General features: G+C 43.2%; 3 protein-coding genes and 1 long non-coding RNA gene across 7 annotated transcripts in view; 2 read left to right on the top strand and 2 right to left on the bottom strand.

The window, feature by feature from the left end:
* vezt (vezatin, adherens junctions transmembrane protein) overlaps nt 1-14264 on the top strand; it is a 24973-nt gene extending 10709 nt beyond the window's left edge. For 2 of the 3 annotated variants that reach the window (XM_070543582.1, XM_070543634.1), the window contains exons 6-12: nt 1938-2096; nt 5548-5695; nt 5895-6244; nt 6441-6634; nt 6831-6946; nt 7031-7238; nt 13035-14264. In XM_070543582.1, the coding sequence (XP_070399683.1) occupies nt 1938-2096; nt 5548-5695; nt 5895-6244; nt 6441-6634; nt 6831-6946; nt 7031-7238; nt 13035-13612 (1753 nt within the window). In that variant the 3' untranslated portion in view covers nt 13613-14264. The remainder of the gene's footprint in view (nt 1-1937; nt 2097-5547; nt 5696-5894; nt 6245-6440; nt 6635-6830; nt 6947-7030; nt 7239-13034) is intronic. The other variant, XM_070543612.1, reaches the window with a different exon arrangement.
* Nucleotides 14265-17132: 2868 nt separating this feature from the next.
* Nucleotides 17133-29369, top strand: metap2a (methionyl aminopeptidase 2a). Its single transcript, XM_015962423.3, has 11 exons — nt 17133-17514; nt 19422-19517; nt 19632-19694; nt 21130-21232; nt 22189-22350; nt 23088-23269; nt 24001-24095; nt 24183-24279; nt 26386-26489; nt 26568-26683; nt 28454-29369. Exons 1-11 carry the CDS (start codon nt 17238-17240, stop codon nt 28704-28706), a joined length of 1548 nt encoding a protein of 515 aa, XP_015817909.2. The 5' UTR covers nt 17133-17237; the 3' UTR covers nt 28707-29369.
* An 11747-nt stretch (nt 29370-41116) lies between these two features.
* usp44 (ubiquitin specific peptidase 44) lies at nt 41117-57474 on the bottom strand. 2 transcript variants are annotated; one of them, XM_015962436.3, is made up of 6 exons: nt 57188-57474; nt 50110-51824; nt 47876-48074; nt 45422-45530; nt 45071-45321; nt 41117-42418 (listed from the first exon to the last, which is right to left on the bottom strand). In XM_015962436.3, the coding sequence occupies exons 2-6, from the start codon at nt 51658-51660 to the stop codon at nt 42294-42296; spliced, it is 2235 nt and encodes a 744-aa protein (XP_015817922.3). In that variant the 5' UTR covers nt 51661-51824; nt 57188-57474; the 3' UTR covers nt 41117-42293. The 2 variants fall into 2 exon arrangements, with proteins under 2 accessions (XP_015817922.3, XP_070399630.1); XM_070543529.1 differs by lacking the exon at nt 57188-57474 and adding an exon at nt 54161-54319.
* A 4842-nt stretch (nt 57475-62316) lies between these two features.
* On the bottom strand, nt 62317-63193 carry LOC139062505 (uncharacterized). The gene is made up of 2 exons (XR_011516038.1): nt 62664-63193; nt 62317-62544 (listed from the first exon to the last, which is right to left on the bottom strand). It is a non-coding gene; the product is annotated as an uncharacterized lncRNA (long non-coding RNA).
* Between the last annotated feature and the right edge of the window lie 8199 nt (nt 63194-71392).

Here is a 71392-nt window from a genome sequence, read left to right as displayed (position 1 = left end):
GTCTGCTTGTTTCTCTCATGCATCGTGTAGAAGCAGGAGGAATTATAACTAAATAGTTTTTACATTTCCTTTATTGGCAATGGGACTCTTAAAGGGGACATGTTATAGCTTGTTTTAAATTAGCTATAATAAGGCAGTGGTTGGCGGGCTTTACAACTAAAAGAGTCATTTTCTTAGTCTCAGCTGATGCAGGACCTTTAGAAAAAGACTACAAAGTCTGAGGAACATCTAGCTTTGCTAATTTGCTTATTGTGATGTCACATAGAAGTTACTAATAACCTAAATCTGATAGAAAAGAGATGGGTGGTGTAAAGGATGGGTCGTTTACATCTTACTTATGAACCATAAAATGTGAGATTCCATAGAAATATGAAACATCAGTCTGATGGATCTTTGACTGTTTTAACCAGAAGATCAGAACTTTTTATTGTAGGGATTAAGCGACACTTCGTATTAACTCCAAGTAAAGAGAGAGAGTCAGGTTTATAATAGTTAAGAAATTTATTTCTACACAATTTAAACAACACTAACTTTAACACTCTGTGTACTGATGGACTAAGGTGGAGTGAGACGTGATGAATGATGATGGTGTGTGTGTGGAATGTTATTATCAGAACCAGCGGATCTGGAGAAGCGGTTAGTTCTGAGTGGGAGTGAATGTTTCGCTCTAAACTTTAGTAGGAGGTTTATAACACACATGGAACACCATCTGTCGGTCTACGTACCCCAGGGGAAGCCTCCGTTAGATCCAGAATGTCGAGGTCCTCTTGGACCCTCCTTGGTACCGAAGCCGGTAGAAAAGCAGCGGTGCCGACCAAACTAGTCTTGGAATGCTTCCAGGTCACGACAGGTTATCACTGGCGTCTCCGAGACCCTGAAGGGGTCGTGAGGTTGAGCTTTTATTCTGAAGGAACCGTTGTGGTCAGGTGTAACTTGCAAGAGATTTTATCCGGCTTGTCGAGGTTCTTTTGGCTGAAGAGGAAGTCCGGATGGCCGGTCCGAGACTTCTCTAGAACGCTTGAACTAAAGAAAAGGTGGCGTGGAATAGTTTTTATAATTGTCATATTTTGGTTTACTGGCGAATCAGAATTCGACATGTAAAAGAGGGTTCATACAAACACCACAGATAGCCCCGCCCAGCCAGAAACGAAGGTTCTGATTGAATCAGACAAAAGGAAATGTGTCATGTGACTTTAGCATTATGTGTCATCAGTGTCTAGTGCAAATGTCCAGGATTATAATAACTTGTAAAATACTACTGATCACAGGATTATAATATCAAGTAATAACATTGTCATTTCACAGATTGATTGAACATTGGGCTCACATTATTATTGGTAATAACAAGTTGTTGATTATGTGTTTATCAAAATAGTTCTTCGTCTTCGTCTTGAGCTGTAACAGAGGTGAAGCAGTTCAGATGAGCAGAGTGCATGAAAGACCTTGGCCACTATCTCATGTAGATTAGGCTGCCTTTATGTCTCTGCTCGAGCAGACGCAGCAGATCATGACCTTTAGGTCATAAACAGGACATTCATGATGCCTTAGTGGTTTTTATTCACGTTTGGAGTGTCTGTAGCAGAGAGCCGCATGGCAGCACAAACAATACAAGAAGTAAAATTTGCATAGTCCGCTTTAATGTGTGGTTGAGTCCATATTTTAGGCAGCTGCAGCCTTTGAGTGATGTTTATGGTTCTGTTCATGAGTGACAGCGTCTACTTCGACCGTTGCACATATATAAGTTATACAACCGAACCGAACCTGGCTCTGCTATAATGTTCTGTAAAGCTAAGCTAGTTCAGGCTGCTTTATGTACGTTTTGTCGTCACACCTGTCTTGTTTCGTCTCAGTGTTTCTGTCATTGTGATCAGTGTTTTGTGTTTGCCCCCCCGCTCTTCGGGACGTCTCCACAGTTGTATCACATTTCACTTGTCAAGTTTGCTCGACAGGGTGAGTGCGGCCAGCTCCTTTAGCAGGGCGGGTCCAGGGACGGTGCCACGCAGCCAGCAGCTGATGGGACTGCGGAAGGTCCTGTACCGGGCGCTCCGCTCGGCCTTCAGAGCCTCGCGTAGGGCCACCTGTCACATGCTCAAGGCATATCCTTTACCGGGGAAAAAAAATAAAGCTACTCAAATGACCGTTTGTTCATGGTCATGTGACCTCTTTTGAGTTACGAGTGACTCCCTGACGATTAAAGCTGCATTAGTTGGTAGTTTCTGCACATAAACGTGGTAACTTATACTTGACATCATGACTAAAAGTAAATGTGCATGAGTTGGAATAGGGTAGTTTAACTAACCTACTGCAACTCGTAGCTGAGAAAACATCGTTTTAGTCTCACAGCTGTTATTAAAGGTGCAGTATGTAAGAATATAGTGAGAATTTTACAGAAGAGTCTTAATGTTTCAGTCATTTTCGAAGGAAGGTTGTACTGAAATATATTTCACATCCGGCTCCAAATGAAGGAGAGTCGTAACTACTGTTTACCATCAGCGAGTGTGGGGGTCGCCGTGTCTCCTGCGAGCCAATGCTGCAGCACTGATAGTTGTTTAAAGTGGCTGCAGTTGCCAAATTTGACCACGTGATGTCATTTTTACTTCATTTTCACATAGTGCACCTTTAAGCTAAAACACGAGGCTTGTTGTGATGTCAAGGCTGAAAATCCAAGATGAAAGTCCGAGCTGATGATTTAAAATAATTTAAAAGGACAAACGAGCAGAGGTGTGGACTCGAGTCACATGACTTGGACTCGAGTCAGACTCAAGTCATTATTTTAATGACTTCTGACTTGACTTGATAAAATCTATAATGACTTACAGCTTGACTCGGACTTGAACGCCAATGACTTGTGATTTGAAACGACTTGCATCTGTTGACTTGATGATGACTTGAGCATGTTTGATATTTTAGAGCAAAAGTGGTGCAACATGGACAAAAATCATAAATGATTCTTGGTTCTGGGTTTGATTTGCTGCTAAATGCAGCAGCTCTTTGTTTATAATCTGTTTCAGTTGCACTTCCTGCTGTTTGAGCAGATAAATGAAGCTTCTGTAACGTCCAGAAAGGGTCAAGTTTCATCTATATTTTGACCTACATGGTGACCCTTTAATCCACAGGAATAAATCAACTTCTGTGTGTTTTCTAATCTTCTGAACCAAGAAAGTTTCTACAGTGCTTGTTGACATTCCAGGACACGAGATTGTAAACAAAGAGTTCTTCCCCAAGGTCTTCGGACAAAAGCTTTTCCCTCATCTCAGACTGCTGGATTTCTCACAGAATAAAAGTGAACTGTTAAAATAATGAAGAATGAACAATATGGTTAAATGAAATATTTGAATCACCTGTGCTAAATCTAGTAAGCTGAAATGAATATCATTCTTGCAAATGATCCATTTATCTCATTATCAGTGTACTTGACGTGACAAGTTAATCAACCATACTCTCATACACATACAACACAAGGTTAAAGGGACATTATGGAAGTGTGACAGCCAAAACATGTATAGAAATAATAAATGTCTTCTTCATACATTCTCCTGCAATGCCCTGGTCCTGTAGAATGAGCCCTGGCATTTTTACTGTGATTGCCTGTTTTCTGTAAAATCACAGAAAAAGAGAGATGCTCGGGTCGAGCAGGCTGCTTCATGCGCGTTCACGCTCAGGCATCGCCCGTAGCATTTGCTATCCGTAGCTTTAGCAGCAGAGAGAGAGGCAGTGCCACTTTGTCGCTGTTCCTAATGCCTAGTGACAAAGCTAGCTACATTTCTGAGGACCCTTAGCTACTTTCTGTAGAACTTTCTTCTAGATATTTCCTGCTAATTAGCAACAAAAAAGCCATTTTCGCTCCGAACCGTTCTTTGTTTCAGCTGTCATCAAGGATATAAATGTTACAGATACGAAGGACGTCACTGGTGCTTTAGCTCACCTAGTAAGACGTCTGACTCTCATGTAGAAGACCTGGGTTTGATTCTGGATGTGAACATAGTTTATTTAGAGTTTCTTTTTTACATTAATGGTATATTTTTTACAGTAAGATGCCCAAATTTTTATTTGAGACTCGCCGAACGGCATTGAATTCACAGATAAAAAAGATGTGGGTTCAACTTTCATTTTGGAACAATTTTTCAAGCAAGGGAAGGGAATGATCTGAGCATGCAGGAGGACTGACCCATCATAAACCTTTGTTGGCTGTGCTGAAGAGAAAGCTACAGAACCACATTATTTAATTAATTAGCTGCACGTTCTCCTGTCTGTCCTCCGGGCCACACACACACACACACACACACACACACGAGACTGTCTCAGCTGTTATTTTCGTTAAGGAGTGTGCACGTACAGCATGCGCGCCTCGTGCACGAGCCTACTATTGAAGCTGCCGTTACGTTTTTGGCCTGAGGGTGCAATCACGAGCATAAAAATTAAAAACTCCGTAAAGTCCCTTTAAAGTTAACGTCACTGCACATAAAGATTCGTTATCCACAGAACTAGAACATTCTTGTGTCTGATGAAGGTGTGGTTCTGAGGGATGTTTGGTAACGCCGACGGACACGTCAGATTCTGATTCGCCAGAATCATAACATGGTGGTAATAAAACTTTACTTCCCGATTAACTCAGTTTCCAGCTGACGCCTCGATTTGGCCAAGTCGGGGAAAAAAAGCCTTTTTGAAACAACCTGCTTTGAACTTAAGTCAAAACCTTGCCACAACGTCCAGAGCCACTGCAACTCTCAGACATCCGTCTTAGACGCAACGAGCCTTCCTGCCTGTTGTGACCCGGAGACATCTCTACACTGGAACTGCTCGTACTGCGGTTATTCTGCGAATCTCGGTGCCTCGAGGTCTACCACGACTTCCTGACATTCCAGATCTGCTGGGGGTCTCCGATCAGGGTTCGTAGACGCATCAGATTGCGTCTGATGCTGTTTTATGAATAATCAACTCTCTAGCTTATAGCAGCCCACAAAATTCTTTGCACCCAGAATTCACAATCTCTTTCAGAAACAAAGGTTCTGAAATACGTCTTCTTTACACCATCATCACACATCATCATTCATAGCTTGTCGTGTTTTATATTTAGTCTAGAAAATAAAGTTTATTTTAATTGTATACTTGTCTGAATTAATACGAAGTGTGTTTATGATCCTTGAATAAGCGAAGAATCCTAAACTCTTCTGGTTAAACGTTCAAAGATCAATCAGCTTGATATTCTGTATTTATATAGAATCATCACATCTTATTGGTCAGAATTTAACCCCCAACCTCGTCACAAAACTACACAACACTTTATTTCTGGAATTAATTTATTATCATTGTCATTAAATTGAAGTTTGACAGATGACTTGATTATGACTTGAAAATTCAAAGTTAAGGACTTGGACTTGATTGTCTTTGACTTGGACTTGACTGGAAAGACTTGTGACTTACTTCTGACTTGCAAAGCAGTGACTTGGTCACACCTCCGCAAACAAGTATTAAATATGAAATGGCAGACTTCTAATTTTGCGAAACGGACTACTTGTGTGTTTTGAGTCTTTAACTCCTTCCAACGTTCCCTCTGAACTCGGAGGTGGATAATGTGACCAACTACGTGTGCGCAGTGCCTCTGAAGGAGCTGGGACTCGGCCTGGGGATTGAGCACCTGGGTGATGAACAGGCGCAGGAGCTGACCGACGACTACAGTCTGCCGGCTCTCAAGGTTCAGCTCCAAGGGTTTAAACTAGATCTGTGGGAAGAGAAACGTCAGTACGAGTCACGGAGGGGAATATTGTGGGGAAAACCTGAAAACTCTAATGTGGTCGTTGTAGTTTCGGGAGGGAATGTGTGATGTTTTACCTTCAAGTCCTTTCATGGAAGTAAGAATTTTATGAAGCTGCTTTATTAAATTTTTCCTACAGATGCTTTTCCAGCTGTGGTTGGGTCAAAGTTCTGAGTGTTTCCGTCGGCTGGCTCTTCTCCTCTCGCCGCACCGGATCGTCGAGTCGGCTGAAGTCGGACCCATAGGAGAAGCTTCCACCCCTCCCCTGCACCACTCCATCGCTGCCGTCACGGAGCCCCTTCATCATGCCGTCGCCGGCTGTCTCGCCGAGGTGCAGCGAAGCTACGACTTCCACCGTCACTTTGAGACTCAGCCGAAGGTGACGAGCTCAGAGAGATCCGGGCGAGAGAGGGACAAATGCCGAGAGCTCAACGCCCTGCACACATCCATCCGAAGCCTGCAGCTGCACCTCAAGGCCCTGCTCAGCGAGTGAGATGCACGCACACTTCTAAAGGAGATCGAGTGTTTATATCAGCGTGTGTGTGTGTGTGTGTGTGTGTGTGTGTGTGTGTGTGTGTGTTGGGGAGGGCAGGGGTATGACATATAATAATGCAGCTATACTACAACAGTTGGCATACAACAGAAAATGTTAATGAACCTCTCGTTGTTCCTCTGCCTCATGTAGGATGATCATCCTGGAGGATGATCTGGAGAAGCTTATGGTGCCCAGGGAGCTGACGGAGCTCACACTGGAGGGCTATCGGGACCTGAATGAGCGGCTGCAGCAGCTCCACCCACACATGCAGGCCAGCACCGGCTGCTGGGAGGACACCATCAACCAGGTGGAGCGAATGCTAAGGCGGGCCAACGCCTGTCAAGGTGAACATGTTTGCTAGTATGCTGTTAAGGAAATATCTAAAGGAACTTCAGGTGCATGCGGTGTTTATGTGATGACTCAAGAATGTTGCCAGTAGTGGGTGAAGTGGCCCCACTTCAGTAGAGAAGAAGCAGACGAAGCTGTCAACGGAGCGACCGCGCTCCGAGCTGCTGAGCTCACAGTTCCTCATCTCTGCAGCCAAAAGCGCCGGCCTGCAGCAGCAGCAGCGAGGTTCTCCGGTTCCCCAACTTCCTCTTCTCCCTCCTCCGTCATATCCCCTGATCCTGGACAGAGACCCAGTGCCAGAGGAGATGGTAAGATCAGACACCACCTTTATGTTTTTGCCTCTAATCTGGTGCAGCCCTGTTGTAAACGTCTCCCTGCTCGGTCCAAACCAGGAGCTGGAGGCCTTTGTGTCTGACTCCGACTCCGATGAGGAAGGCAGAGAGTCCTGGTTCGACATGCTGTCCCCGGAGGAGCGGGAACGTCAGCGGAGGGAGAGGGAGGAGTCTCGCCGCGTCCTGTCGGAGCTGAAAGCCGTTCTGGGTTTCCGTGCCTCTGAGGGGGAGAGGATGAAGAGGAAGCAGCTGCTGTTCAACGACCAAGGTCTGAACCGGAGTTATTCTTGGAATGAGACAAATTTAAGCGGTTTCTTCTTATCCACGGGGAAAGTGTCACTACAATCAGGCTCGCTGAAAAAACATTTTTACTTATTATGTTTTAAGTGATCAGTCATTCTGAGTTTAACGTGCAGGCTGACCGTAAAAATAGCCTTCTGGCCCTTTTTCCTGCATTAGCCTCTGTAAGAAAATCCTGATAGAGCAACGTCACACCGTCAGTCAACATCCATGGACTCCCTCATCTTGACTCACGACGGGGAAAGCTGTTGTTGGTTTAGCGTCCAGGAAACCGCAGAGGACGTCTCAACTAGTGGAAGCTAACTGTTAGCATTAGCAACTCCGCCACATGGCAGAACTCCTCCAGGCTTGAGTTATTTATGGAGATAAAACACCAACGTTGCAGAGCAACCAGAGTCAGTGGTAGAGTCACGTTGCTGTTGGCCAATAAAAGGCAAGATGTCCAAATATCAGAAAATAAGACTGAATCCCGCCTTCTGAAGCTACTTTCTCCTCCAGCTGACTTCTACGTCCTCAAACAGGCGCACCAGAGTCCGACTGACTCCTTCTTTCCACCGGAGCCGTCAGCAGCGCGAGTCGGCCGCGTCTCAGGAGCAGCATGTCGCGGCCTTTACGCGCCGGTTCTACTTTCTACGCGCGACGCCTCTGAAACGGGTCAAGTTCGACATTTTTGGGGAAGGAAAGACAGGAAATCGGACGCGGAAATGGAGAGAAGCTCCCGAGATTTTCAGAATAAAGAACGTACTGCCTTCCGGTTGCTTTACTTTTAAAAAAAGGTTACTAACTGTGCGTCCCAGTGAGAAGTTATCACCTAGCTAGCGGTCTCCTTTGTTTTTCAGGTCCGTATTGGCGATTATAAAACGGACAGAACATAAAACACAAACCATGTTGTAGTTTTCTCCTGCTTGTTGTTGTGTTTACTGACGAAGTCACTCGTGTGACTTCGTGCTCGGTCGGTGACAGCTGCTCCCCTGCTGCTTGGCGTCTCGTGGGAAGGGCCAAGCAGCAGCTTACGCGAGCAAGACGTGCTGCTGCAGTAACGTGCTGCTGACGGCTCCGGTGGAAACCCGGGGTTACAAGGTGTTCGTTCCTACCAGAGACCACAGCAAATGTACCAATAATGGGAGTGAAGCTGACCTTCTCAGGTTAACCTACGCGTGTCTAATTTTTAAGTGTTTTCTGTTGACTTGAACTGAATGAGGGAAGAGAGGCAACTTGAAATTCTGAATTAGGAATGATTAAATAGCTTCTAACATCTGTTAGTGTAATGCAGGGGTCGGCAACCCGCGGCTCTTCCATCCATCTGATGCTTGTAAAATTATGAATGAATTTATTTCAAATATTTTTTATTCTACTGCTTTCTAAATGTAGAGATTGTCATCTTTTAAAATCTAAACAAAAATGATAAAGACCTGAAGTGACAGGCCACCTGCTTGTGCGTCATCAGACGTCTCTAACGGAGCTTTCTGAGCTGAAGAGGATGTGAGCTTCTGGACTTTTGCATCAGACGGCTCATGGACGCGTCACACATTGGAGACAGGAACAAGCGCTATTCAGCCAAAGTTTCACAATCAGGGAACATTTTCTAAGTGACAAGTCTCTCTGAGAGACAGGGTTTGGAAAACACTCGCTTCAGTGGGAGGAACCTCCCCGCATGGCTCTGGTTCTGCTGCCGCCGGTGACCGGCGCGCTCCAAGCCCCTCCCCACATCTTTAGCTCGCTGTGCACCTTATGTGCGCGCTGACAGCGAGCTGCGCTTAACACCGTGTCCAGTAAAATGCTCAGATGTTCTGGGGGAGTCTTTTCTTGATGGATTTAGCGACCTCCATGATGTGCGTGATGATTAAAATGTCAGCGCGTCTGCAGGGTTTAGGTTTCTCCGTCAAAATAAACGGTCAAACACGGGAAATATCCGGTCAAGGCGAACCCTGTCATGCCTCCGTTTTGCCTTCTTGTGAAGATTGTTGCAAAGAGAAACAAACTGGTTTAACACCAGACCCATGCGCACTGCATCATTACCTCCATCACTGTAGACGAGGGGAAAAAACTACCGTATTTCCCGGACTATAAGTCGCACTGTTTTTCATAGTCTGGCTGGTCCTGCGACTTATATACCAAATTATGTATACTGCGCGCTGCTGCGGGCCGGCTCCAGCCCAGGAATGAGCTCCCCTGTCCCGCTGGGAGGGTTTGACACACCGCCATCCTCTGCTTGAGACGTGGCGCGCTGCTACGCCGTGGTTGTTTATGCTGTTATTGTTACCGGTACTTGTCTTGCAATGTGAAACGGTTGGTCTCAGATTTTAATCCCCCCCCCCCCCCCCCCCCCAAGGCTCTTTGTCCTGTCTGCCCACAGAGCGCTTCTCTGCATTTCTTCTGAAAAACTCTATTTTTACTAACCATGGATTTGATAAACTGGTCATTCAACGCGATCGATAAGATTTTTTCAACAATGAGAACGGAGCAGGGGGCTCCCACATGCCCACAGGGGACACACCCGGTGGGATATATGCTGGATTCCTGGAGGGAGTGGAAGATCATATGCCTCTCCCAGCTGTCCATTGAGGATGTCGAAGACGTGTGGATATTTGGCCTGATGATCACTGGATTTCTGAGGGCGACCGGAACCCACTGAAAACACCGTCCGTGTGGAGACTTCTCAGACTGGGACGTTACTCGAGGTGAATCGTAAGCTGGACAATGTTCTAGCTGCGATACCGGTATTAGTGCGCAAAATGGATGTCATCTCGGAGAGAGTCACCGGACAGTATGGACAGGTTTAAAAAACCAAAATTGGCTTCACTGAAGGACTGGAATGATCAGTTTAAAGACTGACTACGTTTACATGCAGCCAATATCCGGGTTATGATCGGGTTAAGGTCGGGATTCGGGTTTCTGAGTTGATCAGAATAACCCGTTTACAAGCATAAATAGAAAGAGTTACCTCTAACTTGCATAACCCGATGTAAATGCGGACGTTGGGGTAGCGTCAGGATGTATGGACTACGTCAAGACGCAATATGCGTCATTTCCGGTTCTTCTTGTTCCGGTATCCGTGAAAACAACAACATGTTTCCCAGTTCGGAAGAGATAGCGACCGCGTTTGTTTGTGCTTTAGTTTCCTCGTCACTCCAAAAGTGTGGTGCTGTGTCGCGACTCGCCATGTTGCTCCCAGCTTGTTGTTTACTTCCGGAGTTCTGGCGCATACAAGACGTCTCGCTACTCAAAAGACCAAGATTCCTTGCGAACAGAGCATGCGCAGAACACACGCTTTGATGGGGATATCCCGATATGTGTTTACACGACCAAACATTCGGGTTAGAAAAGGGTTACCCCAGGTGTAGTAACCGGGTTTTTAAAAACCCGGTTATGAGCATATCCAGGTTTTTGGCGGTGTTTACATGGACCTGCGGAACCGGGTTATTGTGAATATTCGGGTTTTAAAAGGGTTACTGGCTGCATGTAAACACACTGATTGTAACCATTAGGGCTGGGGGTAAACGATTATTTTTAAAACGATTATTCTGACGATTATTTTATCGAATAGTCGACTATTCTAATGACTATTTAGAAAATTAATCTAATGATTATTTTTCTATTGCACAATTAACAAAAACCAGAAAATCTCAAATAAATTCCTCAAAAAAATTTGATAAATTGTTACTGTAAGAGAATAAACACTACAGGCCTTCCATTTTGTATAACACTGCGTTTATTGTGTTGGTTGGTTATGTTCTGGTGACGTGTAGAACTTGGGAGTGCAGGCTGCTGCCTGAGAGGTGGTAGAAGGTGGAGTGTCTCCACGCTGCTTTGTTTTGGTCACTTATGTGCGTGAGGCGAGTGGTGTTACGGGTTAAACCAAACTCAAGGTGATATTTTACACTAAACCGAAAACCCACAACACTCTAAATGTAATAAAAGGGAGATCTACACCACAAAAAAGATGAACTCTAAACCAAAACGTAACAGCTTATCCCAACGCAAGAAGCTGTTAGCGAAGATGCTAACAGTAGCTTTACCAACGTTAAGTTCAAGTTACCAAGTTTAAATAAACCAAAAACACCCAGCAGCAAACAGACCAGCACGGAGGAGAGACTGCTACCACCAAAACAGCTCTCCTCATGTCTGAAAGAAGCTCCTTAATGAAGGGAGAAACGCTCCCGGTGATGTTCTACATCTGCGGTAGAGACGAAGCAGCGCATCTGACCCCGGAAGTTGTTGTCCGTTGCCGGGAGACGAAGGCGGGCAAAACAGGAAAATAATCTAGTAATGGACGGACATTGTTCCGGGTCTTCGGTATTTGGTGGAGATGTTAGTGAAGGCGGAGAAGAGGGCGAACTAGAGGAAAAACAGGCAGATTCCTCCTCTATTTACAAACTCCTGGGGATGCAACAAGTGGGCGCGGTGCGTCGACTTCCGGATCTGACGTCGACAAATTTTTAGAATCGAGCCGTCGACTTCGTCGAGGCTTCGCTACAGCCCTAGTAACCATAAACACATTGCTTGGTGTGTGTGTGTGTGTGTGTGTGTGTGTGTGTGCGCGTGTGTGCGCGTGTGCGTGTGTGCGTGCGTGTGTGCGTGCGTGTGTGCGCGTGTGCGTGTGGTTGCATGTAAATGCACTGACTGAAGTTAGAGAGGAAAATTATCTCAGCCTGACCCAAACAAAGTCTTGTTATCTGAATCTGACGCCCTGGTAGCCTTGAGCTGCAAGAAACTAAAACCCCCACGAAGGAATGCAGACAGATGCTGTGAACCCCCCCCCCCCCCGCCTTCGGATTGGTGGACTTACGCCTGGCGAGGTCATCAATCTGTAGGAGTCAATGTACTCTTTGCTTCTCCCAAGATCTCCCTCCCACCTGTGACTGTACAGTAGATGAGCGCCGTAGATGGCTGCTCTTCCTGGGGGAAACAGGATCCCAGCCCCCCACCCCCCCCCCCCCCTGCCTTCCTATTGGAGTCTCATGTTATGTTGTCTGAAGTCTGTTGCATATCTGTGAGGTGTTTTTTTGCAGAGCAAAGCTGCCCTCCTGGTGGAGGGTAACTGAAGTGCCCTTTTTCCCTCCACCTGAACCAATCCTCATGTAACCCTCTTATCTCTATTAAGGTAGCGCGACTCGGGTTGCGAATGACCACAGCCACCAATTCTTGTCATGTGTCTTGCCCGTGTATGTCTGATCTCTGAATTGTGTGTACTGAAACTCTAATTTCCCTCTGAGATTAATAAAGGATTGATTGATTGATTGATTGATTGATTGATTGATTGATTGATTGATTGATAGGTAAGACATATAATAACATTTCTCCCCAAAATGCGACTTATATATTATTTTTCTTCTTCATTATACATTTTATGGCTGGTGCGACTTATACTCCAGAAAATCCGGTAGTTGATCGGAACCTTTTCTTACCTTTTACACGTTGTTTAATGTAAACTTTCGTTCTGTACAAAGTTTAATATCAACAATCCAACAGACAGAGCCTGGATTATTATTCTGAACAGTTTGAACATGTTTTAAAAGGAGACATGTGTGTGTTGTGTCAAAAAGCATCACCTGCTCAAGCCCTTTAGGCCCCGCCCACAACGCCTGCGGCTCCCAGTGTTTTCTTTACTGTGGGAAACGGGTAATAACGGCTCTTTGATTGGGAAAGGTTGCCGACCCCTGGTCTAATGTGAAATAAAAAGCTTCTGATTGATTTTATTTTTGTTAAATAAATAACGAGCATTTTCAGAAGTGTAAAGCAACCGTTTCGGCTTCTCTTCCAGCTGCTGTTTTGCCCTCAGTCCTCCCTCAGAGTCAGGATCCTGCTGAAAACCCATCAGGCTTTCCAGTTCCTGTGAGCGCTGCCGAAACTGGTACCGAGGAAGGAAACTACCTATCAGAGCGCTCCGCAGGAAACCGGGGGGAGGAAGAGGAAGGAAAAGATGACAAGGTGAGGTCTGACCCCTCTGCCGACTCTGTGACAGAGTTCAGCTGCGGCTCGGAGGAAAGGGAGTTGGGAGGAACGGCAGTTTGCAGCAGCAGAGGAGGAGGGGCATCGGAGCTGCACCAGTACGACGGCATGACCGAGGAGGAAGAGGAGGTTCAGAACGGTCTGGACTGCTTCCTGAAGCCTAAAGTTCCCGCCGTCTCTGTGATGGACAGGCTGACGGAGATACACGGCCCAGAGATGCTCAGCTTCAGCTCCGCCCTCGCTGCGCAGGTGGTCGCACGCTCACAGATGCTCATCAGCATGGAGGAGCAGATGTTTGGAGACGATGATGAGGAGGAGGAGGGGGAAGAAGAGGAGAGCAACGGAAGAACCTCAGAAGAGCTGGGCGATAAGCTCAGCTGCTTTGACTGAACAGAGACGTTATTTATGTTCGAGTGTCTCGTCTCGACGGGTCTGTGTTCCATCTAGCTGCTTCAGATGCAGAGGTATTTAAATCAAGCCCGTCCATCCGTCTGTCTGTTCTCGTTCTCGTCACCTACAATTCTTACTGCTGTTGAATCTCAGGAAGCAGAACCACTGACACAAATAAAACCTCACTGCGCTGAGGCCCGAGTAGCAGAATGTCCTTCGGATCTGTAAATCATCCCAGCGTTTCTGAAGTTGTGAGGGAAGCAGGATTTTTTTTTCATCCTCATGACTTTCATTGTAAAGGATTATTCGGAGAGGAAAATGCGGTTTTCTTTGTTAGTGTAAAAAAAAACCCAATCCAGCTTAAGTTCCCTAAAGAAAAGAAATCATTAACAGAGGAAAAAGCTTCACTGTGAGGCTGTTTGTGTTTGTCTGCAATGAAAAACAATTGACTAGTTTCATTTAAATAACTTTTTATGTCTTTAAATGATACAGAAAAATAAAAATGTTTAAAAATACCAAAAATTTTACAAAGTTTGAGTTATGAATTTAAAACATGTGAAAAATATGCCCTGCGTGGCTTTTTGCAGGGAGCGAGGTACAGTCGACATGTTTGTAGTTGAATAAACACAAAAAGTCCTGCAGTGAAATTAAGAAAACAATCTGAGCAGAACGCTGTTGGACAAGGAAGTCCAAAGCTGTTTTAACCGTCATGGCTCTGTTTTCACTCGACCCCTTTTTTCTGCTCTCTCTCTCTCTCTCTCTCTCTGTGGCGCGAAGCGGAACGTTTGTTCAGAATTCCAGTGGCACATTTGGAATGTTGTGTCTAAAATCTGTTCATTAGGTGAGACGGTTTCATCTGTGTTCGCACAGCGTGAAAGCTCTGGGCTTGGATCGGTAAATGTGGTTTGTGAGTTTCAACGTGTGTGCTTACGTTTCTACAGACGGTCCTGATGCTTCCCCCCCAAAGGCCACCTCCACCTCATGGTCTTTCTTGTCACCGTGTTTGCCTTGTTCTGACCCTCCCTGCATTTTTCACATGGAAATAAAAGTACCACTCTGGAAGTGTTAAAAAACACCCTTTGTCCTTGTGTCTCATAGAAGGGGCAAAGAAACAGGTTTGGTAAGTGACTTGATCCGTTTTGTTGAATTTAGCTTTTGTTTGATCCACAAAAGCTGCTGTTCCTCTTTCTGTCGCTCTTGTCTGTGGAGGTAAAACAAATAAGTTTTTCTTTTGTCACTAATCTGCATAACTTTAAAGAGCAAGTCACTCCAAATCACCATTTTTTTTTGCTGATAAACTGTATAAATGAGTGTCTGATGGTGCTGCAGACAAATGTAGTCAATAATTCGGCACTTTAGTACATCTTAGTTAAAATTTTAATTTTCTGCCTAAAACTGTCAGCGATGCACCGTCGTCAGGCAAAAACTCAGCACAGCATTTGAATTTAAATCTGCCATCGCTATTGCCTAAGAGGTACACTATGATGTTAGATGGTATATTATGATGTCACAATGTTGTGAGTATGTGTATTTGTTAGAAGCTCCGCCTTCTCGGTCTGCTAGGCAACAGCATTTGTTGCATTTTTCAAACAGGAAGTGGGAGTTGAGTAAGAATCTGGCAGGGGGTGACTTGCTCTTTAAAGATATGGTTGTCAGGGCAACCACTTGGGTGGAACTTTTTTCTTTTTCTTTTAATATTTCTTACTTTATTTTTTTCTTTTTTCTCTACATCACCTTGGAATGGACGTCACTGGCGCTTTAGCTCACCTAGTAAGACGTCGGACTCTCGTGCAGAAGACCTGGGTTTGATTCTGGATGTGAACATAGTTTATTTAGAGTTTATTTTTTACATTAATGGTATATTTTTTTACAGTAAGATGCCCAAATTTTTATTTGAGACTCGCCGAACGGCATTGAATTCACAGATAAAAAAGATGTGGGTTCAACTTTCATTTTGGAACAATTTTTCAAGCAAGGGAAGGGAATGATCTGAGCATGCAGGAGGACTGACCCATCATAAACCTTTGTCGCTGTGCTGAAGAGAAAGCTACAGAACCAAATTATTTAATTAATTAGCTGCACGTTCTCCTGTCCTCTGGGCCACACACACACACACACACACACACACACACACACACACGGAACTGTCTCAGCTGTTATTTTCGTTTAGGAGTGTGCACGTACAGCATGCACGCCTCGTACACGAGCCTACTATTGAAACTGCTGTTACGCTTTCTGCCTGAGGGGGCAATCGCGAGCCTAAAAATTCAAAACTCCGTAAAGTCCCTTCAAAGATATGGTTGTCAGGGCAACCATGTGGGTGGAACTTTTTTCGTTTTCTTTTAATATTTCTTACTTTCTTTTTTCTTTTTTCTCTACTTCAATTTTTAAGCTAGCCTAGTGAACTAGAACAAATTCTTTCTTTGCAAAGTAAATAATATATTTATTTAGTTTGGCTTGCCAGGCTATTCTTAAGCAGCTTTGGTTATCATTTTCAGTAATCAACATTCAAATGGCATTTCGGCAATAATTTAAATTGATCTAGTTTAATCAAATTTTACATGTTTGTTCCTAATTTTTTAGGGGGAAAATATTTTTTCTGGATTTTTTTTATTAAAAACGTATAGCTGTTAAAAATGTCTTAAACATTTTGTCTGTTATTGAAACATTTAAGGTTATTTAGATTACAAGTAGAAGTCGTGGCTCCAATCAATTTCAGTTTCCCCCGAAGTATACCAAAAAACTCAAAAAAAAATTTTTTCAAAACTTTATTGAACAAGGTGAAAGTATACAATCAAATTGCATACAAAATTGAACAAAGAAGATGAAACATATGCCAGGGGGTGTTCTACAAAAATGTTCCACACATCCAAATAACTTATAGGTGGTGCAAATAGTTATAGTTTTTAAAGCTTTTTGTTTAGTGATCCACTAATCAATTTTATATAAGATAGAGTGTCACTATAATAGTGCTTGAAATGAGGTTTTTGGTTACTATACTTGCATTTGTGGAGATAGAATTTAGCTAGAATAATTAACGAATTTATAACAAAGTATACATCTTCCTTTCTGTGCTTGCGAAAAAAACAAAATACAACATTTTCCCAATTTAAAACAAAGTCCTTGCAGAGCTAAAAAACTCAAATTTTATATGCCTGAAAACACTGGTGACTTTGCCACCTAGTGGTGTTTTCTGTTACTGCAAGGTATGCTTGTGGCAAAAATTAAATTCGCCAAAAAAAAAAACATTCAACCTTTGATTAAAAATTAAGTATTTTTAAAAAATATATTTAAAATAAATGTCGCTTGATTCACCCCTCATGTCTTCAATGCGGTTTATATGCCAAATTGAAAAGTTCCGACCTGTTATTGAATGAATAAAATTATTTTGCTCATAGCAAAAATGCTAAAAGTGTAAATTTAAATATATATATTTATAGAGAGCACTTTCTGCTGATTCGGCACATTTTTCCTTAAGAGGCGTTCAAAGGCTCTAATTTGTACGTGAGCGTAGTGGGTTACATTGATTATTCAGCTGCATGAAACATTGTTGTAGCGAAAAACAATTTAAATCTCTAACATAACTGTAAAATATAAAGCACACATTGTACAGCCACTCAAGTTCATGAGAAGTCGTTTTCGAGCAAATAATTATAACAACATAAAAAAAATCCGAGTGTCCGTGAAGGCGGCGTCACAAACAGTAGTCCCGCAGTCCGTGTCGCTTCCTTTTTCAGCAGCGCCTGCGACCATGACGGATGTTGTGGCGGAACAGAACCAGAAACCAGTTCTGGAGAGAGAGCTGAACGGGGAGGCCGAAGTGAAAGAAGAGGCCGACCCAGTGGAGGAGGCCGCAAAAAAGAAGAAGAAGAAGAAAAAGAAGAGCAAGTCTGCAACGACAGGTGAGGTTATCTGGGCCGCTTTAATGCTAACAGGCTAACAGCGGTAGCTAATCAGAGCTGTGTCAAGTTAGTTACAGCTACTCCCATCAGAGTCGGAAATAACTGAACGTAGCCTATATGAATAATAAAAAAGTGTGTCCGCATTTTACAATCCTTCTGACAACGTCAGGCGTAACACTGAGAAATCCCATTTAATTCATGTAGATTATTATTTTTTTGTTATGGAGTGTTGCATCACAGTTGTATAATTTATGAATCAGGAATTCTTTTAGAATAAGATGACTAATTGTTGTCAAACTAATGTACCAAACGTTACAATTTGGTTTATGCATGTTAATATTAAGTAGATGGTAAATTTAGCTGCTGGTAAGCGTGTTATGCTTTTTCGGGTGATTATTTTGAAAGTCAGACCGGAAGTTAGCTTGTTAGCTAGTGTAACTTGGTGCAGCTCCTCCATGCGGGTTTGAGTGGAGTATTTTGAGTCACGGAGTGCCTGTGAATCCTGTCAGGCCTCAGAACACGCACCAGGATTAGGACAGAACCTCATCCAAGTTCAGTGACATAACGCGGGCATGTTTTAAAATGTTTCCAGCTCTTAAAATCAAGCGTGCAGGCGCAATTCCTCTCATCAAGCCGCACCTTTGGCAGCGGTTTCCGTTTTTTTCTTTTTTTTGGTGAACCTCAGCCAACTTTTCCTGTTTCGTAATTTTCCCGAATTATGTAATATATTAGACATAAAAGATGACTTTTAAACAATCAGCTCAATAAGACAATCAGATCTAATCGTTATCCCCACCAGTAAACCAAAGTTGACCTTCAAAAGTATTTTGTGGGCTCATGGTAACATATTTTCTGGTCTGTAGTACCTGCAGTTTGCTTAAAACTCGGGTTAGTGCTGGGCCGTATGGAAACATTTACATTTTCATGTAATTTTACTGGTTGTAGAGCTGCTGCTATCAAATTATTTTATTAATCAAATTGCCACAGGAATGGTCAGTTGATAGAATAACTAGATACACCTTTTATATTTCCTTTGCTTTGAAAATCTGGTCAAAATGTAACAGAGGAATACGTTTTGTGAAAAAACTAGTCGATAATAAGTGTGTTTCTATAACAACATTTATTGCTTTCAACTCTTTTACATTTGCTGCCTGTTAACTTTGGTGCAGCTCAGCTGAGACGGATGAATTGGCCCACACCATTATTATTCCTGAAATATAGAAATTTAGTTTACCAGCTAATCAAGCTGATTATTTTACTAAATAAATACATACATACATTACAAAATAGTAAAATCATATATGGGTTTTCAAAAGAGCTGACAAGCAGACATTCTACCCTAATGCTGGCTTGCAATAAAACAGCGACAAAAAAATCTAATAAAAACACACTTTTTGGGCTTTTAGCGGTAGCAAATAATTAATTCTCAGTTATCACTCAGTTTATCTTCATTTGAAGAGGTACATCACTTATATTTTGAATACATTTGCAGTAGTCTTTAGTAGGAATGAATGTCTTGGCTAGTTAATACTCCTCAGTCAGTCAGGGGGTCGTGGGCAGGCTCATTGTTAGAGCACGGGTCTCCGGTTCGCAAGATGCGGAGATTGTGTGAGATGGTGCTCAGATTGTAATGTTTTCTTGATTGATAATGTTACCTGTGCAATGTACTCTGTGTGTAACGTGTAAAATATCTGCGCGCCTGCATGAATCATTAACAAACTCACTCATGTTCAAGCAAATAAATGACTTCTTCTACAAACCACCATCGTCGGTGGTCGAATAATTTGTCAAATCGCCGAGCGCTAGCTCCTATAGGTGCAGACGATTCTATAGGCCAAGTCACTCAACAGTCACTTATTGTGACCATTTACATTTACTGGCTGTTATTGATCTGCGTGCTACTGCAGCTGCTGAGGTGGCGGCAGATGGAGTGGTGGAAGTAACCACACAGCTGGAGAAGCAGGCGATCGAAGACAAAGAGAAGGAGGAGGATGGCGAGGAAGGTAATTATCTAGCATATAAATCCCAAATAAACACCGGTTTCATCTTTTGTCGTTCACCTAAAGTTACTTCTTCATTACTGGTGTGTTGTTATTTATTCATTTTGACTGACACAGATGGGGATGATGGTGAAAATGCAGCAGGGAAGAAGAAGAAGAAGAAAAAGAAGAAAAAAGGATGTAAGATGATGGGGTTTTGCTTGTAGTAGTTTTTGGTGAAGTTCTGACTTAAGACGAGGAGTTTGGGCTGAATGATTTATTTATGATTATTCTGGCAGAAATGGCAATTTCTCTTTGATTCTTATATATTTTTTCCTAATCAGTTCAAGTTTATTTATAAAGCGCCAAATCACGACCAGAGTCGTCTCAAGGACCTTCACACAGTAAACATTCCAGTACAGGTCAGGTCATTAAGCCAGTCAGTAACAAGTTTCCTATATAAGGAACCCAGCAGGTCGCATCGAGTCACTGACTAGTGTCAGAGTCTTTACAGCAATCCTCATACTAAGCAAGCATGCAGCGACAGTGGAGAGGAAAACTCCCTTTTAACAGGAAGAAACCTGCAGAGGATCCTGGCTCAGTATAAGCAGCCATCCTCCACGACTTATCAAGCTTCAGCGCAATACTCCGGATATTCTGGACTGTTTTACAAACACAACAGAAAACAACATCGAGCCACTGCTCCCATAATTCAAGAATAAAAACTGAGGGCAAAAATAGCTTTCAAATAGGGGTGTGCCATCTTTGGTTCCCCATGACTTGATTTGGATTCAGAGTCCTTTGATTCGATTATTAAACGATTATCACTATTTCTGGTGCATTTCTTTCACCATTTACCGTATTTTCCGGAGTATACGTCGCACCAGCCATAAAATGTATGATGAAGAAGAAAAAAACATACGTAAGTCGCCTTTTAGGGGGAAATTTTATTATTTTTCTTACAACATCTGAGACCGAGTGTTTCACACTGCAAGACAAGCGCCGGTAACAATAACAGAATAAACAACCAGGGCGCAGCAGCGCACCACGGTCTCCAGCAGGTGATGGCGGTGTTTCAAACCCTCCCGGCGGGCAAGGAGAGATCATTCCTGGGCCGGAGCCGCCCAGCCCGCAGCAGCGCGCCACGGGCTCCAGCAGGTGATGGCGGGGCAGAGGAGCTTATTCGTGGTCCAGAGCCGGCCCGCAGCAGCGCGGTATTCATAATTTGGTAAATAAGTCGCTGGACCAGCCAGGCTATTCACACTAATTCAGCACACAATTCTAGTTTAATTCAAGTTACCCAATACCTTTTACTCCACGATGTTGTTCATGTGAAACGGAGCACATGCGCAACATACTTCATAAAGTCTACATGAACAACGTGAAATGGTTTTCTGAAACAGGCCGGAGAATCTAGACCATCTTTTCACTTCATCTGCTGGATGGCTCGGCAGGCTAGAGTTGGACCTTTGCAGAAAATCATGAATTGAACTGAAATCACAATTTCTGCTAGAAAAATTGCAATTCAGTCTTTTCCTGAAATGGTTCGTCCCTAGATCGTCACCAGGTTTAGCCGTATTTCACCTATAAGTGCTATTTTAATTTCTATTCAATTATCTGTTGGTTTATCCTTCAGCCAAAACTCAGACGGATCCTCCGTCTGTTCCCATCTGTGAGTTGTATCCAAATGGAGTTTTTCCCATCGGACAGGAGTGTGAATATCCCGTCTGCCAGGATGGGTGAGTGGACTCGAGCTGTTCCTTAGCAGCCTTTACACTTTGTGGTTGTTTATCTCAGTCTTATTGATGTAACGTCACGCAATGGCCAGATTTTGAGATGAGTTTATTTAGAAGCAATTTACTGAACCAAACATACGATTTATCAGACATGACATTGATGTATAAATATCAGATTACTGAGGCTAGAATATCCAGGGTATCCGCAGGTCCTTAAAAAGTCTTAAGTTTGCTTTTCCAAATTTAAGGCCCTAAAAATCCTTAAAAATGACAAATAATCCTTAAATACAGTTTTCAAAGGTCTTAAGTTACCAAAGACCCAATAAACAAGAATATTTTATTTCTATAAAATTTTCGTGACTTTGTAGTTCAGCGTTTTTTGTGTACGATGTTGCCGTAAGCGGAACCGTACACCTTCAGTTGGTTGTGAAAGGGGGCTCTTTTTAGATGAGCACATTAGCTGGTTAAGCTAGTGGGAGCTTGCGCCATGGGGAAGTGCAAATTTAATGGTAACTGGATGGCTAATCCCACCTTCGCGACGTGGTTAGCACCGGTTCCAGGCAATAGCTGGAAATTATAGCTTAAATTTAAAAAAATTACTTAAATTTGGCCAAAGTGGCCTTAAAAAATGTCTTAAAAAGCAATAAAATTGGCTCCCTTAAACCTGCAGATACCCTGCTATCCTCCCCTGGTGTGCTGGTAGATATTCCAGCATAAAGCAGAACCAAGCAGGGCGTTTGCTCCATGCATTCTCATTTAGCCTTATTACCTTGGGAAGTGTGCTTTTATGTCTGAATTTGAGTTGCAACTCATTAGAATGACTTTAATCATAAAGAGTGTTTAAAAAGTTAAATGGACTGGTAGCTGTTTGCAGGTAAACTCACTGATGGATCAGAGGGTTGTAGCTAGATAAGGAGCCTGCAGCAGTGCCTCTGCTTATCTGTGTTGTCGTCTCCCAGTCGAAGCGCGGTGAGCCGCATGACCATCGAGGAGAGGCGGGTGCTGGATAAGGCCAACGAGGAGGTGTGGAACGACTTCAGGCAGGCCGCTGAAGCACACAGACAAGTTCGCAGTCACGTCCGCAGCTTCCTTAAGCCGGGCCTGACCATGATCGAAATCTGGTGAGGTTGTTTTACAGGTGATGGTAAAAAGCCGACAGGCCGATTTAGCTTTAATGCAAAGTGAGATTAGGTCAGATTATATCCGAGTCTTTTTGGACAAAAGGGACAAGAAAGTAAACGCACGTTTGGCGCGGCCCAGTGTTGTTCAGATCTCAGTGAGGGTTTATTTTCAGGCTGTTGAAGTAGAAGGTTTAGCTTGTAGTCGATACACGATTAATCATTATGTATTATATCGCTCTGTTTAATGAAAGGATTTCATTTAGGCTGCATAAGAACTAGAATAAACCAGTTTTCCTGTAAGGATGATGTCAGCAGGGTGTTGGCGGCCCGGGCTTAGACCCAGGAACGACGGAAGATCTCATCAGCCGTTATCAGACGCCACCACAGAGGGTGTGCCTTGTGTGAAAACATTAAAAGCACACACAACATGCTGAACGTTTTAAATGGGACCAGTTTACTGCTGCTTACCAGTTTAGCTGGCGCTGGACAGTCGCGTGTTTTGCTTTGTGACGCGATCTGTCAGAACCGAAAACGGGGAAGTCAGTCTGCTAGCGGTGACTTTCCAGTGCTGGACGCTGTCACGTTAAAACCACCCAAGCTGCTAATTTCTCCTAATGTCTTCAACATAGTTGTACTTCCTTTGGCTCTGTTGTGTAATATTTGTAAACCTGACAGGAATAACCCCGTCTTCGCTTGTTTACTGTCTAAGTTTGTTGTTGTTCCTGTTCTGGACTCAGTGAGCGTTTGGAGGATTGCTCCCGTAAGCTGATAAAGGAGAACGGGCTGGATGCCGGCCTGGCCTTCCCCACCGGCTGCTCCCTGAACCACTGTGCTGCCCACTACACTCCCAACGCCGGAGACACCACCGTCCTGCAGTACGACGATGTCTGCAAGATTGACTTCGGCACACACATCAACGGTAAGATGTGGCCGTAGAGCTGCTCGAGCTCCATTTTTCTACCGATGCTGTGAAACGGTAGCCTAAAAATCTAGACTGTCAAAATGATTTTGCTCTGGATGTCGGGCTAGACGCGCTCCGTTGGAACCTCCGCAGCCCCGGCCAGTCTGGCGGCTGCCCAATCACAGCGCTCTATCAGTTTGCTGGGCAGGATGTTACTGCAACTGAGTAAAACTGAGTTGGGGGGGCTCTAACCGGCTTTGGCATCACATCTGGACCGTTTAGGGTTGTTTTTGAGTCCAGAGCAGATGGACGAACTTGGGTTTATTTAGAAAAAGAACGTATTTGCGTCGTCAGCGGTGTATGGTGGACTGCCCCGTTGACTGACACCCCTACCGTAGAGTACGCCACGTTGTTTGTTGCCCAATGGCGTGCAGACACCGTTAGAAAGACGACCAAAGAGCTGGCCCCTCGACTGAGCGCATCAGTGGGCCGTGGCCAGACTACAGTCACACATATAGGATGGCTTGCCAGGCTAGTAAATTGGAGTGCTTAGGGCCCACTTGGCATCAGTTCTGGATAACTCACTGTCAGCAAAGTCTAATCAAATGTTCGGCTCTGAGCATAAGCCGAGTCCGCAGAAACGGATTCTACGCTGCCAACTTTCCATCTGTCTTTCTGCGTGTCAACCTAAAATGAGCCAAAAACAAGCCCTTTAAGGGACGTTGTCTCTGTTCTGGTGTTTTCTGCAGGGCGAATCATTGACTGTGCCTTCACCGTCACGTTTAACCCAAAGTACGACAAGCTGCTGGAGGCTGTGAGAGACGCCACCAACACCGGAATCAGAGTGGGACTCGAATACTCGCACAAACCAACATCACAAGTGACCTGTGCCTAGTCTGCAGCTGACTCTTTCCTGTTGGGTGTGTTGCAGAATGCTGGCATTGATGTGCGTCTGTGTGACGTTGGAGAGGCGATTCAGGAGGTGATGGAGTCGTACGAGGTGGAGCTGGATGGAAAAACCTACCAAGGTATGTTTAGAGAGAGAGACACAAACAGCTTATTTAAACCATCGACATAGATACTGGACAATTCGTGCCCACAGGCTCCAATAACACGTTTTTGAGGCTAAATGGGAGGTGGCCACCACCGCCATTTTGACCGTGTCACAGGTTCCGTCAAGCCCAGACAATTCCATAAAAGGGAAGAGAGGAGGCGCTGAGGGTGGGGCTGTAAGGCTGGGATCAACTGACGACACCCGGTCGAACTAGCTACAAGCTAACCCAAAGCTAACGCGGAGGTGGGGGCTAAGCTAACGGAGGTAGCAACCTAGCTACAACCGGAGTTAACTGTGCACAACACCGGAGCTTCTGAGTCAGAGATACGCCGGGCTGACCGCTGGGGAGAACCGGGTGGAACACCGAGGTCTCCGAGAGCTCCACAAGCTGGCAGCTGCACAGCAGACAAGCGCTGAGCTGCCGCTGGGGGGAGGGGACCATACCGATAGTGGGAACCCAGCTCCACCAACATGTTATATTTCAACCCATTTTCTAAAGTGCAGCATTATGTTAAATGCACTGGGTTTTACCCTATTACATTTACATTTCATGGTTAAACAGTACATGTTAAAATCTAAGCTCAGCTCGGCAGTGACCTAAAATACATAAATATCATTTTACTTACTGACAAAAATGAAGTGGAGACTCCTTGGACGCTCTATTAGTGCAATTAATAAGAATAAGAATAAGAACAACTTTATTTATCCCGAGGGAAATTCTTGTGTCATGTACATGCTCAAAGCAGTCGGAGAGACAAAGGAACAGGTGAAATAGAAATATGATATACAATATATTCATTAAAAAACAAACAAAAAAAAGATCTACAGTAGAACCATGCAGGATAGTGCAAAACAAACAATCGCATATCTCAATAATTAAATACATGACTGCATCCTTGTGAATAAGTAATTAAGCCGTCGGTGCAGGCGATTCACAAAAGTGATTAAAATATGGGTTTGTAGCAGCGTATGATATGATGGGGGGATAAAAACATATTTACAATCAGAACTCTTGGGTAATATTGCACAGTCGGTGAGGGCACAGAATAACCAAGGTAATAGTATTTGGAGAATCACCTACAGCGTGAGGAAGAGTTAAACAGTCCTATTGCCACCGGTACGAAGGATTTCCTGTGGCGGTCAGTTCTGCATTTCGGGGCAATGAGTCTTTTGCTGCGTGTGCTTCGGTGGTCAATCATGTGGGCGTGCATGGGGTGGGAGGGGTTGTTCATGATAGGGAGAAGCTTTTTTAGCATTCTCCTCTCAGACACCTCCTCCAGGTTCTCCAGTCTAACACCCAGGACAGACCCAGCCCTTCTAATCAGCTTGTTCAGCCGGTTGGCATCAGCTGTCTTCACCCCACTGCCCCAGCACACAGCTGCAAAGAACACAACGCTCTCCAACACCGAGTGATAGAACATGGTCAGCATTTTCCTACAAACATTGAAGGACCTGAGCCGCCTCAGAAGGAAAAGCCGACTCTGCCCTTTTTTGAAGATGGCATTGGTGTTCTGCACAGCTGTAATGCCACAGCAAGTCATTTTGTCCAACAATTGCACAAATAATATCCAAACAAGAATACACACACACAGAGACTCAAAATCCCGGAGCAGTTTCCAGGCCAGACCGAGGCTCTACTGAGGCCTTTCCACGGAGCTAGCTCTGCGGTCACGTGGGTCTGATGCTCATTAATTATACAGAATTTTAGGCTTTTAATTCACTTAAACAGAAGAGTGAGAAAAATATTCACCCCCCTCAGAGTTGTCATGAGTGTAAACTAGATCATTTAAACCAAAAACATGTTTTGGTACCAGGCTGTAAACATGTTTATTTCTGCTGTGAAAATTGGTATTTTTAACATGGGAGTCAATGAGGATTTGCTCGCTTCTGACACCAGCCCCTAGTGGACGAGGGTGGAACTGCAGTTTTTGGTACTTCCGCATTGGCCTCAATTTCAGACCCGAATTATGGGGACTTGATTTAAACTCAAGTTTGTTGTGAGCACATATATTTAGTGTAATGACATCTAAATCTATTTAAAATCTTTCCAAATTGTTATCATGAACATTTTTGGTTCCAGTGAAGCCGATCCGAAACCTGAACGGCCACTCCATCGGTCAGTACAGGATACACGCTGGGAAGACGGTGCCCATCGTTAAAGGAGGAGAAGCAACAAGAATGGAGGCAAGTCCTTTTCTCACATTCAGTAAACTGGTCCCATGTGGGAGCTTCAGCTCAACCGGTTCTGGCTTCTCTACTCAGGAGGGAGAGGTTTACGCCATTGAGACATTCGGCAGCACAGGTAAAGGTGTGGTCCACGACGACATGGAGTGCTCTCACTACATGAAGAACTTTGATGTTGGACACGTCCCCATCAGGTGAGGCTAACGATTAAACTATTCTCGAAACATTTTGTTTTTCTGTCGACGTTATTTTTCTTTTGGCAAATCTCCTTTAATTCAATCCTCACCATCGTTTATATCAAATTACAAAATCTGTTTTCAGGCCTGCATGTTTGTAGAGATGCAGAATATATCTGTGTTGGTCCAGTAAGGAAAACTCGGAGGTGTTAAACTATGGGGGCGGAGGCTGATGGGGTACTGGACTGTGGGGGTGTTTCAACTGAAGCAGAAGTAATTGTGTGTGTATTTGTTAGCAGCTCCGCCCTCTCGGTCTGCTAGGCAACACATGCTGTTGCCTAGCAGACCGAGAGGGCGGAGCTGCTAACAAATACACACACAGTCTCACAACGACATTGTGACATCACATGGTACCAGCTAACGTTCTAGGGTACCTCTTAGCCAATAGCGATGGCAGATTTAAATTCAAATGCAGTGCAGGGTTTTTACCTGACGACGGTGCATCGCTGACAGTTTTAGGCACATTATTTAAATTTTAACTAAGATGCACTAAAGTGCCGAATTATTGACTACATGTGTCTACAGCACGATTGGACACTCATTTATATAGTTTATCAGGAAAAAAAAAGTTGATCTGAGGGTGACTTGCTCTTTAAGAATGTTCCATTTGAAAATCTACAAAGTGATTAACTAGATTCTGAGGTGACTCGGATACTTATCTAGGGCTGCAGCTATTGAATATTTTAGTATTCGCGTATTCTATTGAATTCCCCATCGATGAATCGAATCTTCTGTTTGACGACGTTTCAAGTAAAACGAGATTGTGGTCTGCTGTTAAAGATATAAAATAAAACAGCAAAATTATAAAAGGCTAAATAATGTGCATTAAACTGGTGTTTAGTTCCCTCTTTCCCAGCTGATATTTCTAGTTAAAAAGTATTTTTAGGAACAAAATTGGACTTATATTTCATTAACATTTTAGGTTTTTATGAGCATCACTCATCCTAGTCTAAACTTATCCACATATGATCAGTAGAACTGAATTATTTCATGAACATGTTCAGTAGAAGCTACTGGAAATGCTAACATTTGATTTCTACTGGTAACAATGTAATATATTTTATTATGTACAGGTTGGCAACATAATCCAGTCTAAATTGTATTCAAATGTAGAAGCGTTTGTGAGTCATGTGCTACAACGGCTTGCCGTAGCCCCGCTACGGTGTGTGGAGCAGAGCAGACTGGACTCCCGAGTCGCTGACTCTCAGTGACAACCAGACTCCAGGTAGCTGCGGCGGCTCTGCCCCACACCGCTGCAGGCATCCACATGCAAACGGGATGGTGGGGGTTTAGTTTTTCACAACCATCACGTTTTTTTGTTGTTGTTTTTTTTCGCGCGCTAAGTTAGCTTTAGCAATTCTGGCCGTAGTTTCACTGCTGATCCCAAACTTTGCACCATCTCTGCCTTTTACAACGGTTTTTGTGTTTGCTGGTTCCTCCGTTTTCCTCCTCTGCACCTAGATTTCCACGCTGTGCGCCGGTACAACGTGTTCAGACTGCGGCGTGCACATTCAACGAAGTTTCAAATCAGTCAAATTTAACCGAGGAATTGAATTAATCGAATGACTCGAAGATTCGTTCCAGCCCCGTACTTACCTGTGGCATAGTTTGGTTAAATAATTAAACTTGAGTTTGTGCTTCCGGCATTCAGTCAGAGACGATCACCTTTTCAGTTTCTGATATTTCCAGTTTAGTGCTGAAGTCGCTGAATAAGTCTTTCCTCTCCAGGCTCCCCAGAGCGAAGCACCTGCTGAACGTCATCAACGAGAACTTCGGCACGCTGGCGTTCTGCCGCCGCTGGCTCGACCGCCTTGGAGAGAGCAAGTACCTGATGGCCCTGAAGAACCTGTGCGACCTGGGCATCGTGGACCCCTACCCTCCTCTTTGCGACACGAAGGGCTGCTACACGGCTCAGTTTGAGCACACCATTCTGCTCAGGCCCACCTGCAAGGAGGTGGTGAGCCGAGGAGATGACTACTGACAGCCCTGCCGACCTCCACCTCTCGGCACACGCTCGCCCTCCAGATCCGTGTCAGAATAAGAATAATGGCAGAAAAGAGCTTCTAAAAAGGGGAGTTGGCTCAGCGCAGTCCCGACGTAGCTCGTCTACAGTTCACCTCACATCTTTCCAGGAAGAAGCGGCAGCCTTTAGAGTTTTCTATCAGCAGGGTCTTACCTAGAAAACATGAAAATGTTAAGCACTCATGATATTAAAGCTGCTGTGAATTCAGTGCAGCCCCATTATTTAAAGCATTGGAACTCTCTTATCCTCATTTATTTTCCGTTTCGGAGCCTTTTGTGCTTTAACTCCATTACTGGAGCTGCTGATGGCTTTAAGACATGGTAAGGTCCGTGCACGGCCAAAACTCTCTGCATACAAACCGTTTAAACGCCTGGGGTGTTGTAACCAGCACCGTGTTCATGCAGACACCAAATACCTGCAGCTGAGTGTGTGTGTGTGTGTGTGTGTGTGTGTGGCGTCTGTCTCCGCAGGAGGGGATGCTGCACTCCGGCCCTCCATGATACCTTTTGAATCGGCTGCTGCCACTCTTATGTCCCCCTGGTTAAACGTCATTTGGAACGCTTCCTGGAAATGTTTTTGTAAGAAAAAAAAGATGATTAAAATAATTTTTTGCTCATTAAAGGTTGTTTGTTCTTTTAATGCTTTCAGTGACAACAATAGGCTAATTATATAACTGTAGACTTGGAGGGATTTTAACACCAATAGGTAATATAAAATGAAGGTATTTGGAGATAAATTTTTACCAGCATAGGTTTATAATCAAGCGTGTCGTTTGATATAAAACTATTAGCTACTAGTTCGACTACATCTAATAAACACATACACAGACACTCAGATGAATTATTTAAAAAACGTGAAAATTTTTGTTTTAACCCAGAAAATCATTGATGTATTAAGATTTTACATTAAGTTAAAAATACTTAAAACTAAATACAACAAAAGTAACCACATTGAATTTTCCTTCACCAATTATTTGTCTAAATGAAAATTACATTACTTGTAATTTGTCACTTGATTCGGTTGATGGCCATTTACTCTGCATATAAGGGATTTATTTGTTTTATTTAGATCAACTGGATGAAACACAAAACTGCTTTAGAATCTGGCGTTGAGAGTGAGGGATTTTCCACCCTCTGCTGGAGAAAAGCAGCTACTACAGCTAAACGTAGATTCCAACATACCGCCTAGTTTTGAAATAGGCATCAACAGTCTAGAAAACGAGGAAGCCAAAAGATTCTCACACAAACTACACGTAAACTTTTTTTGTCCTGGGAATATTACTATTAGGAAGGAGGAGTAGAACGAGAAGAAGGAATTAAGTTAAAGGAGTTATTTAGTAGAAAGACTTCCGTAAATTATTCAAACACGTCTAATCGTAGGACGAGGCTGAAGTTAGCTTACGATTCCAGAAACGACTAAAGGGCCAATACACCCATTTTTTCTCTACTCTGACCATCTTCAATCTGCTCTAGCTCAAAAACTACAACAGCCACACTGTTCAAGATGGCCAGATGCTGAAAAAACGCATAAATATGGCTTTGTTGAAGTTTCACAAATCCCAGACAAGGTTGTATGCCATCTACTATTATTGTGGAATAATCTAGAACAGGTTTGAACAGTCTGGCTGTTGTAGTTTGTGAGCTAGAGCAGATTAAAGATGGTCAGCGTAGAGAAAAATTGGGTGTATTGGCCCTTTAGCCGTCTCCCGAATCGGAAGCAAACTTCAGCCTCGTAATCGTAGGCCAGTTGCGTTGATATGTTTTCAAGACCCCCTACATCACAGGTGCCAAACTCAGGACCTCGGGCCGCTTTTGCTGCAAAGACTACAAATCCCATAGTGCTTTGCGGCGTTAGCGCGTCTATTGACATTAATTAGCATCCACGCTACTATCGGCTTCAGCAGCCTACAACACTCCTCTCACTCTCACTCAGCGCCGCCTTTATTCAGCAATTAACCGACTTTGAAGACCGGAATTGGATTTTAGCTGCTCAGAAATCTGTTAGCTCACCGACCAACTTCTACACCGAGATTATTTAACTCCAGTTTAGCGACACGCTCAAGTCAGTCTGACAGTTTTTATCTTTCCTCCCGACACACTGACCCAACGGTGGGGTCAAGTTGCTCAGATGCTCTCCACATCCAGCAGCACAAACGTATGTGAGCAGCTGTCGCCTGAAGAAGATGAACAAACAACACAGGAGTGTCACTGATGCAGGTGTCTGGCTGTAGCAGGTGAGCGCCACAGGAATCCGAGTGGAGCAAACTGGGCTTGAATTTTTGTGGTTTTTATGCACCTTTTTTGCTCCAAATCATGAAAGTTAATAGGTGGAATATTGCATTTTCATTTAAGATCCTTTTTTTTTTTTTTTGGCCTGTGAAAAATATTTAACCCACTTTATAACGGGAACTGGAACGACTGCAGAAAGATGAAAAGAATAGAAAATCCCCTTATTGTCCCTCAGTGGGGAAAGCTTGGAATCACAGCAGCAATAACATTCATTACAGGAGCAAAAAAAGGAGAGTTAAACAAGAATAAAGAGTAAACAACAAGAACATATACAATTGAAATACTTAAAAGATTAAAAATAAAAAAATGCTTTATGTATTCACAATTTAAGGAATAAAAAAAATAAAAAATGGTGCCACCAATTTGTGCTTTATTTAAAATCGATTCGCTCTTTTTGATTCGATTATTCCACATTCAGTATTGCTGCAAAAATAAGTTTGTTTCTAAACTAAAAGGTTCAACAGTATCTGTAGGTAAAGGAAAATGTGCAGATTTGCCGTCGCTTTTTAAAAAAATATTGAGTTTGGCCCTCGACTTCGGCCCAGTGTGAATTAGTTTGACACCCCTGCCCTAGATGATGCACTTCTGTATCTATAAACACCTCGAAAAAGCCAGCAGCTCGGTTCGACTTTTGTTTGTTGATGTTTCGAGTGCCTTTAACACTATTCAACTTCATATTTTGGTTAATAGGTTATTGGATTTTGAGCTGCACCATTCCACCGCTGCCTGGAATTTAGATGATCTTTTAAATCGGCCCCAGTGTGTGAGGGCGGGGGACAAGTCCTCTTATTTGATTTTAAGGAAATCTGATGCTCCACAGGGGACAGTTTTATTTCCTTTATTTACATTGTACACAGCTGACTACAGTAGGGCAAAAAAGTATTTAGTCAGCCACCGATTGTGCAAGTTCTCCCACTTAAAATGATGACAGAGGTCAGTAATTTTCATCTTAGGTACACTTGAACTGTGAGAGACAGAATGTGAAAAAAAATCCATGAATTCACATGGCAGGATTTTTAAAGAATTTATTTGTAAATCAGGGTGGGAAATAAGTATTTGGTCAATAACAAAAATTCAACTCAATACTTAGTAACATGACCTTTGTTGGCAATAACAGAGGTCAAACGATTACTATAGAGCTCCGGACACCACGTGACTCTCAGTTAGTAGACGCCATATTGGCAGGTAAAAGAAGCTAAACAAACACGGATCTAACCTTGAACGTGAACGGGATCGGCTTGGATTTTACTCTGTCGGAGTTTACTTCACACTTTAAAACCGAAGAAATCATTTTATATAGTCAGAAATTAAATAGACTAAACATCTCCGACCCTTACCGTGCTCCTGGGATACTTTTTAAAAACGGCAGAAGTTGTCGGAGCGGGGAACCCCTTGGGATTCCCCCGGAGGAGCTGTCCCAAGTGGCTGGGGAGAGGGAAGTCTGGGCCTCTCGACGCTACTGCTCCCGCGACCCGACTCCGGATAAGCAGATGAAATTGGATGGACAAATAACAGATTTACACGTAAGTAGTTTAAATAGAGCGCTGTGCTGTTTGAATGTATAAACTGAACGCCAAGAGAAATCACTAGTTTGATTGTTTTCCGTGAATAAAATAAATATGTCAGGCAGGAGCGTCTCAGGATCTGTCTGAGATCTGTCTCAGTGAGACAGATAAGAGCAATCCAAAGTGCTTTTTATGTGTGATCTGACAATTGATCAACCGTTGCTTAAAAATTAAATACAGCTTAGCCGGTTAATTGCTGTGATCATAAAACACGTAAACGGCAGCACGCAGAACTCACGAGGCAACGTTTTACGTGACGTTTACTTGCTGCTATGAGTAATAAGACAGAAAAAGTCCCGCCAAAATAAGTTTAGGAAGCCCACTAAGAATCGTAATAAAAGCATTTAAAATAAATACCATACACAGTTGAGGAAACGTTGGTTTAAGTACCTGATATGAAGCGGTCGCTGCATAAGTGAAAACCTTTACTCTCGGGGTCCCACAGTTTCATTTTAGCCCGGTCACTAGTGCGTTTTACTACAATGATCCAACGTTTGCGGCGTTCCGGATCTTGGGGAATCCTGTAGATGGCACATTCCTTATGTCGTCCGCGTCTGTTCTGCATCCTGGGGCACAACAGGAATCTACCATATTTCCTGTCTGAGTTTTCTGACAATAACAAATAGTCCAGCTGCCGGCTTCTACCTGCCAATATGGCGCCGTTTCGATTTGAACTGTTGCATGCCGGGAGAAGTGACGTCAACTCCCGGAGCCATATAGGTCTTTACCAGGTTTGCACACACAGTAGCTGGTATTTTGGCCCATTCCTCCATGCAGATCTTCTCGAGAGCAGTGATGTTTTGGGGCTGTCGCCGAGCAACACGGACTTTCAACTCCCTCCACAGATTTTCTATGGGGTTGAGGTCTGGAGACTGGCTAGGCCACTCCAGGACTTTCAAATGCTTCTTACGGAGCCACTCCTTTGTTGCTCGGGCGGTGTTTTTGGGATCATTGTCGTGTTGGAAGACCCAGCCACGTTTCATCTTCAAAGCTCTCACTGATGGAAGGAGGTTTTGGCTCAGAATCTCACGATACATGGCCCCATTCATTCTGTCCTCAACACGGATCAGTCGTCCTGTCCCCTTAGCAGAAAAACAGCCCCAAAGCATGATGTTCCCACCCCCATGCTTCACAGTAGGTATAGTGTTCTTGGGATGCAACTCAGTATTCTTCTTCCTCCAAACACGACGAGTTGAGTTTATACCAAAAAGTTCTACTTTGGTTTCATCTGACCACGTGACATTCTCCCAATCCTCTGCTGTATCATCCATGTGCTCTCTGGCAAACTTCAGACGGGCCTGGACATGCACTGGCTTCAGCAGCAGAACACGTCTGGCACTGCAGGATTTGATTCCCTGCCGTTGTAGTGTGTTACTGATGGTGACCTTTGTTACTGTGGTCCCAGCTCTCCTGCAGGTCATTCACCAGGTCCCCCCGTGTGGTTCTGGGATTCTTGCTCACCGTTCTCATGATCATTTTGACCCCACGGGATGAGATCTTGCATGGAGCCCCAGATCGAGGGAGATTATCAGTGGTCTTGTATGTCTTCCATTATCTGATAATTGCTCCCACAGTTGATTTTTTCACACCAAGCTGCTTGCCTATTGTAGATTCACTCTTCCCAGTCTGGTGCAGGTCTACAATTCTTTTCCTGGTGTCCTTCGAAAGCTCTTTGGTCTTGGCCATAGTGGAGTTTGGAGTCTGACTGTTTGAGGCTGTGGACAGGTGTGTTTTATACAGATAATGTGTTCAAACAGGTGCCATTAATACAGGTAACGGGTGGAGGACAGAAAAGCTTCTTAAGGAAGACGTTACAGGTCTGTGAGAGCCAGAGATCTTCCTTGTTTGAAGTGACCAAATACTTATTTTCCACCCTGATTTACAAATAAATTCTTTAAAAATCCTGCCATGTGAATTCATGGATTTTTTTTACATTCTGTCTCACACAGTTGAAGTGTACCTATGATGTAAATTACTGACCTCTGACATTTTTTAAGTGGGAGAACTTGCACAATCGGTGGCTGACTAAATACTTTTTTGCCCCACTGTATAGGCATAGTTCACCATTTTGTCATTTACAAAAGTTCTCTGATAACACTGCCCTACTGGGCCAGGGGTCTCTTCTATCAAACATTGTGTAGAATCCTTACTAAAACCGTACTTTAGCTCAGCAAAAAAAAAAAAGTGCTTACGCCAAGCAGGTTTGTGATCTATCAAACATGGAGGGTGCACAGCTGCACGCAATCTCCGCTTCATAAATCAGAGACTAACAAGAATGTTTCTCAGCTGCTTTTTAGTCACATCCCGCCCTCACCACGCCCACTTTCTGCCATGAATGGTCAATGCAAACTGCCTTGTGGACCTCATGCATGTACATAAGCCGGCTGTTGCAGCGCTCCACCAAAGCAGTGTTAATTTTGACAGGAAATTTTAATTTTATTTTAGTCTTAGTCTTTTAGCTAAAAATTAATTTTAGTCTCAGTCCAATTTTAGTCATTAGATTTATTTTAGTTTTAGTCCCATTTTAGTCGACGAAAATAACAAGTAATTTTAGTCAACAAAATGCATATATATTTTTCTAATGAAGTAATTTCCTTCTTTTGTATAGAGCACGGAAAAACTAGTGTAATTTAATACACAGGGTCCAAACTCTTAACCACCACTGATCAGATATAGCACACACAGCTAAGAACATAGAATATTTGAATAAAAAACCACTTCACATGTTTAACACTTACGTGTTTAATAAAAAACAAAAAGCACACTGGAAATTACAAAGGTGCTCTTTTTAGCAACTGCACAACAAGAATTTACAAGAACAGCAAATTTAAACATGTTAACCCTGAGTCTATAGATATTCACTTGTTACAACACAGGCTCAACCAAACAGTGTGAATATTTATTTGCTGCGATTCATTTTGAAAAAAGCACTTCGTGCTAGTGTGACCTTTGCTCGGTTGCGTTTCCCACAGTAGGACTGAGAAAGCAAGCAGCTGCTACAAGTGGGGAAAACGTCATCTGAGGGATCAAGTACCCAGGCAAAACGCTGGTTCACATTCCCTTCCATTTTACGTGCTAGAGCAGCAACATCTCGACTTGTGTTTTGTTCCACATCTGCCAGATGGCTGAGTAAATCAAAGGGAGCAGGGAGTATTAATAACATAGACATTGTGTCACTCTGAAGAGTTTGTGTGTGCTCAGCAAAAGGCTGCAAAAGTTCTTGCATTGACTTCAGCTTCTGCCACTCACTTGAGAGCAAGCAGTCCCATCCCATCTCGTTTGCTACTTCACAAACAGATTCTTTAACTTTGAGGAGACGTGCAACCATTTCATAAGTACTTGACCAGCGTGTGGGGCAGTCATTCACAACAGTTAGGCCGCACTCATCCAAAATCTTCTGTGTTGCGACTGATGACTTGAGAAAAAGTTTCACGATTGATCGGACTTTGTTCAAGACTCTGTTGATGCTTTCCTCCTTGTTTATCACGTGGACAACAAGCTGCAGCGTATGGACGACACATGGCATCCTGTCCATGCCTAGGTCTTGACACTGAAGGTTTTCTGTCTGCTTGGAATCACTTTCACTTAGGATGGATGCATCTGGATCATCGGAGCTGGAATCTTCATCTTCTGGAGCACGATGTTTGAATGCTGCCACCATATTGCTACCATTGTCTGTTATTACGGTGAGAACTTTCTCATTTAGGAGCCCCCATTCTTGCATGCACTTTTCCACACAAGCCTTAATGGACTGGGCAGTGTGTGGATGGTCAAGTTGTTCAAGAGCTAACAGTAAGTGTTCTGGTTTTTGTTGTTCAACACAGAAAAAGCAGCAACTTATGCCAAGGAATGATGCTGTCAGTCCCTTTTTAGTCCACAGATCAGTACCAATACATACTTTTCTGGCACTAGACAGTCTTTTCTTAAATGTAGCTTTTTTGTTTTCATAGTGTTTTTCAACTAGATTACTTATCTTGGTTTTCTTTGGCAAAGTAAACTTCTTATCCAAACTTTCCATCATCAGAATAAAATCCTCATCTTCTACTGTTGTGACCGGCAATCCTGTACATCCAATCCATGTAGCGATAGCCTCTTCTTTAATTTGTTGTTCTTTGGCATCACTCTTGTACTTTGTAGTACTTGTAAATGCGTCCTCAATGTTCTGGCTGGACATTTTTGCCTTTTTGTTAGCTGGTTGGCCACCATCAGCAATGGTTTTCTGCAACTGCAAAAAAATAAAAATACACAATTAAAACATTGACTTTCTAAAAATGATTTACCTGTTGCTTTTTGAGATTTCATACATATATATATATATATATATATATATATATATATATATATATATATATATATATATATATCGTAATAAAACGAACCTGTAAAACATCTGTGCGGGGTCGGATCATATCAGTGCAAACCAGACATTGTGAAAATTATAAACAGCCAACAGCATGCTTCACTTTACTGGTCTAGTCCTGGTTTAGAGCGCACGTACAGCGAGCGGCTGCGACCCAAAAAGTACCAGAACCGCTCACGGCGCATGCGCAATCATGCATCAACACTGCTCGCCCGCTATTTCCCTAATGACACACGTTGTAGTCGTGAAAATACGGTACTTCCGAATTTTTATCCCAACATGACAGAGTTGATACAGTTTTATTTGCCTGTATATTACTTTTTGGGTCGTCACGTGTACAACATTTAAGTGGATTTACCTCGGAGAAAATGGCGAAGTGGCCATTCTGTAGATGCCTCTTCAGATTCGTTGTGTTCTTTCCTCGGAACGACAGTCCACACTCTCGGCATGTAGTTTTGGTAGCAATGTTATCATAAGAAAAATGACTCCACACATCTTCTCTTCTTTTTCGCCCAGCAGTTAACATTTTCCTCTACTCCTTCTTCTTATGCCGTCGATATAGTCAGTGAGCTATGTTTAGCACACCGCGCATACCTGCCCCTTTATACTATTCGGGGTCTGTCTTCTCTCACCTCCAGCACGTTCATGGCACGCCACACCCCTTGTCTTCTACTACGTTCGCGTCTCACAACAACACAATAGTCGCACCGCACCATAGAGCGCCATGTAGAGGAGCGTCATCGTGGATTTTCGTCTCGTCTTTCATTCGTTGACTAAAAGTTTCAATCAATTTAATTATCGTCTTCGTCTTTTTCCAAGCTTTTATTTTGAATTTTTGTTTAATTTTCGTCTGTAAATATATTTTCGTGACGAAAAAAAAAGACGAAAATATTTTGTCAACAAAATTAACACTGCACCAAAGACAATGGCGACCGTAGATCAAGGCAGATCAAGGAAGCGCTATTTCACAGAAGCAGAAGTTGAGGTACCTGTGGGTGAGGTGGAGAAATGAAAGGAAGTGCTTTTTCAAAACTAATAAGGGAAAATCTGCAGAGTGGCACAGCGTTGCTGAAGCCGTCAATGTTGTGAATTCTTCAGAGAGATCTGTGGCGGATGTAAAAAAAAAGTGGTCCAATCAGGATTTGATCCCCAGACTCCCAGGTGAAAGTCACGCGCGCTAACCATCTACCTTGTCCAAGTTGCCAGGGCGCATGATCAATCGGGTCACAATGACAGGACACACTATCACAGATGCATGACATTCTGTCTCAATCTGTCCCCCTGCTGATATTCTGCGCTTCAGGCTGTGTGTGTGCGCGCATGTGTGTGCGTGTGGGGGGTCTTGTTCTGTGTGAAAACGAAGCGGTACAAGTGATGATGCTGCAGGATTTCATAAAGTTATCCTTCTCAGCAGCAGTGCTGCAGGTGCTCTCCATGTCCAACATGTGTGTCCAACATGTGTGTAAGCCAGGTCCTTAGTCAGCTTAAAGTTGCGCACATTTATCCGCTAAGTTTTCTTTCATAAATCCCAAAGTTTGCGTGGAAAGTTGCTCACGCAGTTTTCCGACCCCGTTTTGTGCATAAGCAAGCTTGATGAAGGAGGCCCTGATCTCTCGGGGTGACGACCTGGCTTACAGGGAGGACGATAACTCCTTTGTTAGATGGTGTGATCCCAATTTCCTACAACTTAATGTTGGCAAAACACAAGAGCTAATCATTGACTTCAGGAAGTAAAAACAAATGTTCTCTCCTGTGGTCATCAAAGGCAAACCTACTGAACTTGTTGAGTCATACGAATATTTAGGGGGTGTACGTTGACAGCAAGCTACACTGGAAAAGGAACAGCCCAGATATTTTTTCCTCAGGGCGCTGAGATCCTATGACATTAGCAGCAGGCTCCTGAATGTCTTTTACCAGGGGGTTATGGCCAGTGTGTGGTTTTCTGCTGTATTGTGACGGGGCAGGAGCCTCACAAAAATAGAATCAACGAACTGATCAAGAAACCTGGCTCAGTGGTCGAACAAAGTTTGGACTCAGTCGACATTATCACAGATAAAAGGATGACGAGCAGACTTGAGACTGTCCTGCCTCTCAAGGATCGCCCTCTCCACGATGTTTTTAATGAACTTGAGCTCTTTCAGGGGAAACGTTAATGCCTCGATGTTCGACTGAAACTTTTATTCCTGCTGCAGTGCGGTTTTATAACGAGCACTATGTGCAATCTTATATTTGATGTTGATATTGTTGTTCTTCTAATGCGGTGGAACCATGATTGTGATACAGCAGTCAAGTATATGTGGATTTTTTTGTGTCCATTACAACTCAATTTCCTCCTCGGGGATTAATAAAGTAAACCTTGAGTAGAAAGAGAAGAACTGGGTTTATAAAGTTAAGTTATTTATGGTAAATGGTCTGTATTTGTATTGCGCCTTCTTAAGGTTCTACAACCCCCCAAGGCACTTTACAACACAGTCATTCACCCATTCACACAATGGTGATGATGAGCTACAATGTAGCCACAGCTGCCCTGGGGCACACTGAGAGGCGAGGCAGCCACCACTACCAGGCAAGGTGGGTTAAGTGTCTTGCCCAAGGACAGCAGCATTCTCCGGTCTGAGCCGGGATCAAACCTGCAACCTTCTGATTACTGGGCAACCCGCTCTACTGCTCTGCTATTTAGTAGAAACACGTCTTCTAAACACGAAATGTGATGGGGAGCCAGTGAAGACGTCCCAGGACTGGTGTAATATGGCTATGTCGACTTGTGTTTGTTAAAAACCTAGCAGCGGCATTTTGGACAACCTGCAACCGGTTCAGGGCAGAGACAGGAGTTCCAACTAATAATGCGTTAGCGTAGTCCAAGCGAGAGGTGATGGATGACTGGTTCCAAGAATGATTCCAAGTGCTTCCTCTTTAAGATCGGTCTTAAACGAGATAGGCGGCGTAACTGACACAACATGCCACCCAGCTCCTGGTGCAAGCTACTGTCATCTCCCGCCTCGATTACTGCAATGCCCTTCTAACTGGTCTTCCAGGCTGTACTGTGAGACCTCTTCAAATGGTCCAGAACGCAGCGGCGCGTCTGGTCTTCAATCAGCCAAAAAGAGCACACGTCACCCCTCTGTTCATTGAGCTCCACTGGCTACCGCTAGCAGCACACATCAAATTCAAATTGCTAACACTAGCATACAAAGTCCGAGATGGTACGGCTCCCATCTACCTGAATCCTCTTGCAAAGGCTTACGTCTCGGCCCGGCCGCTCCGGTCATCACAGGATCGTCGGCTAGCAGTGCCTACACCACGCTCAGGACAATCCAGACTCTTCTCATGCATCGTTCCACAAATGTGGAATGACCTTCCAAGCACTACCAGAACAGCGGCTTCCTTTTCAATTTTCAAGAAACTCCTGAAGACCCTGCTCTTCAGAGAGCATCTTCTAAACTAGCACCCTCCCTGCACCCGTCCCCCCTCTCTACCGTCCACTCCTTGTTCCCTCCTCTCCATGATTGATGTCAAGTTGTTATTGTTGTCAGCCTCAAGGGCAACATGCCGATTATCACTTGTAAGTCGCTTTGGACATAAGCGTCTGCTAAATACATAAACTGATAAAAAAAAGACCTCACCACTGAGTTGATCTGTGGAGTCATTGAGAGGTTGGCATCCACTTTTACCCCGAGGCTTTTTACACACTGCTTAGGATTTAGACCATCAAAAGTGGAATGAGAGCCAGAAGGATTGCGGGTATCAAAGACTCAGTCTTTAAATCACTCAACCTGAGGAAATTGGCCTCTAGCCAGCCCTTTACGTCAGCCAGGCATGCCGCAAGACGAGAGTCCACATTACCATTTTTTAGTGCCTCATATATTTGACAATCGTCAGCATAGATGTGATAATTAAGACTGTGTCGATTTAGGATTTTGCCCAGTGGTCGGAGATGGAGAAAAGAAGAGGCCCCAGAACAGAGCCCTGCGGTACACCCCAAGACAGAGAGAGGAGGAATGTGAAATTTGCTCCCTGTTTTGGTAAAAACATAAAACAGCACAGGTTTCTTTTTAACTTTAAATACTTCAGATAACTCAGTTATTTTACATAAGTCCACATTGTTAAACAATTGCGCTTGCCCTTTTAAATAAAAAGGCAACTTTACAGAAAAAGTGAAAAAATAATCTCATTTATTGAGGTATCCTTTCCAGAAAAAATGAGGTAATAATTTGCATAGTATAATTTCCATAAGATTTACACACAAACACATGATCCATTGAGTAGTAACTGAAATGCCAAATGAAAAAAACCCAAACTCAATACAAAGGGAAAAAGAAAGAAGAGTACTTTAATTCTCTTCTGGTGAATAAGAAAAAAAAACAGTATGATCAGTAAAAACTGCTGGTGATGTTCACGAATGTTTGAGTACAAAATTTTAACAGTTGATTTTGTAAAACCTCTGAGGGCTGAATAAAAATACATTCATGACCTAAATGCTGGTTTATGTGGACCGCAGCAATGCAGGTTCCACTTCGTACATGCTATAAAAATAGTCCTGCTTTATCATTGAAGGGGCACTTTTCTAACATTTGGGGCAGATTCCCACAGTTACATTGTGTAGTAGAAAGATGGCAGCAGACAGCTAGAACGTATCCCTTTGGAAACTTTCTCCCGTCAATAAAAACAGCAGGAGGCAAAACCAATCTGGTGTTAAACCGTATCAGAAACGCTGAGCGGGTTTCCCCACATTCAAATTCAAAAATATCGTTCCCCTCAAGGCTTTGGCTGGAAGTCTGCTTGAGATCTAGAATAACTCCAGAGAAGAGAATCTTTAAAGCCACCAACAGAGCGACACGAAAGCTATCAACTGTAGAAATTAGTGCATTTCTGGCAGGAAAAGGACCAAAGTGTTGGCTGTCGGAGCACATGGAGGACATTTCCACTGATTGAATATCATGTAAATAACTTACATCCAGTTCTGTGTCAACTATCTAAAGTGACTGAGAAACATTTCAGCTGATTCAGACAAACAGCGTTTACATTAAACTAGCCAGCAGAAGGGTCTGCTCTGCTACCGTGACACATCTTGGCTGATACTCTCTTCTTTACAAAATACATATGTACACAAATCTTTACATAAATCAGGCAAACCTCTTCTTTTAAAATACCTACATATAAAAACATCATATACAGGAAGTTCACAAAACAAAGCAGATTTCACAAAGAAGTCCTTTCTCCGCATTTAGAAAAATAGATTAAAAAAGTCCCATCCTGCTGGGTTAAAATGAAGAGCGATAGGTCGGGCTGTGCTGATATTGTCTCAGTGAGTGGTCGACGGAGGGTCGCGGTCCTATAGCGGCCGGTCTTTGTCCTGAGTTACCCGCCGTGTGTAGAAGAGGATGTAGGCCTGTGCTCGGCAGACCTCCTCCACTGAACACACGTCCAGCTTGGAGTCATTACAGTGAACCCAAAAGCCTGGAGGAGAGGAGGAAAAGAAAATTTAAGTTGAACAATTAAGCCTCGATTACACAAAGAACTGGAGTAATCAAACAATAAATATATTTGTTTATATCTTAACAAGCCCTTCATTATTCATAATAAATGATTAAAACTAATAAGCTCTTAACTCATTTGCTGCCAGCGTTTCTCACCGTTTTTACTGTTTTTTTAAGGGTCACAGAACGTTGCGCGCTAGGATGATGTCGACGCCAAAACAACCAAAACAAAGCGGAGACTCACCTCTTACATCAGAACGAATCAGCGCGTTTCGAGCGTATTCTGTTCTTTCATAATCCGTTGTTGAATTGTGATCGGCAGAAGCTTTTCCGGTTCACGCCTCACTTTTTTTTACAGCAGCGGCCCAAAACGATCTAACACATGAATGTTCTGCTTCCTGATCACGTGACGTGTGACGTATGCGGATGAAGATCGGCTTTAGAGCGGAGATGTTTGTTCTCACGGTGCGGGGGCTCGTCCGACGCCCACACAGTAAAGACAGTGAATGAGTTAAATGTGTGGAGAAACATCTGAACTTTATTTTCGTTAATGAAAGCGACTCTAACTCCGGATAAGCGGAAGAAAATAAATGGATGGATGACGAAAGCAACATGCCTAACTTGTTCTAGTTTAAATGCAAGTTAGTATTGATAAAATAGCACAAATTATATTTCTGCAATGCCTCTACTTAAGCGTGTTAAACTCATTTAATCAATACATTTGGAGTGGTCTCTAGTAGGAATGAATGTCTTGTAAGTCGCCACGCCTGAAACTTCAACGCTGTTGGTGCTCAAGAGCAGAACTGGGTTATTTATAATAATTCTGTTCGTGAAAACTTACAACGCTGCAGTCCTATAGTATGGAAAAACATCATTACATTTAAGTAGGTGGACTTTGCCAAAATATACATTTATAGACACTAAGTTGGAGGTCTGATAACAAATAATGAATTAATTTTTCTACACTCAACAAAAATATAAATGCAACACCTTTGTTTCTGCTCCGATTTTTCATGAGATGGACTTAAAGATCTAAAATTCATTCCAGATACACAATATCACCATTTCTCTCAAACGTTGTTCACAAATCAGTCTAAATGTGTGATAGTGAGCACTTCTGCTTTGCTGAGATAATCCATCCCACCTCACAGGTGTGCCACATCAAGATGCTGATCTGACGTCATGAGTAGTGCACAGGTGTACCTTATACTGCCCACAATAAAAGGCCACCCTGGAATGTGCAGTTTTTGTTTTTTTGCTTTATTGGGGGTCTGGGGACTCAGAACCGGTCAGTATCTGATGTGACCACCATTTGCCTCACCTGAGCACCATGACGTCTGAGACTGATGCATCAGTTATATATATATTTTTAGTAACGTGGTTATTTTAAACGGCGTTATTCCCATCACTGCTCTGTTGCATCTACAGCAGGCAGTGACTGAGACAGTGAAAACACTGAGGGTCTCCGCCCACCCGGCCAATCACCATCGTGTTTGTAAGAGCGTTACCGACACCTCTCTCTCCCTGGCTGCAGCTGAAGTGTGGCGGTCAGAAAGCCTCACACTGTTGCGCAACGTTTGACAAGCACATAGTAACGCACAACCTTCCATCCCCAGTAACGGTAACGGCGTTGCAACAGTGGGAAAAGTAATTAATTCGATTATTCCGTTACCCGAAAAAAGAACGCCGTTATACTTAAACGTCGTTACATCACTGATGGTCACGCAGATGTGTCATGAGATTTGAAGCGTTGCTGCCTTTCACAGACACTTTTTCTGCAAGTGCTGCAAACAGGATAGCCGTCTTCTATCCGCTGTCCCTCGGCATTCTTCAAATATCCAAAAAATTCCCGTACTTCCCACTTTGTCTTCTTTGAGGGATAATAAATGCCCTGAGCACTGCCGTCTCCTCCTTTGGCCATTATTTCAGCTTTAGCTTCAAGAAAATTTTGGTTGTAAACAACAAAGTGCGCATGTGCCGCCGGCAACTTCAGCAGATGATACGGTGGCTGGTAAGGGTCACGGCGCCTACACCGCAGCCACGGTAATCCACCGAGATAATATAGTTTTAAAAAAACAAGACGGTTATTATTATTGTCAACTTTTTTACCGGGGTTTACCGCTACACCGGTTACCGTGACAACCCTAGTCTACAGTGTGATAAAATGCTACAAGAATTATTACAAGTTCACATTTGATGTTTTTCAGGTTCTTTTATGAAAGAAACTGAACCTGGTTTGTTGCTAAACAGGAAATGATGTTTATTATAGCGACGGGTTCAAATTTTCTTCAAAAAACTGCTCGAGGTCTGGCTGTAAACATAAAAACCTGAGGGAAAACATGAAATAACCAATCGTAGTAGAGCCCTTCCAGCCAATCAGAGGCGAGAAAGGTGGGACCTTCCTTGGACATCCTACAATTCCAAATGACACCCCCTGGGCCAGAATGCTACCAAGGTTCAATATGGTCACAATGTTTGAGGTGTGCACACAGCACTGCATTATCCACTTTGGTATTTTGCAAAAATCAGTCTTACTTCATTTTTTATGATTATTTGATATTTTAAGGTTTTATTAGATGGTTTTATTTTGCCTGTACTCAAACTCAGAAAAGCCTGATCACATTTTTCTCACCTCCTTCTGTATTGTAGCAGTAAGCCGTGTAATGGCCAGAGCCGAAGCCCTTCCCATGATGCATCACCACAGCAGAGAGCTCGTAGAGGAAGTGCTTTGGGCGCGGCAAGCCGACCGAGCTGGAGCTACTGGGAGCAGAGCAGGGCACGCTTTTGGGTGGAGATTCTCTGCAGCAGTAAGGCTCCATGTTGAGAAGCTGGTCAAAGCTGACATGGACTCCTATCTTCTCTCTGTGGTTCCGCCCAGACCATCTGAGGATTAGTCACAAACCAGAGAGCTGACAGTCGGCCAACGTGCTGCATCAGAACAAGATCAACCCTTGACCCCGAGTCATGTGTGACATCATCCTACCTGAAGCGCTTGAGGTGAAGCCTGAGGACCTGAGGCAGTTTATAGACCATCAGCTGTTTCTGTGCTTCAGTTAGGGTGACGGGTTTGGAGGAGGTTCGGCGTTTGGCTGCTGCAGACACGAGGTAAGAGGAGCGTTAGCACAACAAACCACCTCTTACTACATTCAGTGCGTTTACATGCAGCCAGTAACCCTTTTAAAACCCGAATATTCACAATAACCCGGTTCCGCAGGTCCTTGTAAACACCGCCAAAAACCCGGATATGCTCATAACCGGGTTTTTAAAAACCCGGTTACTACACCTGGGGTAACCCTTTTCTAACCCGAATGTTTGGTCGTGTAAACGCATATCGGGATATCCCCATCAAAGCGTGTGTTCTGCGCATGCTCTGTTCGCAAGGAATCTTGGTCTTTTGAGTAGCGAGACGTCTTGTATGCGCCAGAACACCGGAAGTAAACAACAAGTTGGGAGCAACATGACGAGTCGCGGCACAGCACCACACTTTTGGAGTGACGAGGAAACTAAAGCGCAAACAAACGCAGTCGCTTTCTCTTCAGAACTGGGAAACATGTTGTTGTTTTCACGGATACCGGAACAAGAAGAACCGGAAATGACGCATATTGCGTCTGGACGTAGTCCACAGGTCCTGACGCTACCCCAACGTCCGCATTTACATCGGGTTATGCAAGTTAGAGGTAACTCTTTCTATTTATGCTTGTAAACGGGTTATTCTGATCAACTCAGAAACCCGAATACCGACCTTAACCCGATCATAACCCGGATATTGGCTGCATGTAAACGTAGTCATTCATGTGAACAGAGGTCACACAGTTTGACATGAAGGTGTTAAAGTGAGAGCTGCTGAGTTTAAACCACAGCTGGGACGATCAAATATTCACTCGCTTTTCCACTGCATGATGTAACCGACTGGAGGAAAACAAATAGCTTCAACATATTTTATGTGGGAAGGAATAAATGACAATAACAACACATGATGCAAATGTGTTTAAGGGAGTTTTCCTCTCCACAGTCGCTACATGCTTAGTATGAAGATTGCTGTAAAGACAAGGACACAAGTCAGTGACTCGATGCAATCTGCTGGGTTCCTTATAGAGCACGTGTCACACACAAGGCCCGCGAGATAAATATCAAAAATATATTAAAAATGACCCGCTGGCCGATTTTACAGCGAAGACTACAACTCCCACGATGCTTTGTGGCGTCAGCGCGGAGCCGACGCGCCCCCTCCTTTGTGTTTTTTCCAGCGCCTGCTGCCGGTGTCTGCAGCTCCGCTGTCTCGGACAAACTACACTCCTCTCACTCAGCGCCGAGTTTACTCAGCTGTTTTCTGACGTTGAAGCCCAGAAACGGAGATTCTAGCCGCTCAGTAATGTGTTCACGACTGAAAGAGAAAGTTTTCCTACTAACGTCCAGACAGAGCTGATATAACTCCAGCGAGCAGCGACACGCTCAAACCAGCATGACTCTGTGGTTGTGTTTCCTCCCCGACACACAACAACGTGGTCAAGCTGCTCAGACATGTTCATCAGCACAAACCTATGTGAGCACCTGTTGTCATCTAATGTTGTCATTATTATGATGAAGATGAACAAAACAACAGGAGTCTCCTCCTCAGCTCAGATCAACCCCATGATGCAGGTATCTGGCTGGAACAGGTGAGCATCACAGTAAACCAGTGGAGCAAACTGAGCTTTAAATATGTTGGTTTGATGCTCTTTTTCTGCTCCAAAACATGAAAGTTAACAGGTGAGATGTTGCATTTTCATTTAAGATAAAATGATATTTTATTTTGTTGTTGGCCCGTGAGAAAAGATTTAACCTACAGTAAACAGGAAGTGGAAAGGCTGCAGATAGATGAATAGAATAGAAAATCCCTTTATTGTTCCTCAGTGGGGAAAGCTAGACGTCACAGCAGCGATGACACGTATTACAGGAGAAAAAAAGGAGAATAAAAAATAAGAAAAATGAATAAACAAGAAAACATAAATCCTGAATAGATTTTAAAAATGCTGATAATACCACAAGTAATGAATACCACTGATGCCTTTTATTTAAAACCAACTTGCTCGTGTGTAATTTGGTTATTCCACATTCAGTGTTAATGCAGAAATATGTTTGTTTCCAAATTTAAAGGTTCAAATTACATACATGTTGATAAAGAAAATGTGCAAATTTGCCGTCACTTTTTCAAAAAATGTTAATGTTTGGCCCTCGACTCCGTCCCAGAGTTTCATTTCGGCCCCTTGTGAGTTTGAGTTTGACACCCCTGATGTAGAGGAACCTTTTAACTGACTGGCTTAATGAACTGAACTGGATTGAAGTGTTTGTGAAGTGCCTTGAGACGGCTCTTGTGACGCGGTGCTACAGGAATGAACTGAATTGAATGTCTGGGGCAAGTATTGTGAAAAAGACGAACTGAACAGGTGAGACTCACAGTTACACTGGTCACAAGCGTAGATATTTCCCTCCAGGGCTTCAGTTTCTGTAAACTTTGCCAGCATCTCCGTTAGATGGCAGGAAGCCTGCGCGGCCGACTCTCTGTTGTTACTGTGATACCGCTCAGGGAACTCCAGCGAAAGGTCCCAGAAAGGCTCCACGGTGTTGGAACGATGGCTGCAGGCCAGGCACGTCACCTGTAAACGAGGGTCAGGGTTGACTAGGGAACAGTGTAAAACTAGATGATCTCCAGGTGCACGAGTCCCTCCTCATTTTTAAGATTCTATAAAATCTAAAACAGAAACAGCCAGGACTCGGCGGACATTCCACATGAGACCTGTTGAGCCGGTGCACGATCTTCCTTCAGAAGTCCGGCGTTGCAGTAATATTACTATCAAGCTTGGCGACACCAATGCCACACAGAGAAAAGAAATGAATGTGCCTGATAAAAATGATCAAAAATAATTAGGGATCATCATATATTTCTAAGAATTATGAGACTAATTCACACTCAGAACACCAAACATGGAAACATCTGAAAATATTCCAGAATACTGCAATCATCCCTACAAGGTTATTGTTATGGGTCATGAATGCAGCTGCAGGTAAATGTAGCTTCATCTCAGCTATTTGCTTGAATACTTTAATAAACCGCTGCTAAGGGCAAATTGCTGATCTGACTCTTTAATGCAGCAGAAATGTTGCAATATTACGAAATGATGTCATCACGCGTCTCCTCCAGCATCCTTAAATCTTCTGGTGCCCAGATCCATGAACTGGGGTTTGTTTTAAACGAGTACGACTGTAGCATACTGGCGGCCATTTCTTACCAGAAACAGTGTTTATGTTACTAATATTACTGATGATGTTTACTCCGAACTCAACTCCAAAACAACAACAACAATAAAACACGACCAGCCTCGGGAAAAATCTATAAAGGTAAATCTTGAATTAGAGCGACAGCACTCATACTCACTGTGAGCGCCGCTCTGCCTCATCGTCTGCAGCGTGCTGTCTCTGACTGTGATTGGTCAAGTGATGACACGTGACTAACACACTAGAACAAAGACTGTTTGTGAACAAGAGGAGTCTCCTTTCCTTTCTGATTGATTTCCATAAGAGTGACTGGAACCCATCGCTGAAACCCGACAGAAGACACCCCCCCCCTTCAAAAAAACTCTTCGGATCTACACGTGAACGCCCCATTTGGCTTCAAAAGCAGCGATTTTCGCCAAAAGGCGACAAGTTTGCATGTAATTAAATGGCAAAGCTGAAAATTTTTAAGAAAAAGTTATGCCCTATCAGAGTCTTACGCCACCCACACATCCAGAATGAAAACTGCATCACAAGGAGACATCGCCTGGTGGACAGGGAGGACGGGTCTGCAGTGCTGAGTGTCAGACACGATCCATTTTATACGTCGGTTGTTGCAATCATAAACTCAATCTACGGCACATAACGAGGCATCTACGTATTCAAGCACACACATACCAGCACACTTACTTAAACAGAGCAATTAAACACGCACACACCCAATTAAACGGAGCTGCTCACACACGTGTCTATAGCTCTGACAGGACATCAGCAAAAAAGTAGATTTTGGGGTAACTTGCTTTTTATTATGATTGTTTAACCTTCTGTTATAAAGAATAGCTGCTGTTAAGTACAAATGTGCACATACCAGGGTATCTGCAGGTTTAAGGGAGCCAAATTTAAGACTTTTTAAGACCTTTTTTAAAGCCACTTTGACCAAATTTAAGCTATTTTAAAATTTTAATTTAAGCTATATTTTCCAGCTATTGCCTGGAACCGGTGCTAACCACGTCGTGAACGTGGGGTTAACCATCCAGTTACCATTAATGTTGCACTTCCCCATGGCGCACGCTCCCACTAGCTTAACCAGCTAATGTGCTCATCTAAAAATAGCCCCCTTTCACAACCAACTGAATGTGTACGGTTCCGCTTACGGCAACATCACACACAAAAAATGCTGAACACCAACTAGAAATTCACAAAAATTTCTATAGAAATAAAAGATTCTTGTTTAGTGGGCCTTTGGTAATTTAAGACCTTTGGAAACTGGATTTAAGGATTATTTGTAATTTTTACAGATTTTCAAGGCCTTAAATTTGGAAAAGCAAATTTAAGACTTTTTAAGGACCCGCGGATACCCTGACATACTCTGACCCATTATGTGGTTGGTTGGTTTAAGGCTGTGTGTGTTGGTCGTACTTGGCTTAGAAGTTGGCCATGAAAGATGGTGTTAACCACGCTGAGAACCTGCTTGATGAGCCGCTTCTGTGGGTCTCTTGTAGTCGTGTGCGTTCCTGTGCTCTCCAGCTCGTGCTGCACCTTATCCAAGAGCTCACACAGGAACTCCTGAGCGTCTTGCTGCACGTAGCCCCTGAACGCAGGAATCAGCTGCCAGACTGAGTGAAGCATGGCAAAAGGTGATACCAGCGCCCATTTGCCAGACCACATAACTTGAAACAAGGTGTGCAGCTCGTGGCAAAGTGAAATGTGCTTGGAACTGGGCTCTTTGGGTTGTATCAGCTCCATGCTGCGGGCTCGGGAGGCCCCGCCACTCAGACCTGCACCAGAGCCCAAGCTGGTCTGGAGTCCCTTCCTTTGGTACAAGGCGGACTGTGATGAGGACTTTTCTGCCAGCTGGCCATGGACCGCAGAAGCCAGGAGCTCCAGTGCCTGAGCCAGGTCCAGACGCAGAAAGCACTCCCTGAACACTAGTAGGTGACTCAGCACCTGAAGGATGGAGTTCATATAACAAGTGTTGCCTAAATTCCTCAGGCCAGTCACCCCAGGAGTAACTGTGGGACGTTGTTTGAAGGGGGAGCCATTTTGTTTGGTGCTCTGCTTCCGGCGGACAGGGGTCTGGGCGATGTGAGGGCTTGCAGAGGACGTTTTGGGCTTTAGTTTGGTATTAGTGGAACGTCTCTGGGATTTGGGAGCAGGCTGGGCTTTTTTTGTTTGTCTGGTTTTCTTTGGAGCAGCCACGACAGAGCATCGAGTCCGAGGCCTGCGCATGTGAGATGGTGGCTCACGACTTTTTGTCTTTTTGCATGGCTTCTGAGAAGTTTGTGTCGTTACAGCCATGGCCGCAGCTCTCTGGCGTTTCCGACGCAAGCGGCGACTCTTCCTGAGGGGAGCGTTCTCCAGTTCCTCCTGTAGCTGCCTCTTTAAAGACCGCCTCCTCTCTCTGGCCTCCCGTTTTTGTTCCTCTTCTTCCTCTCTCTTTCTCTCTTCTTCCTCTCGCCACTTTCCACATTCAGTCAAGCCAAACCAGAGGCGAAAAATACGACCCATGAGTACCCTTCGGCGATGCCACAGTGCGGTAAACATTCGGTCCTCGTCCCTCAGCTGCAGTTCACTGGCACCACATGGCATGAGGGCATCTGGTGCAGCGCTAGCAGAGCGGAGAGTACGCCCACTGCGAGTCGTGACCTCATAACGCTGACTCTGGATGGCGCTGAGTGTGCTGCGGAGCAGCTTGAGGTCTCCTGTGGCATTGTCATTCAGGACGTAGTCGTCACACAGGTAGCAAAAAACATACAGCTCATTAACCTCCATTGCCAGCGGGTGGCGCTGCAGCTGGAAGTGCTGCAGGGCGTGTTCTTCGATGTAGCGGCCGCACGCCACATGCGCACAGCCCAGACAGGCCCATACGGACTCGGTGGTGTTGCAGTCGACGCAGTGCCACTTCTGAGGGTTGAGGATGGAGTGGTCCGGGGCCAGGCGCAGCCGCCCCACATGCTTACACCTGTCCATGTCACACACCTGCCGGACAAGCTGGCTGGCTCTGTCAGCCGATAACTGACAGTATGTGCACAAGGCTGAGTGTGTGTGTGTCCACAGTTCACACTGGCTTTATATCACCATGGCAACCATAGCGAGCAGAAAAATTCAACCCTCCCAGGTCATTGTTGCGTCGTCTGCAAAGGAGAGAAAAGATTGTGTTGGAGAAGATAAAATTGTAAAACAAAAGAAGTAAAGAACTCTGAAGTGGGCCGGTTTTATCACTGCGGTGAAAATGTACTGTGGGAAAGCACAACCAGCAGCAGCGTTTTCTCAAGGCCACTATGTCTAACCCCCACAGTGTTTTATGAGGCCACAGCTACAAACAGTAAACTAACTGATAAGTAATCTACAACATTTCCCAACAGCAACTGGCTTAAGAATAAAAGTAAACAAGACTATTTTGTAGATTCCTCAAATATCCCTCATATTTCACTCATGGTCTCTAGTATGAATTAATATCTTTTAAGGTTGGGGTGGGGGACACCGGTGCACCATTTCCAGGAACTAGAAGTGAGCCACATCACAGCTGAGCTTCAGACAGCAGGTTTACGAGTCTTTTTTCCTGATACTTGGACAACTCCCACCAGGTTGGATAAAAGAACGTGACTCTACCACTGACTTGCAACGTTCATGTTTTTTCTCCACAAATACAAGTTGGAAGGAGTTCTTCTGCCATGATGTGAAGTTGCTAATGGTTAGCTTCTGCTAGCAAGACATTCTCTGCTGGTCTCTGGACAGTAAACCACCAACAGCCTTCCCCATTGTGAGTCAAGATGGATGAGTCTGTGAGTGCTTTAGTGACAGGGTGACGTAGATCTGTCAATATTTTCAAATCCTAGAGTTTCACTGTCTGTTTTCTATCAGAAGCTAATGCAGGAGATAGGTGTAGGAGACTATTTTCATTTTCAGCCTGCATGAAACACTCAAAAGTGACAAAATTAAGGTTTAAAAGATGCTTTTTCGTGTTCCACAACTTTAAAGAGCAAGTCACCCCCTACCAGACTATTATTACTCCACTCCCACTTTCTTTTTGAAAAATGCTAAACAAAGTGTTGCCTGGCGGATAAATACACACACAGAGACACACAAAATTTTGACATCATAATGTATCAGTTAACTTTATAGTGTACCTCTTAGCCACTAGCTAAGATTTAAATTCCAATACAGTGCAGTTTTTACCTGAAGAGGGTGCAACACTGACAGTTTTAGGCAGAATATTTAAATTTTAACTTAAGCATGAGGCACGCTGGAGGCGGATGCGCCGTGCCCGAGATTTTGAGCAGTCAAGTGGACACACGGGATGCGCCATGCTGCTGAGCACTTGATGGAAAGTCGCACAATAATCACAACATCACACGGGATGCGGGAAGTGACTCTTTTGTATACAATATCAGACTTGCCGCTGTTTTGTGAGACTCAAATTCATTAAAAATGGATAAGTACGCTATTTATTTGACTATTTTAAGATCAACATCACTTTAAAGTGATCAAACTGGAGCTGGGTTTGTGGTGTAAAGTCGTTCTGCGTCGTAATGTTTGTTGTAAAGTACTCCACAATGTTGTTAACAGCCGCGGCACGGTGGCGCTTGAGATAGAACTGACACCTATCTTCAGCACCTCGGTGAGGTGCTTCTGGGAAGCGGTGCTCCCCGTGTGCCCAACCTCATTGAGTGCGTTTACATGCAGCCAGTAACCCTTTTAAAACCCGAATATTCACAATAACCCGGTTCCGCAGGTCCTTGTAAACACCGCCAGAAACCCGGATATGCTCATAACCGGGTTTTTAAAAACCCGGTTACTACACCTGGGGTAACCCTTTTCTAACCCGAATGTTTGGTCGTGTAAACGCATACCGGGATATCCCCATCAAAGCGTGTGTTCTGCGCATGCTCTGTTCGCAAGGAATCTTGGTCTTTTGAGTAGCGAGACGTCTTGTATGCGCCAGATCACCGGAAGTAAACAACAAGTTGGGAGCAACATGGCGAGTCGCGGCACAGCACCACACTTTTGGAGTGAGGAAGAAACTAAAGCGCAAACAAACGCGGTCGCTATCTCTTCCGAACTGGGAAACATGTTGTTGTTTTCACGGATACCGGAACAAGAAGAACCGGAAATGACGCATATTGCGTCTGGACGTAGTCCACACGTCCTGACGCTACCCCAACGTCCGCAGTTCAATCGGGTTATGCAAGTTAGAGGTAACTCTTTCTATTTGTGCTTATAAACGGGTTATTCTGATCAACTCAGAAACCCGAATACCGACCTTAACCCGATCATAACCCGGATATTGGCTGCATGTAAACGTAGTCACAAACTACAATGGCTTGTATTTAAAATGACAGCGCGGGCAGGACACGCTCCAGTGTGCCCAAGGCTTAAGATGCACAAAAGTGCCACATTATTGACTACACTTGCCTTCAGCACAATTATATAGTTTAACGGATAAAAAGTTGATTTGGAGGTGACTTGCCATCATCCAGCTGCTTCAACCAGCCCACTGTCATCTGGACAAAGCAGGCAGCACTGTGAGGGTCACGTTCTTTGATGTCTCCAGTGCATTTAACACAATCCAGCCTGATGTACTTTGCCAGAAACTCCAGAAGACACAGGTGGGGGCCTCAACTATCGCCTGGATTAAAGACTACCTGACAAACAGACCACAGTTTGTGAGGCTGAAGAACTGCACATCAAACCAGGCGATCAGTAACATTGGAGCACCACAGGGGACTGTACTCTCACCATTCCTTTTCACCCTGTACACCTCAGACTTCCAGCACAAATCAGAGACCTGTCATCTACAGAAATACTCAGATGACTCTGCAGTTGTCGGGTGTATCAGAGATGGACAGGAAGCTGAGTACAGAGAGCTGGTGGAGCGCTTTGTGGCATGGTGTGGAAACAATCATCTGACCTTGAACGTGAACAAAACAAAGGAGATGATTTTAGACTTCAGAAGAAACAGGGTGGAGTCAAACACTGTTTCCATCATGGGAGAAGAAGTGGAGGTGGTTGAGGAATACAAATACCTTGGAGTTCACCTGGACAACAGACTAGACTGGAGAAAGAACAGAGAAGCTGTTTACAAGAAGGGACACAGCAGACTGCACTTCTTGAGGACGCTTAGGTCCTTCAGTGTCTGTAGCAAGATGCTGCAGATCTTCTACAAGTAATCTCTTCAGCCATCGTCTGTTGGGGTAGCAGCATCAGAAGCAGGGACCTGAAAAGGCTCAGCAGCCCAATAAAAAGGCTGGTTCTGTTCTGGGGACGACTGTGGAACCACTGGAGGAGATCATGCAAAGAAGGATTCTCCAGAGAATCAAGAAAATGATGGACAACCCTGAGCATTCTCTTCACAAGACTGTCCGCCAACGGAAGAGTGTCTTCAGTCAGAGGCTTCTTCAGTTTGGCTGCAACACTGACCGCTACTGGAGATCCTTCCTGCCAACAGCCATTGTAATATACAACAACTCTTTGATGACTTGATTATTATTATTATTATGAGCTACTACAGCAATCAGTTTCCCTCTGGGATTAATAAAGTATTTTTGAATTGAACTTGCTTTTAAAGCAACCTAATAAAATACCAAACTTTGTGAACACACCATAAAAGGTTAAAGCTGTGGTTCCCCAGTCTTGCTCATATCCTACTTGGTTTATCTGAACACCTCCACCAAATTGTTTATCTCAGTAAATTATACTAGATTTAAAGGACAAACACTGGGAAAGTGTAACGCAACTTTGATTTTCTTCCTTCCTCTCATTCTATCACAGCCTGATGTCTGTGTCTGGCTCTGCTTTAAGCCTGATTTCTACTTCTCCGTCTGCATCGGTGCGGAGACACGCAACACCATTATGCGTCAGCGCAAGGGCTCTCCGACGGGCTCACAGAGGGTGATGGAGACATGCCCAAAATTTTAAACATCTGTCGAAAGTGACGGAGATCGCAAGCTTGTGATTGGTAAGGACACCGCTTCCTGTATATTCGTCACCAGCACTGCTGTAGCTCCGTTAAAAAGTAAAACAGATATTTAGCAGCAGACCCCAAACAGACTGAAGAAAGCATCACGGAAAAAGTCCAAAAATATTAACATTTATTCACCCGTGAGTGAAAGAGTACAAAATATGGAGCAAACATGGACATAAACTGTGGGAAATGTGGGTTTAGAGGTGGCGACCCATGAAGAGATGGATGAGAATGAAGGACAAATTTGTTAGTAAATACACTATCGTGGACCGGATTCATAAGTGTTATGATGGCACGATACCACAGAACAGCGCAACACCCTCTGTTGTCCTGGCGGGGAATTGCTTTGCAACACTCCGCTGCCTAAACAGAAGTTCGAATGTGAAAACTTTTCTGACACTCCATGTGCGTCTCTCCGTTGCGGATTTCATGGAGAAGTATAAATCAGGCTTTAGTTTTAACAGCACTGATATGCTGCTTTAAATATGAAATTGTTGGTAGTACCTTTCTAAATATGCTATAAACCACACAGTCATTAAATGACACCCGCCACCCTAATATCAGGTCAACCTCATCGCGCAGGGAATTTTAAAAACTAAATACCTAGGGCTTTTTTAAAATGTGAAATCTTTAGTATAGAAGGCGTGCTACTTAATTGTGGTAACAAGATTCATTAAGCTGATGTAAAAGCAATAGTAAAACACATTTCAGCTGTCATTCAAAACCGATTCTGTGAAACAGATTAAACTTCAAATATAATCTCAAAATCATTTAATATCGAACTAATGTTCGTTTTCATAACTGAACAGTACTGCTCAAAATAACGATTAGTCAAAGCTGCAGTTCCGCTACAGAACATTCACTGATTTGTGTAGTTGAGAGTGGTCTAATAATTGAGCATATTGGTGATTCTTGATCCTGAGTTTCTGATGTAGATCAGGATTTATGAGCAAGTCTGCGCGCTTTCCCCAGTAATATTTCCAGCTGCATGCACTGAAACTTCCCCTCGTCTTTACAATAACTCAAACAATTAACGATTACACAGCCGGTAAGTCAAGTGAACCAACAACAGGATCAAACCAGCAAAACAACAAACCCTTATTAACCGAAGAACTTACGAATAGTTGCTTCCTAATAGCTAGCGTTAGTTAGCTAACGCTAACATTAAAGCTTTGAGTATTAAAATAGTAAATCGCTAAATAAACGTGCCGGTTCCTTCAAAATCGTAATAAATAAGTTGAACATTGATACATGTCCCAAATGGGCATGTCTAGTTCACACTGTTTGTATCGTTAAGTTTGTGTTTACGCTAACAAATAAGTGATCCATGGCTGTCCTTGTAGCTAAAATTAGCCTAGCCCGCTAACTAGCATTAGCCAACCTGGCTACGCTCCCAGCAAGTTCACGTTTTAGCCACAGGTCATGTCACAGTGTTGGTCACGTTTCTAGCATTCGGCCCCGGTTTGTGTTTCAAACAAGAGAAACTGGCTTATAAGAATGTGAAGTACGCGTTATTATAAAAACAGAGCATACCGAGGCTCTCCTTGTAGTTATTCCCCTGTTTCTAAAATGATCGCCATCTTGTCAGTCCTTGTCGCGTGGTGCAGCTCGCGCACATCCGTGCTGTGTGACGTTGTTGTTGTTTACATTGATTAAGCTTCATAACATTTTTAAAATACAGGAAAATTTCATTCAATTTTTCATTATAAATCTATGATTCCGGTGTATGTCTGTGTCAACTATTTTAATTAAGGATAAAAAATACAATTTAGGTTTTTTTGCTCATTGATCATACTTAATGCAGCGGCTGCCGCTAAAGATAGTAGATACACCAACATAATGTTGAGTGGTTGTAAATCTTGCATACATACCAATTATTTATTCAGTAATAAAGATTTTGTTAGTTTACTAAAACGGATTTAAGTGACTTATATTAGTAAATCTTGTCTAGAAAAGGGCCACAGAAAAGGAAAACATCACCACGAGTTTATACCAGTTATTTTAATGGCATTAATGCGTGCTCATTCACAAAATTCAGGTAGGGCCATGGTTAGAGCTGAGTAAAATTACAGCACTGTAATTATGACAGAACAGAAGAAGTACCATTTAATCCACTAGAGGGAGATGCTGCGTTATTCACAACTAATTTAACTTATATATATATATATATATATATATATATATATATATATATATATATATATATATATATATATATATATATATATATATATATAAACGCAGCTGTACATGAAGAGACAGGAAATGTTTTAGCCACAGAAAAAACTTGTTATCCATTTTAACAGTAGCCTATTCTGCCAAGTCTTTGAGCCATGTGTCTTTTCTTAATGTTTTGCCTTTCTTGTGTGGTTTTACTTGAGCATTACCTCTCAAATATTTATGAATGTTTGTTCAAAAGTGGCTTTTTAAAAATATTATTTGTGGTTTAGCATAAATCTACAGCTGTCTCTCAATGGATGCTCAAAAGAGAAACTGGATACACTCTGGACAAAAGCTTAAAAAGCAAGTCACCCCCAACTCAACTTGTTTTTTTAATGATAAACTATATAAATGAACATCTAATTGGGCTGTAGACACGTATAGTCAATTATTTGGCACTTTAGTGCATCTTAGTTAAAATTTAAATATTCTGCCTAAAACTGTCAGTGTTGTGCCATCTTCAGGTAAAAACATTTCAATTTAAATCTGCCATCGCTATTAGCTGAGGTACATTACGGTTGTTTCTCAATGCCAAGGAACCTTGCCTTGATGTCTTGGTCCCACCGTGGTTGCCTAGGAGATATGTCATCAGGAACCGCCAAGGAGTGTTCCAGTGTTCATGTTCTACCTTTGTTAGCCATTTAGCTAGCTGAGCAAGGATACACGAGAGCAGGGCCAGATTAACACTTTGTTGTACCCTGGGCAACAATATTCAAGGGCCCCGTCATCACAACCCGAGGATCACCATAATATGGTCACATACAGAATATTTAACTGTAATATGCAGTAAATATACTCAATACTTGAATGCCTGACATCACGTAACCCGCTCAGGGTAACCTTTGACCCACCTCGTGTGGACTGACCAATGAGGTGAGGGTCTTAACTTGAGGCCCTCTCTTCTTTGGTCCGTCTGCATGAGACTGACTCTCAACTGACGTTCAAAGTCATAGGCAGCAAAGCCCGGGTGGACAGTTTGTTTAATGTAGGGTGATCATATTTCCATTTCCAAACAAGAGGACAGGGGATCTGTGCCTATGACGTCACACTATGGCAATGCCACACAAACCACGCTGGGACCCATTTTTTTGTAAGAACTAAATTAATATCAGATTCTGCCAATAAAAGGGCTCCAAAACAATTCATATGTAAATATTTAGCATATTTATTGAAAAATCTCATTTTTCTGCTTTAGTGCTTCAACAAGGTTTTATTAATAATAAATTATTATACATTTTGTTTTACTACAGCATCGGTACGCTTCCTGTGCACAGATTATTAAGGATGCTTGTTTCAGCTGTGAGATTAGACGATAGGATCAATGATAAAATAAGTTGTCACACACTCCATGGAAACTTTCAGAGAATCCACAAATAGTGGCTTTCGAATGGTTTTGTTACTTTTTGCAAGTTTAGAAAAGCAGCAGATGAGACAGCATGTCTGATAATTTAGTTTTTCATCTGATAATATTAGAACATGTCAGCGACGTCTGAGGGGCTTTTATAAACACTGTATAACTAACACTACTGGAGAGGGTATGAATTACATAGAGGCTTCTGGGGAGCCCAGTTAGGGTGGGGCGGGGGGGGGGGGGGGGTGTCATTTTGCCTTGGCCCCCAAAATGCCTTGAAACGGCCCTGGGTGTGTGACTGAGTGTTGAAGGTGATCTGAGTTGTATCAGATGTATAAATATTACATGTGTGTAACTTATTGTTTTATACCGGTAGAAACGTGTAGTGGAGATAAATCTACCTACATTTTACTTTGTTTTCTTGTTTTTATTTAACTATTTTCCTGTCCTGTCTTGTCTCTCATCTTCCTGCATCTCCTCTAAACTCTCCAGAAAATCTGTTGCCTGGATTCTTACCTTTTCACCTCATCAGTTACTTCTGAGCAGACCAAAGGGATCTCCTGACCGCAAAGCGGAGAGCGCGTTTCGATGCTGCGTCGGTGAGTTGACATCACCGCAGCACAGGTGATGAGCTCCGCAGTTGTAGAGCGCTTCAGGCACAGATAAGACAGAAAATAGAGAACATGTGCGGACATGAACGATCGTGTGTTAATTATAGTTTTTTGGTTGCGCCACTTTGAGAATGGACCGTGCGCTGGAAGCAGCTGCCTGGAGCGCTGCGCAACAACGATCATCGCTGTGCCGTTCTCTGTGCTCTCTGCTCAAAAGAGTCCATAAATGATGTAATATAGGTAGAAAACTTTTTTCCGGCTCCCCTGGATGTGTAGGATATACAGCTCCCCCATAATTCGATCCCTGCTCCTGGATGAAAAGCCGGACATTTTCATCAATACAAGAACCCCCAGTCCGGGGAAAAGAGGATGTACGGTCACCCTAGTTTAATATAAAGTAGGAGATTACAGATACAGTATTTTGCTCGTACCCTTGCTGCCCTGGGCCTGGGCCCTTTAGAGTTTGTGGGCCCCAATTGTCCAGTTGCCCATATGGTTAATCCGGCCTTGCACGGGAGGTGTCTTGTAGCCTAGCCTTGGTCAAAAATTTCCCAGAATACACTGCAGTATTCTCAAAAGGATGGCGGATCAGAAGTCGGCAGCTACTTCGGGGACAATTTTCAAGTTTAAGTCAACTAATTTAAAATGTTTTTTTTTAGATCAAAAGAAGTTATCTTTGGTTGGTTAGTTAGCTCATTAGTTGCAGCTTTGGTGGCTAGCAGGTAGTAACTCGCTTACACATTTAATTTAGCAAATATATACACAATTTAAAAAGTAAAAGGCTCGTTATATATTTATATTGAAACTTATATGTTTAAAATATAATGTTATCTCCCGTGTCACGTGACGTTATGCAAGTCTGTTCCATTTAACCGTTTTCTTTGACCAAGGAAGGACAGTGTCGTCGTAAGCAAGGCGCCTTGATATTGAGAAAAACCCCTTGACATTAGCTGGTACATTATGATGTCACAAAGTCGTTGTGAGCCTGTGTGTGTGTGTGTGTGTGTATACGTTAGTGGCTCCACCCTATTGGTCTGCCAGGCAACAGCATTTGTTGCATTTTTCAAACAGGAAGTTGGAGTGGATTGTGGCCATTTCTCAATGCTCAAGGGTGCTAGTACGTTCTTGTGTACTAGACAAGTATGTACTTCACAAGGGCAGCAGAAAGTCTGTTCTACCGAGTACAGGAGGTTGAGGACGGCATTTGGAACAGATGCGTACTCCGCTGTGTCCTGGCAACAAGCGCTGCTTCTTGCTACAGTTAATAAAATGACCTGACATAAAAATAAAAGTCTAGTTCTTTCATTAAATAACAAAATAATAACAAACATGTATTATTTGTATTTTGTTTGGCCCACTTTTATCAGAAAGGTTAAAATACTAGCATTTTTCACTCTAATGAATAAAATAAATTTATTTTTCATCAGAAGAGAGCTACGGTGCTTTTATTTTGGTAGTGGGTTAGCTCATTAGCATTTTGAACATTCGTGAAGAGTAAAACCTAAACACACAGAGCAAAATTTACAGTTTACACAGGATTATTTACAATAACAGACAACTTTATATTATTTTATTTATATTTCTAATTTAAAACATTATAGTTATTAGCTTTCTCCTTTGTTTAACGGTCTGCAAGGCAATGCATTATGGGAAACTTTGCTGTCCCAAGTCCGCAGAAGGGTGCACTGATGCATCATTGATACAATAGGTGGAGCATGAACACATCCAGGAACTTTGAGCGAATTTGCCGTTATGCATACTTAGTACTGGAACAGTCCTTGGGCCATTGTTGACGACGTTTCACAGTGACGTGAGTACACAAGTTCAGACAAGTATGCATATCAAATACAGGCCATTTACCATTTGCATATTGAGAAACAGCCTAAGACTGTGGTAGGGGGTGACTTGCTCTTTAAAGAGCAAGTCACCCCCTACCACAGTCTAACTCCACTCCCACTTCATGTTTGAAAAATGCAACAAATGCCGTTGCCTAGCAGACCGAGAGGGCAGAGTCGCTAACAAATACACACACAGGCTGTGTCTCAATTCAGGGTCTGCATCCTTCGAAGGACCCAGTCTACTCGGCCGACGTGGGCTGGGTCCTCCGTCGGCCGAGTAGACCGGATGTTAACGGCTGTGAATTTGGACACGCCTGGCCTTCATGAATACCCGCCTCTCCCTCGGCGAACGTTCCGTCGCCTAGCAACCGTGGAACCGCTGAGCAGAAGGGAGAAGGAACTTTAAACGATGGAGCTCGAAGTTTTATTTAGATCTTTAATCATTTACTTGACTGTTGGAGAGCTAATTCAGAGAAAATACTTTCGACAAGCTGAGCCTGAGCAAAGATGTGATAATAGTTTTTAATACTTTCTAAGGGTCTTAATTTGACCAAAACCGATTTATCACCTTTTAAGACTTTTCAGACCCAGCGGGATACCCTCTAGTAAACAATTCTCATTTGTAAACCAAAATAAATTCAAGAGTTTAATGCAGAACTGATTTTATTTAGATATTTCTTTTATATGTACATGTTTAATCTTTATTAACCATTTTTTTCTAGCAAAGTAAAAAGCTGTCAAAGTTCTCCCTTCTCTCCTGTGCCCTCTGCTGTTCTGCCTCCATCTGCAGCCTCATGTCCTCCCTGATCAGCTCCAGAAGCTGGTCATCGCTGGCACCTTCCCCTGGATGCCCATTTTCTCCAGAATAGTCTTAACAAACATGTAAGAAAAAAACAGGAAGAGAAAAGAGGACAACGGGTTATTCCTTTCATGTTTTCGCAGAAAAAATAAACTCAAACGAGTTTTTAAAATATGAGATGTTATTGTACCTCCATGCCACAGCCGCCGAATACTTTGCTCCGGTGATCATGTGGTCCATCTCTGCCCTAAGCTTAATAAATTCCCTGGTTTTCTCTTTTGTCCCTAAAATACAAACTTCTATTAAAATCAGGAGGAAACGTAGCGGGAGAAGTACGACACCGAGCGCGGCCGAACATACGAGCCGAGACCGCAATACAAGCACTTTTACTGTAACATTTCTAACTAAAATAACGTTCATGTATCACAAAAAGTCCTTAACCTAACAGTTTTCAAGTTTATACTGACATTTATATGCACAATCCTCTCCGACAGCTCCCGCTTCACTGTCCGCCATTGTTTTTAAGTTTTTCTGCCGGCCGGCCCGCAAGGCATCTTGGGAAATGCTACCTATTGAAGGATACACCGGACCCATCCTTCATTCAGGCGAAAAGAAGGCCGCATTCGTCGACCGCATTTGAAGGAGTCTTCGAATTGGGACAGGCCTAGTCACGGCGCTGTGACGTAACCGGCCGACGAATCCGGCAGACGTAGGATGCAGACCCTGAATTGAGACACAGCCACAGTCTCACAACGACATTGTGACATCATATGGTACCAGCTAACATTCTAGGGTACCTCTTAGCCAATAGCGATGGCAGATTTAAATTCAAATGCAGAGTTTTTACCTGACAACGGCACAACACTGACAGTTTTAGGCAGAATATGTAAATTTTAACTAAAATGCACTAAAGTGCAAAACTATTGACTACACGTGTCTGCAGCACGATTAGACACGCATTTATATAGTTTATCAGCAAAATAAGTTGATCTGGGGGTGACTTGCTCTTTAAGGAAAAGCTACACGTCTGTTCTTGGAAATTCCATGCTTTCGTTCTTTTTAAACACAGAAACAGTTTTGTTTACCTGTTTTGTTGCTACAGTTTCGCCGACGGCATCGGTGAAACTGTAGCAACAAAACAGGTAAACAAAACTGCTTCTGTGTTTAAAAAGAACGAAAGCATGGAATTAGAACCACGACACAGCAAGAACACACCTAAAATGTTCTTGGAAATGTTTTCATAAACATAAAATTTCCAGGACAACTTAATGTTTAAATAAAGGCTGTTAAGGACTAAGTGATGGCTAAAATGTACTTTTCTGCCTTGTGGCTGTAGCTGTTTATGGTCATGTCGTCTTCCTGCTTAATACCTCCTCTTCTCTATGCCAATTTCATGGATCAAGTGTGTGTTTATGTCAACTGCCCCTGTTTGTGCACCTTCAGACACTTTGTGCGCCAGCGTGCGATGCAGGCGCAGTGTTTCCTGCTGGTTAATGGTGGTAGTCACCATCTTGAGATGCTATCCATGCAAAGAAAACAACATTACACCGTCTGCAGCATGACGGCAACAGCAGGAAACAACCAGACCGGGCAGAAATAGCATTTTGACAAAAGTGTCTGAGGACAGCAGGCTTTAAATTAGGTGATTAATTCTTCCATAAATATCACATAATGCGTCATCAGTTAGAAGCTGAAAGGCAGGAGAAGCGTTTCATTTAGGAAAAGCTTTAATCTCCACACATGCTTGCTGAATTCATGTGAGGAATCCCTCTCATGTTGTGATTAGTGGGGAACTGATCCATACACGCCTCGCTAAAGCCTTTCTGAACAGGAGGAGTGTGTGTCAGTAGACCAGAGGCTTGTGTGTGAGATTAAGGGCATTTATGAGTGACTCTGAGGAACAGGTATGTGTTGATGTGCCATGCAACGACTGTGAATCATCTCTAATGTTTTTTCTGCCTTAATGTCCCGCAGGCCTTCATGTCGGCACACGCTAACCCTCCTTCCCACCCTCCCCATTTGCTTTTCACCCACGCTTCTCCTTTTTAGTGTTATTTAACCTCTAAACATGGCCGTAACTCAATCAGTATTTTATCTTTAAATCAAAGAATTCCATCACCTGCAGTTTTAGTCAGATTGATTAATCCACAGAGATGGATGTGATTTCTCGCTGGTCTTTTGTTTTGCATTTTTATTATTTTAATCAGCATCACAGTGTTCTCATGAACGCTTGTTTTTACAAAGCTGGGTGATAAAAACACACTGTACGCTACTTATATCATGCCCCAAACAGCAAAACAGCTGTGGCGGCCTCATGGAGGGGGCCATCGTCTAGCACACTGCTGCTAACCACTTAAACATTCTCCCTCTCCTGATAATAACTTTTTGCTTTCCTTGACGTTGGATGTGCTACTACTAGTTTATCCGTTTAATTATAGATTCACTAGGATAAATACAATAAAGTTTATCTCTCACCAAATAGAATATTTACTAAGACATCACAATGTAACCATAGCAACACTACTTGGTATATTTGGTGTGTGTGTGTGTGTGTGTGTGTGTGTGTGTGTGTGTGTGTGTGTGTGTGTGTGTGTGTGTGTGTGTGTGTGTGTGTGTGTGTGTGTGTGTGTGTTCTCCATCCCCAGTGAGTCGTGGAGGATGGCTGCTTATACTGAGCCAGGATTCTCTGGAGGTTTCTTCCTGTTAAAAGGGAGTTTTCCTCTCCACTGTCGCTGCATGCTTGCTTAGTATGAGGATTGCTGTATAGTCACTGACACTAGTCAGTGACTTGATGCAATTTGCTGGGTTCATTATATAGGAAACATTATTTCTGATTGGCTTAATGAACTGACCTGGATTGGAATGTTTATTATGTGAAGTGACTTGAGACGACTCTTGTCGTGATTTGGCGCTTTATAAATAAACTTGAATTGAACTGAAAAAGATAAAGTGCACGTCCAGCTGGGGAAGGCAGATTAACGTCTTCAGGAACAGACAGATATTTTTCCCAGGAATTGTTAGATTGAGGTTCAGATACAGTTCTGGTGAATATTTAACTCATCAGGTGTCCAGAACAAAGGTGCTTCTCAGTGGGAGAATGGTTCTAGCCAGATTTAAGTGCTAATAATACACTCACAAAGGGTAATGGCAGATGTGTGCGAAGCAAAGCGTTCAGTCGGAACGTTGTTGACTTTCTTCCAAGCATTTAAGTTGTTTACAAGAAGTAATTCTGACTCAGTTTTATTATTTAACTCTCAGGCAACCAGCTATAACTAGGTTCGGCACAGGCGTTAAGAGCTCGCCCCGTAATTGGAAGGTTGCAGGTTCGAGCCCCGCTCAGTCTGTCGCTGTCGTTGTGTCCTTGGGCAAGACACTTAACCCACGTTGCCTGCTGGTGGTGGTCGGAGGGACCGGTGGCGCCAGTGCTCGGCAGCCTCGCCTCTGTCAGTGCGCCCCAGGGCAGCTGTGGCTACATTGTAGCTCATCCCCACCAGTGTGTGAATGGGTGAATGACTGATTGTGTTGTAAAGCACCTTGGGGGGTTCTAGGACTCTAGAAGGCGCTATATCAAATACAGGCCATTTCCCATTTTTTACCATTATGACCTATTTGAACATAAACCAGTGCTTCTGATTCTCAAATGATGGAAACAGGTTTCGGCTCTTCTGTTGTAATGTTGTGTTAGGTGTTATGCCTCGCCCACTGCACACTGTACAAATAAAGTTTTTTAATGGTAGAATGGTAAATCCCCTCTCCTACTCATTTTCTGAACCACTTTTACTCAGTAGGGCCTCGAGGAGTTAGCGTCTATCTCCAGCAGACATGGACATAGCTTTGACTTTAGAAGTGGGGGAAGCCAACCGGCATAAGGTCTGGGGGGATCTTTACAGTAAGTACCGTATTTTCCGGACTATAAGTCACACTTTTTTTCATAGTCTGGCCTGTCCTGCGACTTAAACTCCGGAGCGATTTACATGCCAAATTATGTAGGCTATACCGCGCTGCCGCGGGCCGGCTCCGGACCAGGAGTGAGCTCCCCTGCCCCGCTGGGAATAAAAAACACACAGCCATCACCTGCCGGAGCCTGTTGCGTGCCGTTGCGCAATGAATCCCAGGTTTCAGCTCCTCTACCTCGCCATCACCTGCTGCAGCCTGTGGCGGAGTGCTGCGGGCCGGCTCCGGCCCAGGAATGAGCCCCCCTGTCCCGCTGGGAGGGTTTGAAACACCACCATCCTCTGCTGGAGCCCGTGGCACGCTGCTGCGCCGCGTTGTTTATTCTGTCATTGATACCGGTGCTTGTCTTGCAATGTGAAACACTTGGTCTCAGATTTTGTAAGAAAAATAATCAAATTTCCCCCCAAAATGCGACTTATATATGTTTTTTTCTTCTTATGTTTATATGTTTATTCATTTCGCAGACGCTTTTATCCAAAGCGACGTACAATTTTTTTTTATAACCTATAGGGCATGTTGTGATCTGTGTAGGAAACCGGAGTACCCGGAGGAAACCCACGCATGCATGGGGAGAACACGCAACTCCGCGCAGAAAGGCGAGTTATGAACCTGCGACCTTCATGCTGCGAGGCAACAGTGCTAACCACTGCGCCACCATGCAGCCTCTTCGTTATACATTTTATGGCAGGTGCGACTCCGGAGCGACTTATACTCTGGAAAATACGGTATACAAAAATATGTACAAAACTAAGTGAGCATGTCCTGTTTACAAAGTGGAGCGTTAGCAAGAACGGCCAATCACACGTTAGCAAGTATCAGCGGAGCCAATGATGAGCTTATGGACAGTTCTAATGGGAAACAGGAGGTTGTTGACCGCTTGGTCCTAGAGCTCAACCAATCTATTTAATATAGCATAGTATTGTTCTTGGATGGTAAAAAGTGCAGGGGATGAAATTTGACTTTGGAAAAAGTTGGGGGGGGACATACCCCCCCCCCCCCCCCACCTGGCAAAAAAAAAACTACGTCAATGCCAGCAGTCATGGACGTAATTTTGGGGGGGGACAGGGGGGACATGTCCCCCCCCCACTTTTTCCAAAGTCAAGTTTTGACCCCTGCACTTTTTACCATCCAAAAACAATATTACTTTATATTAAATTGACACTGGTTGAGCTCTAGGACCCAGCGGAAAACAACCGTTTGTGTATAAGCCTGTTTCCCATTAGAAGATACTGTAAAGATACCCCCCCCCCCCCTGTGTCCCCCCCACTTCTAAAGTGAATTTTACGTCCATGCCAGCAGTCAACAGAAGAGACACAGACAGGTCCCCAGTCCACCACAGGGACACAGAGACAACCAGTCACACACTCCTAGGGACAATTTAGTCTCCTGACATGTTTGTTTTTGGTCTGTGGGAGAAAACTGGAGCAGCTGGAGAAACCCATGCGTGCATGCAGAGAGCGTGTTATCTCCACGCAGAAAGGCCACAAGCAGGATTAACACCTCGGGCCTTCACCTGGGTCACCATGCAGCTCATGACAATATCAAATAATCCAGATCTTGGGTTATCAGTCTAATAACTAGAAAGGGATTATTCAGGCAAAGAACTTTGCTGAAAGTTCTGAAAGCAGCATAAAGCTCAGGGATTGGCACAGCTTTTACTGTAACGATAAAAGTTTAAAAGCCCGCATTTGACACTTGGAGTGTCATAAAGGATTAAAAACAAAAACAAGCAGCTCTGCAGCTTGTTTTCACATTGTTGGCCGGTAGACCGTTTCAGAGAAATGAAGCCATTCCGGTGTTTTCAAGGTGGCGTTGACGCAGCTGGATGCGGAGCTGGTTGTGTGGCGGGTGAAAACACAGGTGCAGGTGAAGCCAGAGGAAATGCTTTGCAGCCTGTAAACAAACACGCCTCCTGTAATTTCTTCCTAAGACTCTTCTCCTGCTTGCTTTGGTTAGGCAGGCTGGATGTTAACATTGGCTGCATGACAGCATCTGATGTATAATCTTTTATAGTGCTCTGGCTTGTCATGAGTGCCTGTTCGTCCCCTGAACTCTCCGTTGTTGCACCGATCTGTGGGTTTGGTGAGAATAGATCGATGGGATCGGGATTTAGCTTCAGAGACCGTAAAATTCATCAGCAGCAGCGTTTTGATCATTCTGCTGTGTCAACACCCTCCTTGTTCTGGCTTGCTCTTCATGAAGAAAAACATTCCATCAGTGTTTTCACATGCAATTAAGTAAAGCCAGAGACCCGGGTTGGGATGGCGTCTGAAGATGGTGCTGGATATTTTTAGTTAAATCGAGTCACTAAGTTGGTTTCAGTCTGGTCTAAATCTTCTCATTTCCTCTGTGTGAAGCACAGCTGATGGAATATACCAACCACATGACTCACTTACCCAGAGCACATTTTCCCTGACTAAAGGTCTTAGAGGAAATCCATTCTTAACCTATTTTCAGCTTCTTCTACTCTCCCTCTGCCTTCAACAAAACCCAGTAGCAGCTGTTAAAAAACTTCAGACATTCTGTGTTTAAATGTTTTCTCTTATAGGTTGTATAACATACTATAATATATATATATATGTATATATAATATATATATATATATATTATATATACATATATACATATATATATATATGTATATATATATATATATATGTATATATAATATGTATATTTAATATATATATATATATATTATATATGTGTGTATATATATATATGTATATATATATATATATATGTGTGTGTGTGTGTGTGTGTGTATATGTATATATATGTGTATATATGTATATGTATATATGTATCTATATGTACAGTGGGGCAAAAAAGTATTTAGTCAGCCACCGATTGTGCAAGTTCTCCCCCTTAAAATGATGACAGAGGTCAGTAATTTACATCATAGGTACACTTCAACTGTGAGAGACAGAATGTGAAAAAAAAAATCCATGAATTCACATGGCAGAATTTTTAAAGGAGACATAACATGCTTTTAAGTTATTCCTTTTTACATCTAAATCCTTCAGTTGGGGTCTAAATACAGTGGAACTGCAGTTCTTTGGTCTGATTTCCTCATTATTGTTGCTCTACAGACCCTCATCTACCCCTGTTCTGAGGAGAGTCTTGAGAACGAGCCGTTTTTGGGTACTGTCTCTTTAAACTGGAGGAGGAGCTGTAAACTCTGCCCCCCTCCATAGTGCAGACCTGTACTCTCCTCCCCCAGCCGGACTTTGTAGTTCTATAGAGAAATCATTATTTAGCATAGCAGATTTAGCATAGCATATTAGCATTTTTAAAACATGTGGGGAGAGTAGTTCATCAAGCTGTTTCAAGGCTGCTAACTCTCTCATGCATTTGTCTGTAGTCACTCACACACACACACCCGTCACGGCCGACGGAGGGACAAGCTAGCAGGCACGTGCGCGCGCGCGCACACACACACACACAAGGAATGCTGCTTGCTTATTTATTTCTATAAAAAATGTTTTAAAAAATGATACAGCTCATTAAAACACCATTAAAAGAATACATTTTTTTAAGATCTCTATCTATATATATACATACATATAATTATAAATAATTTTATAAGTAGTCTTATTTAGTATTGGGTGTCTTAATGGCTGAAAATGGATAAAAAGCAGTTACATTTTAATTTAAAGATTTGAGATTCGAGTCAAAAATAAAGAACATTCCTCCAAATGTTCTTTAATGTGATCATTATAATTCTAATGCTTACAACTTTGTTTTTATTGTCTGCAATGCGTAGCCTATATCTTTATTAAATGTGTTTAGCTGTAAAGTGGTAATTCTCTCTAATGTGTACAGAGAGGTGGACATCAGTGCTGCAGTGAAATTCCCAAGATCAGTCTGCTTTGCTAACAAATATAGTTAAATCTGACCTGCATTCTAAATAAATACCGTTAAGTGAAAACATCAGTAGGCATTGAGTTATTGATAAAATCCCTAACAGCCAGAATGGAAGAAGAGCATGCTGGGTCATCCTGGACCTGAGCCTGTTCTGTGTATTTACCTACAGGATGCAATAAATGTCTACAAGGCTGAGTTTGGACCATTACATCTAAAAGAAAACATACAATCAGTGATTTTTTTTAAATTGTTTACATTAATATACAAATTTTCTAAGTATTAACCTCACAGCAAATAAGTAGAACAATATAATAAACAGGCTTTAGTAGTTAAACAGGCTTTAGTAGTTAAACAGGCTTTAGTAGTTAAACAGGCTTTAGTAGTTAAACAGGCTTTAGTAGTTAAACAGGCTTTAGTAGTTAAACAGGCTTTAGTAGTTAAACAGGCGTTGTGCACACAGGTGCTTTGTGTCTCGGTGCTGGTGGTGTCTAGGTCTCAGAGTTCCTGTCCTCCTGCCGTCTTCTGTTGTCCTCAGGATACGGATTGATGTTTCCTGATGATGAGGGAGGGGCAGTATGTGGGCTTCAAACTGGTCCTGGATAACAGTGGGAGACCTCCGTTGTCTGAATACGGAGACCAGAGGGTTGGTGAGATGCAGATCTTCTCTACCTCATCTAGAAACGGAGTTGGTTCAGGGAAAACTTTTCCAAAGACCAGTTCCATGATGTCATCGTCATATTCTGCAATGATAGACGATTACTTTAATGACATATTTTGTTTACAAGCAGCTTTAGGAAAGTCATTTCTTTAGCTTTCATGTTTATAGTCACGTTTGTGTTTGTTCACAAGTTCACTTTGCTGCAGTGACTTCATATTCTTACAAATGTAATAAAATAGTGACACTAAAATTATACAAATGATTCCTTATGAAAGGAAGCTCATTAGAGAGCAGTGCAGACAGACTTACTACTCTATTAAATCCACTGTGTTGACGCACTTTAATGACTTTGTCACGCTGCATTTTAGCTGATATGGGACTTTATTTACTGGATGCTAAGATTACATCACACTCACGTAGAATAACACACAGACTCTCTG

This window comes from Nothobranchius furzeri, chromosome 1, assembly GCF_043380555.1.
Source record: "Nothobranchius furzeri strain GRZ-AD chromosome 1, NfurGRZ-RIMD1, whole genome shotgun sequence".
NCBI classification, from domain to species: Eukaryota; Metazoa; Chordata; class Actinopteri; order Cyprinodontiformes; family Nothobranchiidae; genus Nothobranchius; species Nothobranchius furzeri.
Note: the sequence above shows the minus strand (reverse complement) of the source record. Positions and strands in the feature narration are given on the sequence as shown.

Excerpts from the sequence above, each read along its gene's own strand:
- metap2a (XM_015962423.3), top strand. The coding sequence starts at position 17,238 with ATGAGAAGTCGTTTTCGAGCAAATAATTATAACAACATAAAAAAAATC. Across the intron at positions 24,096-24,182 it reads CCACCAACACCGGAATCAGA|AATGCTGGCATTGATGTGCG; the intron begins GTGGGACTCGAA and ends GGTGTGTTGCAG. Across the intron at positions 24,280-26,385 it reads GGATGGAAAAACCTACCAAG|TGAAGCCGATCCGAAACCTG; the intron begins GTATGTTTAGAG and ends TTTTGGTTCCAG.
- usp44 (XM_015962436.3), bottom strand. The coding sequence starts at position 51,660 with ATGGACAGGTGTAAGCATGTGGGGCGGCTGCGCCTGGCCCCGGACCAC. Across the intron at positions 48,075-50,109 it reads ATGGCCAACTTCTAAGCCAA|GTGACGTGCCTGGCCTGCAG; the intron begins GTACGACCAACA and ends CCTCGTTTACAG. Across the intron at positions 45,322-45,421 it reads CTTCACCTCAAGCGCTTCAG|ATGGTCTGGGCGGAACCACA; the intron begins GTAGGATGATGT and ends ACTAATCCTCAG.